The sequence below is a fragment of the Oncorhynchus masou genome, chromosome 19, assembly GCF_036934945.1.
Source record: "Oncorhynchus masou masou isolate Uvic2021 chromosome 19, UVic_Omas_1.1, whole genome shotgun sequence".
NCBI classification, from domain to species: domain Eukaryota; kingdom Metazoa; phylum Chordata; class Actinopteri; order Salmoniformes; family Salmonidae; genus Oncorhynchus; species Oncorhynchus masou.
In genome coordinates this window covers 20811188-20872135 of record NC_088230.1, presented here as the reverse complement: position 1 = coordinate 20872135, position 60948 = coordinate 20811188, and the positions used below count along the sequence as shown (strand labels likewise).

Sequence of the window (60948 nt, the reverse complement as noted above, 5' to 3'; positions counted from 1 at the left end):
TCCCTCAGTTAAAACATATTTTATATGAATTGGCATTGCATCAATATGAGTTGAAATGAACTCAAAATTAGTTTTTAAATTGTGTAGTCAAGACAAGGACAGTTAGTGACTACCCCATACAGCCTTCATAATCAACATGAGTGCTGGTGCCTTTTCACTGCACTCAAGCTGAAAGGATTGTCAGTTTATCCCTGAGGAAACATTAAATACAGGCTAGAGATAACAGGGTGCAACTAATTTTAGCGCTGCTCTTTTGTCTGTTTTCTTCCTAAAATCCATAATATGCTACTTATTTGTCATTGTGCTAATTGTCTGGGTTGTTCTCAGTATCTTGCAGGTCAGGAGGAGCAGAAGTTGTGACACAGCTGCCGGTCTTATTGTTGGTCTTTGACTCCTTGAACTCTGCTGCCTTCCTCTCTTCTATGACATTTAGCTCACCCCACTGCCCCTGCACTTTCCTTCCCTAAATAACATATTCCTTGGTTTTATTCTAGGATAAACATTCCTCGATGCATGTGAGACCACAGACTCAAATAGTACTGTACTTGAAAAGAACACTATCGGTATTAAATTGCACAATACGTTTGTCTTTACGGAAACTGTCATTGCTCTCTTGGCCAGTCCAGTTACGTCCTCATGAAACTATCCCGCACTCTTTGAATGTGAATCAACAGACATTTCTCGTTGGTGGTCAACACCCTTGGGGAGGCAGGAAATCTATTCAAAAGCATCTGAGCATGTATGGGTATTGAAGTACATGTGTCAGAGAATTATGTAATTTAAGTCAATTGAATTAGTTTAGTGATATGATGAAAGGGTACTTGAGACTCTTATTGATTTCCATTAGTCTACCATTGTAGTCGGACATTGAGGAGGACTATGAAAAGGCACATTCAGCCAGATGATACTTAGTGTATTGTAAGAACATTTTATTATTTAAATAAAATTCATACCAGTGAATAGCAAGCATGTGTGAAATGTTATAATACCAGATCAGCATACCAGACAGACATATTCCAAATTCAAGACCGCAGCAACTATATAAATTGCCTATGTCATAGCAATATTGCCTTGAGCCATCAAGTAGAAGTGGTACCAATTAAATCAATTCTTCCTAAGAGAGGACATGTCCAACGCTAAAACATTTGGATAGTTTGAGTTAGAATTTCACAATTGAACAATGGGCTACAAGACATAGTAGATGTCCTCATGAGAGACAGGAATCTAAATGTGCATTGATTATTGACTCTTGCACCTTGGCTTGGCATACTGGGCCGCTGACGGTCACATTAAGGCTTGCAGAGCTGGCAGTGCTGTTCTGAACTGCAGAAGGGGCTGCTTTGTCCTCCGTTGTACACCTAGACGTTGATGGTCAAAGATGTGAGCAGAAGTTTAGTCTACCCAAGGCCTCTTCCTAGAAACTGGAATGTTGACTCTACTAGGATTTTCAGGGCCCTCGAAATAGTTGGAATGGTAAGGCTCGGGGGACCCAGGTTTTGATGCGGCCGGGACACCAGAGAGATGGCTGTCTGGTATCTGAGGAAATGGCAGTTTTTGGCTGGTTTCCCAAAGTTCAAACCACCCACAGATGAAGATGCCCTTTTGGTCTCAGCTGCTGGTTTTGAGACCGTGGAGGTACTAGCACTAGCTGCAGTTCCAGACTTCCAGCCACTGGCATTAACAAGGCCTTAGACAAAACTTTGTTTGGTCTTTAAAGCATCTGAGGAGTCACTATGTGGCTTGGTCACAGTGCTGTTGGGTTTGTAAACCATAGCAGGTGAACCATTGATGTTTAAAAATGCCTTGGTTTGGCTTACATTTTTGGTGGTTTCTGTCCTCTGAAGGAACCATGGGCTCCCCCTGCTATGTAGGTTGTGGTGCTCCCCTTCTTCTGTGGGATAATCAGACCTGGCCGTTCAGGTGAGTTGATTCCTTTAGCTGTTGCCTGAGGTAGAGAAGACAGTACAGGTCTGGGAGACACAGGAGTATAGAGAGGTTTTGTGGGACTGTTAACAAGAGGTTTTTGAGTTGATGATGGTGTCTGTGAACTCCCTCCAAGACAAAAACCTTTGTCACTGAAAAGAATGATATTCCTTATATCCTGCAATCCAGAGCCTGAGACCAAAACATAGGGTTCATAGATTCACGAAGACACATTCACAAAGCCATATTTTGAATTGCAAATAATATTACTGCTGTCAGCACTCATTAGAAGATTAAAATACATCTATTACCTGCAGTAGATGTGCTGGAAGCTTTGCACTTGCTTGTGGGCTTGTCTGTAGGCTTCTTGTCTTTGCTGGTGTCTGTCTTGCCTTGGCTGTTGTCTTTCTTTTTTACTTTCTTTCCATAACCCTCTGGCTACTTGACCTTTGTATAGGTGCCCCCACAGGAATGTAGGTGATCACCCCACAATGTGTCTTGGGCTGAGGGGGCACGGTTCATTACCCTCTTCACATATCCAAAGTAGGGCTTACGAGTCTGACAGGGCCCATCACACCGTCACCAGTGCTGACGGTAGAAATCCACTTCATCATGGAAAGTGTGATAGACCTGGTGGAACACAGTTGATTCAGAGACATATTAACACAAAGTACACTGACAGTTGACATTGATGGGACACCAAGCATAACTTACTGCGATTTCAGTTCCAGCGGCTTGGTTGACTCTTTCCATGTGCTTGCAGAACTCAGGTCCATGCCCATCATGACCTCTGTTGTTCTAAGTCACCAAGAGCAGTGCATGGATTATCTCATGCAGAAGTGTCTGGAATAACAGGGTATTTCCATGTTATGTTATACTGAAGAAATTACATCAGCTACTTTGCTTTCGTTATACAGTTGAAGTCGGAAGTTTACATAGACCTTAGCCAAATACATTTAAACTCAGTTTTCACAATTCCTGACATTTAATCATAGTAAAAATTCCCTGTCTTAGGTCAGTTAGGATCACCACCTTATTTTAAGAATGTGAAATGTCAGAATAATAGTAGAGAGAATGATTTATTTCAGCTTTTATTTCTTTCATCACATTCCCAGTGGGTCAGAAGTTCACATACACTCAATTAGTATTTGGTAGCATTGCCTTTAAATTGTTTAACTTGGGTCAAACATTTCAGGTAGCCTTCCACAAGCTTCCCACAATAAGTTGAGTGAATTTTGGCTCATTCACCCTGACAGAGCTGGTGTAACTGAGTCAGGTTTCTAGAGCTTGTCAGGGCTTTGTGATGGCCCCTCCAATACCTTGACTTTGTTGTCCTTAAGCCATTTTGCAACAACTTTGGAAGTATGCTTGTGGTCATTGTCCATTTGGAAGACCCATTTGCGACCAAGCTTTACATTCCTGACTGATGTCTTGAGATGTTGCTTCAATATATCCATATAATTTTCCTACCTCATGATGCCATCTATTTTGTGAAGTGCACCAGTCCCTCCTGTAGCAAAGCACCCCCACAACATGATGCTGCCACCCCCATGCTTCACAGTTGGGATGGTGTTCTTCGGCTTGCAAGCCTCCCCCTTTTTCCTCCAAACATAACGATGGTCATTATGGCCAAACAGTTCAATTTTTTGCTTCATCAGACCAGAGGACATTTCTCCAAAAAGTACGATCTTTGACCCCATGTGCAGTTGCAAACTGGCTTTTATATGGTGGTTTTGGAGCAGTGGCTTCTTCCTTGCTGAGCGGCCTTTCAGGTTATGTCAATATAGGACTCGATATTTAGTGTGAATATAGATCATTTTGCACCTGTTTCTACCAGCATCTTCACAAGGTCCTTTGCTGTTGTTCTGGGTTTGATATGCACTTTCTGCACCAAAGTACATTCATCTCTAGGAGACAGAAAGCGTCTGTACTATTTGCGTACTATTGTTTGTACAGTTGAATGTGGTACCTTCAAGTGTTTGGAAATTGCTCCCAAGGACGAACCAGACTTGTGGAGGTCTACAATTGTTTTCTGAGGTCTTGGGTGATTTCTCTTCATATCCCCATGAAGTCAAGCAAAAGGAGGTACACCTCCAATTGACTCAAATGATGTCAATTAGCCTATCAGAAGCTTCTAAAGCCATGACATAAATTTCTGGAATTTTCCAAGCTGTTTAAAGGCACAGTCAACTTAGTGTATGTAAACTTCTGACTCACTGGAACTGTGATATAGTGAATTAGAAGTGAAATAATCTTTCTGTAAACAATTGTTGGAAAAATTACTTGAGTCATGCACGAAGTAGATGTCCTAACCGACTTGCCAAAACTATAGTTTGTTAACAAGAAATTTGTGGAGGTTGAAAAACAAGTTTTAATGACTCCAACCTAAGTGTATATAAACTTCCGACTTCAACTGTATTTTATACAATTGCCATCAATCTGAAAAGGTTCAGGTTGGTTAGTCAAAGTACCTGTGCAAGATCAAAGGGATCTAAGTTTCAGTAAAGGCTCACTGAGTCGAATAAAACACAGTCCACCTCTTCCTTCGTAAGAACACACACCTGCATACCTACAATTGAAGATTGTATAAAGAGACAGGTATTGAATAATGGAAAATGAACCACAGGAAAACAATCACATGGACCAGTTATAGCCATGACAGCCAACGTTCCCACATGCTTTAAATTCTGACAGTTGATGGGCAGCCATTAATCTAATGTATGAGATATAATCATAGACATTTATCATATCAGATGGTTGATACAACACTGTGAATCGTTCAGACTTACAGTATCATTCAGGGGCTCCATTTGACTTCTACACCACTGAGCTTTCCCCCGAAGAACGTGTCATCGAACTCCAGAAGCATTGCCCTCACATCTGGACTTGGGTCAAGATGGACGTAAATAGGGAATTACATCGTTGCTGCTAGACTCAACTTTCATTTTTTTGCTGGTTTGGCCATAGTTATCATCAGTTGGTGTGTATGAGTTGGTGTGGATGCCTCGAAGTCGAACTGCTCCTGCAGCTGAATGGCCTGCACAACATCTTTGTCCATGTTCAACTAGCTAGCTACTGGTGTTGAAAAGATCATTCAAGTTAGATGGATAGCTACAATGAAAAAAAGTTAACACAACATGCAACAATTTCAAAGATTTTACAGAGTTAGAGTTCATATAAGGAAATCATTCAATTGAAATAAATTAATTCGGCCCTAATCTATGGATTTCACATGACTGGGAATACAGATATGCATCTGTTGGTCACAGATACCTTAAAAAAAAAGAGTTGGGCGTGTGGATCAGAAAACCAGTCTGTACCTGGTATTGACCACCATTTGCATCATGCAGTGCAAAACATCTCTTTCGCATGGAGTTGATCAGGCTGTTGATTGTGGCCTGTGGAATGTTGTCCCACTCCTCTTCAATGGCTGTGTGAAGTTGCTGGATATTATATAGATTTTTTAAACCTATTTAACTAGGCCAGTCAGTTAAGAACAAATTCTTATTTACAACGACGGCCTACCCCGGCCAAACCTGGACGATGCTGGGCCAATTTTGCTCCGCCCTATCCCAATCACGGCCGGATGTGATACAGCCTGGAATCGAACCAAGGACTGCTCCGCCCTATCCCAATCACGGCCGGATGTGATACAGCCTGGAATCTTGCACTGAGATGCAATGTCTTAGACCGCTGCACCACTCGGGAGCCCAGTTGACATATTGTTGGGAATTGGGACACGCTGTTGTACATGTCGATCCAGAGAATCCTAAACATGCTCAACGGGTGACATGTCTGTTAAGTACGCAGAACATGGAACTGAGACATTTTCAGCTTCCCGGAATTGTGTACAGATCCTTGCAACATGGGGCAGTGCATTATTATGCTGAAACATGAGGAACTGGCGTAAGATGAATGGAAAGATAATGGGCTTCAGGAGCTTGTCACGGTATCCAATTCAAATTGCCATAGATAAAATGCAATTGTGTTCATTGTCTGTAGCTAATGCCTGCCCATACCATAACCCCACCACCACCACCATGGGGCACTCTTGTTCACATCAACAAACTGCTTGCCCACACAACCCCATACACGTGGTCTGTGGTTGTGAGACCGGTTGGAAGTACTTCCAAAATCTCTAAAACAAAATTAGAGGCAGTCTTATGGTAGACAAAAGTACATTCAATTATCTGGCAACAGCTCTGGTGGAAAATTCTGCGGCCAGCATGCCAATTGCACGCTTCATCAAAAGTTGGGACTTCTGTGGCATTGTGATGTGTGACAAAACAGCACACGTTAGAGTTGTCCCCAGCACGAGGTGCACTTGTGTAATGATCATGCTGTTTAATTAGCTTCTTGATATGCCACACCTGTCAGGTAGTTGGATTATCTTGGCAAAAGATAAATGCTCACTATCAGGAATGTAAACAAATTTGTGCACAAAATTCACATTTTTGTGCGTGTGGAAAATGTCGGGGATCTTTTTATTTCCGCTCATGAAACATGGGACCAACACTTTACATGTTGCGTTTATATTTTTGTTCAGTATAGTAGAGCGAGATTGGTATTACTGACTAAAATATCGTTGACCTATAACGTTAACTAGCTAGCTATATAAGGTTAGCTAGCTAATGAATGCGCTTTACTTTACCAACACTCAGATGACAGTCATCGTGGTCTGATAAATATTAATGTTAATATCTACGTAAGCTTACCTCAATATCCAGCTTAAGTTAAATATAGATTAATATTGGTAATTTTTAGGTAGATAACAGCACAAACTAAATAAAATTCTCGCTTGTTCAAATTAGTGTAATTTCAGTCTGGTGCTTTTGGGAATTCTGGGATACATTGTCCTCCACTGAGATTGCACTAGTTACCACAGCCACAAAGTCAAAATGGCTATATATATATTACAGACATATTTTACAGACATTAATTTAGGGTTAGGCATAAAGTTAGCAGTGTGGCTGAGGTTATGGTTAGGTTTAAAAATCACATTTTAAGAAAAATAAATTGTAGAAATAGGCAGAGTTTACGACTTTGTGGCTGAAGTAACTACTGATGACACTACAGTAGCACTCGCGAATAAATGTTGTCCAACTAAACATTTACTCGGGATTTTGCATAACACTTACACTGAAATAAAATAAAACTTTTAAACTAATATTGACTGTCATTTTGATCTCTCAATATCAATACAACTTCGATGACTGAGCACACCATGTATTTTCTGATTCAATGCATTTATTTTTTAAACCATACCAGAGATGAGAAGCGGGAGGGTTTATTCTGCCCAAAATCTGTCCACGAAAATAAGACTAAGTGAGGAATTTTTTATGGCGGTCAAAAAGAGTGGTATTTATATCGGGTTGTGTCTGTTGTAAACGTGAGTATCTGCCCTCTTATTGGCTATAATGGTCACACCTGATCTCACAACCTTCTGTCTGCCTTCCATCTTTAACGACATGTAATTTCGATTGTTAGAGTGGTCACTCGATTATCTTGCCATTATAAACGAAAGTCTTTGACCACAATACACATTTTGTTGGCCACCAAGTCGCCGGACGTCTCGTGACGTTTTGGGTGTGAACCTATTTCCCTCTTCCTGACTGTTAGCACTGTGTAGCTATAATTTAAAAAAGAACAAACTGGTCAGCAGTCGTTCTCACCTATTTCTGTATATTATTATTGTTCTAGCACATGTTTTTAATCTGAAGAATATACCTTAAAACGTTGGAGATGACAGACCAGGCGAACAGACTGCGCAAGCAATTGGAATCAGCTAATTTCGACCCCCAAAATTATGTCAAGCATCTCTCACAACAGTCTGATGGCGACAGAGATTTGCAGGAACATCGTCAAAAAATACAGACCCTAGCAGATGAAACGGCTCAAAACCTGAAGAAAAATGTCTACAAGAATTACAGACAGTTCATCGAAACTGCCAAAGAGATTTCGTACTTGGAGAGTGAGATGTACCAACTGAGTCATATTTTGACAGAGCAGAAGAGTATCATGGAGAGTATTACCCAGTCTTTGCTCTCAACAGATAAGGATGAAACGGCAAAGGAGATGCTTGCAGCATTCCCCAAAGAGACAGAGGAAGTGAAACAGAGAACACTGACTACACTGCTTGAGAAAGTAGAGGGATGCAAAAACATTATGGACACCCCAGGCAGGTATTTAGTGTACAATGGCGACCTGGTTGAATATGATGTGGACAACATGGCACAACTTCAAAAAGTGCATGCCTTCCTGATGAATGATTGCCTTCTTATTGCCACCTGGTTAGCGAATCGCCACGGTACAGTGAAGTACAAATACAATGCACTGTATGATCTGGAGAGCTTTGCAATCGTCAACGTGAAAGACCATCCCCCAATGAAGGACATGTTCAAAATCCTGATGTTCCCCGAAAGCCGCATATTTCAGGCAGAGAACAGCAAGATTAAAAAGGAGTGGCTGGAGATCCTTGATGAGACAAAGAAAAATAAAGTGACTAAGGAAAAACACAAGACGGAAGAGGTAGAGTTGCCCAATTCACCTGTGAGACCAGAGGTCTTGGTCTCGACCAACCCTTTTGATGACGAAGAGACCAACCCTTTTGACTCCGATGAGGCAGTGGATCTGGGATTGGAGTGGATCCAGGAGCTTCCCGAGGACCTGGATGTGTGCATTGCCCAACGGGACTTTGAAGGTGCCGTGGACCTCCTGGACAAGCTGAACGAGTACCTGAAGGACCAGCCTGTCAATACGAGGGTGAAGGAGCTCAGGGTGAAGGTGGATGAGCGTGTCAGACAGCTGACGGAGGTGCTGGTGTTTGAGCTCTCTCCTGACCGTTCCCTCCGTGGGGGACCCAAAGCGACCCGTCGGGCAGTGTCTCAGTTAATCCGGCTGGGGCAGTCCACCAAGGCCTGTGAGCTCTTCCTGAAGAACCGAGCCGCTGCTGTGCAGACCGCCATCCGCCAGCTGCGCATTGAGGGAGCTACTCTGCTCTACATACACAAGCTCTGCAACATCTTCTTCACTAGCCTGCTGGAGACGGCCAAAGAGTTTGAGATGGACTTTGCTGGTAACACAGGCTGCTATTCTGCATTTGTGGTCTGGTCGCGCTCATCCATGAAGACGTTTGTGGATGCCTTCAGTGGGCAGGTGTTTGACAGCAAGGAGAGCCTCTCCACTGCTGCTGAGTGTGTCAAGGTGGCCAAGGAGCACTGCAAGCAGCTCAGTGAAATTGGCCTGGACCTCACCTTCACGTTGCAGTCCCTCCTGGTGAAAGACATCAAGGCAGCCCTGCAGAGCTACAAGGAGATCATCATTGAGGCCACCAAGCACCGCAACTCTGAGGAGATGTGGAGGAAGATGAACCTAATGACTCCAGAGGCTCTGACCAAGCTGAAGGAGGAAATGCGCAGCTGTGGCATGAGCAGCTTCAATCAGTATACAGGAGACGACTGCTGGGTCAACCTCAGCTACACAATCGTGGCCTTCACCAAACAGATGATGGTTTTCCTGGAGGAGGGGCTGAAGCTCTACTTCCCAGAGTTGCACATGGTCCTGCTGGAGAGCTTGAGGGAGATCATCCTTGTGGCTGTGCAGCACGTCGATTACAGCCTGCGGTGTGAACAGGAGGCAGAGAAGAAAGCCTTCATTCTCCAAAATGCCTCCTTCCTGCACGATACTGTCCTCCCTGTGGTGGAAAAGAGGTTTGAGGAAGGAGTGGGGAAACCTGCTAAGCAATTACAGGACTTGAGAAAAAGTGCACGGCACATTCGTGTCAATCCTGATAGCACTATGTCTCAGGTCTAGTGTGTGGATGATAACCTGTTGTGAACAGCACTTTTTGTTGTATTGATGCCACTGTTGAACTTCAAATCTTTGGCCAGAACTGATGAAATCTGTATTCTGCTATGTCATATAGGCTATTGTGTGATGATTCTTTCTGTTGAATGTGATGTTGAAGACAATGACATCGATATAGTTTGTGGTTTTAGAATTTCATTCATTTTTCCTGTGCTTGATGATATAGCATTATGAATAGTCGGCTAACTGGAATAAGATGACTGATTCATAATTCGTATTCGTATTAACTTAATGCAGTTGGGAATGTTATTGATTTGTATGAATGCGCCTCTGAAAATCGCTATGGTATCCCAAAAATTATCTTTAAAAATAAAAAGTGTATGCATTATAACAATTTTGTCCAATTAATGAAAAAACTATTTGTTAATATACTGTTTCATTAACTTTCTGCAAGACAATGGAAATTCTAAGGATTACTGAACCAAATGGTGAAAAAGGATGTTGACCCTACGATTGAGTGTTATGATTTTCAAAAAATCAAGAGGGCAGGGAATTTTTTTGACACTCTAATCTTCTTGTACAATCTTTTTCATTTCCCGAGTGAAGATTTTCAGCACAAAGCCTCAAAAAGACCTTTTGTTATTTCCGGATAAAACAGGAGTTTTATGTTCAATGTTTTCCATCATAACTGATTATATTCTTCTAACATGGCATCAAAATTCACGTAGTAAGTCTCAGGATTTTCTAAATGGATAATGGATTGGATAATCAAAATATTTAAATTATTGTTGTAACAAACTCAATTCACATAGTAAAGACAACAGAGGGTAAGGTGATAAATATTATTTTGTGTGACAAGCTCTTCGATAGGCAATTCTTTTCCATTTGAAATAACTGCTATGGATATGATTGACAATTATGGGGAGAAAGAAATTCTGGCATACAGTCTTGACAGCTACCACATTTCCTGCATCATTGGAATACATGTTTTATCATTAAATCAAAGAGCCTATAGTACATGTTTAATCATTAAATCAAAGATAGCTTATAGTCCATTTTTTATCATTAAATCAAAGATAGCCTATAGTACATGTTTAATCATTAAATCAAAGATAGCCTATAGTCCATTTTTTATCATTAAATCAAAGATAGTCTATAGTCCATTTTTTGATAGTCTAATTTGGGATTGTGTCATACAAAGCATTAGTTATAAATTGTTCATGTTGTGGCGTTTTTCCCATTGTATGAATTCTACTCTTGAAATGACAGCCCCTTCACTGGATCTCAGATAATCTGGGACCAATTGATTTATAAAATGCCACAATGGATGTAAATGATTCCAAGCCTGCTGCATTGCACACATCAGGGCCAGGGAACACATTGTCCTGACTAGTTAATTATGCCTGACAGGACATTTCATTGACAGTGTGCTCACAGGGATGCCAACCAATTTGTCAAGGACAATGGGGGCATATGCAAAACATGTGAATCATGAATAGATATAGCTTGACCTACATATCAGTAGGTAAAAGGAAACGTTCTGGGAAAATGTGCCACATTTTCAGAATATGCATCCAGCATTTCATTAAATGGTTAGGTTGAAAATCTAAATGAAATTAAATCACCACCAACATGCATTGCACATTCAATAGCCTATGAAATGTGCAGGCAGGTGCTTCTGCTACCCATATGGTTTAAGACTGGTTAATAACAAATTTAGTATCACCGATGTGTAAATAGCCTACAATGACCATATTTTTCACAAACGTTGGGGCTCCTCACTGTGATTAAGGGGGTTGTAGTTTTTTGTTGTTGATAAACGTGAAATTCTTATTGTGAAGCTGCAGTTGCAGAACTGATCCAATCGGACTACAACGCCAACAATTCCCACTCGCGCGCGCCTGCGTAAAACGGGCAAGGGAGCTGCCAGTATTAAATAGTGCTTGCTGCTCTTGCGTTCTGTGTGAGGAGCGTTGAATAGAAGACGTGATGGATGAAGAATTAAAATGCCCCGTTTGCGGTTCTCTTTTCAAGGATCCTATTCTTTTACCTTGCTCGCACAATGTGTGTTTGGCGTGCGCCCGAAATATCATTGTACAGACCCCAGAAGGCGAAACACCACCGCAAAACCGTGCCTCCAACTCGGACTACGATTATTTGGATATGGACAAAATGAGCATGTATAGTGAAACGGACAGCGGTTATGGATCATACACGCCGTGCCTCAAGTCTCCAAATGGGGTGAGGGTGTTTCCTCCGACTCTGGTGCACCGCCACTGCTCCATAACGTGTCCTCTCTGTCACCGTAGTGTCTCTCTGGATGAGCGGGGGCTGAGGGGCTTTCCACGTAACCGGCTACTGGAGGCGATCGTGTCTCGGTATCAACAGAGCCGCTCTGCCAACGTGAAATGTCAGCTATGTGACCGCAACCCTGTCGATGCCACTGTGATGTGCGAGCAGTGTGACGTGTTTTACTGCACACCTTGCCAGCAGCGATGCCACCCTTCCCGTGGACCGCTGGCCAAACATCGATTAGTGCCACCGACCCAATCGCCAGTTGCAGGAGGACAGCAGATGCCCACCGCCACCTTGCGCAAACAGGGAACATGTGCAGACCATGACACGGTGAACTTTAGCATGTACTGCATCAACTGCAAGACTCCAGTGTGCATGAAGTGTCTGGAGAGTGGCAAGCATGGGAGTCACGATGTAAAACCTTTAGCGGCCATGTGGAAACAGCACAAGGTAAGGATGGAGGTGGTGGGGATGCCTTGGCCATAATCCGCTGCTCTGTGCAGCATCACATCACCGATGTCATCAGTGACATTTAAATCATACCAACAATTTACTGTAAGGGACAATTCATCCGTGGTAACCTATAGTAGGCATAGCCAGCCAGCAACATTATAGCCTAATCACAGATTAATAAATAATTGGAGCCCACAAGTCTGACTCACTAGTGTCAGTTTACTCAACTCCAGTTTCTAGGCCAGATTTTCCCTGCCTACAGTACAGCTCTGGGTTTGTGAAAAGGTCACCAGTACTGTGTAACATTCCCCATGGTTTTCTCAGCTCCCACTACATGGTGAAGAGGAGTAGGAGGCTGTGACTCAGAGCTGGGCTCTGCTCCTCCCAGGCATAGCATTTCTAAAGGCAGAATGTGGACTGAGAGATAGTAGAGTAATACCCAATCACACACACACATTACATTGAGCTATTACACAGCTATCACAAATGAAATGAAATGCCTTTATCACCTTCAGAGCAAACTGGGTCACTAATCTCACATTTTGCATGATTGGGACTGTTTGTATGCCCCACGACCTCCCTTCCATCCATCATTTATCAAACAGCATGCATCCGTCTTCCCACTCACCCTCACTGTTTAGAAGGGTTGCTCTGAGTTCAGTTCACTTTTATCACACTAGCCTACTGTCCCACAAAAGGACTGTGAAAATCACGGAAGTGTGAAGCAGCATGTATAAGTAATGAGCCCGATAAATAAAAGATGCAGAAGCGCTTAGTCCATATATTTCCTGGGGTTGAGTGAGCTCAATTACACACCAGTACATTGTCCATTTTGTGTTTTTATGGCCAACATTCTGTATTGTCAAGAATGGGATGGTCAAATGAGCTCTTCTCGGGTTGGATGTGTGTGTGTGTGTGTGAGCGAACGAGAGAGAGATGGAATGGAATGGGAGTATGTGTTGATGAAGAGGGGGAGGACATGATGTATTGGTCTGCTATTGTGGCAAATTATCTATGTACTGTTGAAGTTACACTATCACTCTTCACACCACTTCTTGAATGAGTCCACTGCACCAGACAGCTCCCCATGTGACTGCACATGTACATTGAAGTAATTTAGCATATGCTGTTATGCAGAGCAACATACTTTAGTGAGTGCATACATTTTCATACTGGTCCCCCATGGGAATTGAACCCACAGCCTTGGCGTTGCAAGCACCATGCTCCACCAACTGAGCCCAAATGTATGAATGAGTCCACTACACCAGGCAGCCCTTCATGTCACTGTCACTAGGATGTAATTCTGTTGTGACATAGGGGACTAATTCACATCTGTTACTCACATTGGGGCGGCAGGGTAGCCTAGTGGTTAGAGCGTTGGACTAGTAACCGGAATGTTGCGAGTTCAAACCCCCGAGCTGACAAGGTACAAATCTGTCGTTCTGCCCCTGGCAGTTAACCCATTGTTCCCAGGCCGTCATTGAAAATAAGAATTTGTTCTTAACTGACTTGCCTGGTTAAATAAAGGTTAAAAAAAATACATTCTCATCCACAGCTCCAGATCCACCCTCATGCTCTGACATGCTTTATCATTTGTCCTCCTCTAGGAACTGACAGAAAACTCAATTGAACAGACTCAACAACCAGTATGTTAGTTAGGGTAGGAAAGCCTGGAGATTGCAGTGTTGATAGGAGAGAGAGAGAAAGGCTGCTCGTCCAAGGTTTCTTTTATGACCACAGATGGATTGTGGCATGTGGCCCAGAGGCAATTGTCATCCTTCATGCTGCAGAGATCCTTCATGCTGATAATGGAGAGGCATGTGTGTGCTGACCGTCTGTGGACTGTGGAGAACATAATCAGCACTGAAAGTCCAACTACACACACACACACACACACACACCCTCTGCCGGATGGACTGTGGAGAACATAATCAGCACTGAAAGTCCAACTACACACACACACACACACACACACACACACACACACACACACACACACACACACACACACACACACACACACACACACACACACACACACACACACACACACACACACACACACACACACACACACACACACACACACACACACACACCTCCTCTGCCGGACGGACTGTGGAGAACATAATCAGCACTGAAAGTCCAACTACACACACACACGCGCACGCGCACGCACACACACACACACACACACACACACACACACACACACACACACACACACACACACACACACACACACACCTCCTCTGCCGGACTGCTGCTGTCTCACTCCTCAAATCTGACCCACGTCCACTGGGAATGAGAGACTGTGTGTGTGTGTGAGAGCTCTTGTGTGGTGGGGTGTGTCTCTTATTACAGCGCTCAAGCTGTTGTGTTGCACTTGGCTTGCTCGTGAGAATAACAATAAACCCCCATTAGGTTTTGTTGGACCTTCAGTTGTCAATCTTATCTTTCTATATGGGGATGCTTTTACAAACATGATTTGAAAGTAATGTAAAGAAGGACATCGTTATGTTTATGTTATTTACAGTATGTCAAATGAAACAACGGAACACAAGGGACTGCCTTAGGGTATCAATGATATTTTTTCTCTCCTTTTACAGTGCCACTGTGAGTTAGTAAAAAAAAATATTGCCAGGAATACATCATGAATATGTATTTACTAGAGGATAAACCATAGATGAGGGATTGGATGGTAAGTCACAGGGGTGTAGTTTCCTGTGAATGTCCTGTGGGCAGCCAAGCAGAGGCATCCAAAGTCCCCCCCCCTCCCCTCCCCTCTGTACCTGCATGCACAATTCCAGGGCATTGCTCACTAGGCACCAGCAGACATGCGCAATCGGGCCCAAGTCCAGAAGGGCAGCTCGCCGATTGTTAAAACCAACTTTGTTTTGTCCTGAATTCCCAAATACTGCACATTATAAATAGCCACAAAGACTCTTTTAGGAGATTAGAGAAACCATGGCTCCTCTTTGTAGATACAGATGATACTGCAGCTGGAGACAGCTTGCTATGCTACCTCAGGCATACAGAAAAAGGGAGCCCCTCTCCCAGACCCAGCAATGGAGTTGGCTCCAGAATGTAGGTCATGTAAAGTACAGTATCTCCCATCCCATTGAATATGTGTGCTGCATAGTTCCTGATACACTAGACTTGGTAAATGCTGTGATGAATAAACGTTTGGTGATGGGGAGCCAGGGGTAAAAGGATGAGTGCGTATACTTTATGTGTGCAACTACTGTAACCAAAGGCATAGGAACAGGATCATTTTTGAGCTATTTTTAGAGGAGAGAAAGAGTGCTTGGGCAAGACCTTTGTGAAGTGTGTGGACATGAGATTGTAGTGCTGTGCGCAAATACTGCAAGTGTTACCATGGCTACACAGTGGCAAGTTACCAGAATGTTGGAAAAAATTGGGATTAATATATTCTAACTTTGTAAGTGTATGTGACAGGTTTTACAATATGTGTAATATCTCAAATAGCAGGAATAATTTATGATCAATGCTTTTCGATGTATTTAGCTACACAGCTGAAAGCTGACTGACCCATAGTATGTAATAGCATTATGTTATATACTTAAAAGGAAGCGCCTTAACAAGATATCAAATATTGATAGGATTTGCTGCATTAATAAATGTATGAATGTGCAGAATATGGACAATTTCCATTAGATAAAGCCCAGTTCAAATTACACTTGCAAGGAATAATTCATTAATTATTTTTTCTATAACTACTGTTCACTGAAGGAGGGAAATGAGGTAAAAAATAGTACGGGGAGTCGCACTCTTGCGACTTCTGTTGAAGGATCTACAATCACAACTGACAAGGCCAATGAAATCTGCACCTCGCTGGAAGTCAGGCTTTCCACAGGTGATAAGTGTGAGGCTCAAATTCATTCCTTCAATTTAATACCGCTCTTCACCAAGCCCAGGAACAGACGGTGCGGGGCCAAACAGGTGTTGTACCTCCTTCAGGGAACAGTAGTTATAGTCATAAAGTTACGTTCCCTTTGTCAGTCAACTTCGGTAGAACATACTATGAGGAAATATAATCGCAACCCAAGCCGACCCCAACAGATACTAAATGAAACAGCCCATGGCAGACCACCCAGACCTGACCTCGCCAAATGCGGCAGTCTGGGTATTGCGCACACGGCACACTGCCTGGTGACTTTTCCCTATCCCAGCCATTAGCACACTGTGTGCTATACTGGGAGCAGTGAGATCCAAGTGATAAAACCTCACAAAAGTGTGTGGTGATGCCCAACCTCCCGCAGCACAAATATCTCCTATAGTCAACCCTTTAAACAACACTCAAGAAGCTGCCAGAGCCCTGATGGAGTGGGCGTGTACACCCATATGTAAGCCTGGCTCCTTACTGGTATATGCCAGGGAGATCCAGAAAATCCAGTGGGAGAGACACTGCATAGAGATCGCCCTGCCGCGGGCTGAATTAGCAAAAACAGACAAAAAGTTGGTCACATAAGCGGATATCCCGATTCTGTCCAATGTACGTGCATAAAGCTCACACCGGACACAGGGCATGCAACCTTTGTTGCTCTTCAGAAGCAAAAAGGGAAATAGCTCAAAAGCTAAGGACCTGTAGGACATAGCCATGACTTTCAGAGCGAAGGAGGCATTTGGACGCAACGCCAACTTAGAGTTTCCAGAGGCGAACTGAGTGCAGGAAGGGTGTACGGAAAACGCATGGAGGTCCCCAACATGTTTAGGCAAAGCCATGAGCATGGAGGTTTTGTAGGAGAGGATTTTCAGATTTTCCAGAGGCTCAAAGGGGATGCACACAGTGCGTCCAAAACCAGCGCCAAGTCACCATGTGGGCGCAATAGGTTTAGAGACCGGTCTTTAGAGACCTGTTCTCTCTTTCAGGAACTGCACCACCAGGTTGCTCCCAGTGAGGTTCCGTCAGTTCCCACATGACACGCTGAGACAGCGGCCATGTACACTTTTAAAGTAGAGAATGCTTGAAAAGCTCCTGTAGGAACATCAGGATGACCCTAAAAGAGCACTGAAAAGAAACAAGTCCTTTATCTTGGCACTAGAGCTTAAATGCATGCCACTTATACGCATACAGCCCTCTCATGGAGGGCGCTCTTGCAGACTGAATGGTAACAATAACATTCTGAGGTATTCTCTAGCCATGAAATTGGCCCTCTTAGGGGCCAGGCCCATAGGAACCAAATCTCTGGCCTCGGTGCTTGCTGAGGGCTTGTAGGTCTACAATGGGAACAAAAGTCCCATTTCTTTTCGTAACCAGGAATACCGGTCGTATGGACATAGGACCCACTCGGATTGCCTGCTTCTGGAGATGGGAGGATTTTTCCTCCCTCAAAATGGGCTCTGAGGCCTCAGAAACAGTCGATGTGATGACGTTGCATAATCGTGGGGGATGCGCAACACATTATAGCTTGATGTCACTGTTCCCATATTTACAATGACGGTCTACCCTGGCCAAACCATAACTCAGACGACATTGGGTCTACCAATCTCGGCCGGTTGTGATACAGCCTGGAATTTAACCAGGGTCTGTGGTGACGACCCTCTAGCACCATGACGCAGTGCCTTAGACCCCTGCGCCTCTCGGAAGCCAGAAAGACTGTGCTTCCATGAGACTGTTTGCCAAGCTTGGGGGCACTGTTGTCACAGTAATGTTTTTGCGGAGGGGCACACTGGTCATGGCCCCTTGCTCCGGGGGTTACCCCAGCCAAGTGCTCAGGGGGCTACTTTTTCATTGGAGGTGCGCGCAAAACCGGTTTCCTTCACTCCCTCCAACTCTAGGACCTGCCATAATGCTGGGGAAAGCTAGTACATTTGACTTGCCAGAAGTTAAGCATGCTTGCCGACTTTAACCAGGAGGCTTTTTTAGCAGCTTTTCTAGCTAGGCTAGCTTGCGTCTTTGACCTCAGCGCGGTCCATTTAGAATAACCAAGCAATTTAACACTACATACTGTATACTAAACAAGAGCGCTAACCCAGCAACACCACTGTGGCGAGGCAGGAATAGTTAGTAATAGCTAGCTTGCCTCAGATAGTTAGCCAACCTGGCTAGCATGCTATGCAGGGCTCATTTAGCTAGTCCGGTCTCGAAAGTCCACGTAGGACCGTATCACTGAGGTGGGACCGGACCCTTCATCAACAAGTCTGGGAAGAGAAGCAAGCAGTGCTTGACCGAGGCAGACAGGTGGCGGGGGGTACACATCTTTTTCGAGTAGCCTCCCGTAACTGGCATCAGAGTGTACAAGAGCCGGGTTGGGTGCAGGCAGATGACATTTGCTCCCACCACCTAATCCGTCTCTGCTTCCTGTACCTCGGTCCAAGCCGAGGTACTGGCTTTCGGGAAAGGAAGTCGCCATCAGTAATTCCAAGCTTCCTCAAGAATGATACATGTCCTTCCAGGGAGTTTGTACACAGTACGTGGCAATGCAAACACAAACTGTGTGCATTCTCTGTGATGCTGTACTGAGCTGGCTGTGCTGTGCAGCACTGTGCTGTGCTGGTTGTCGTGGACATGCTGTTGAGCGTTAGTCGGTCGTGGAGCAGCAGTATGCCATAAGGCCAGAGGATTTGTGTGAGGCTGAGCCGGGGAGAGGTTCTGCTCTCATCCAGATGTGGAGCGCTAATGACACAGCTGCTGAGAGAGGGAGAAAAGGGAGGAGGTGGAGACAAAAAGAGAGGGGAAACAAAAAAGGAGATGGAGGCTATAAGAATCTAAGCTATTCCTCCAGGAGTGTCCCTAAAGACCCATTTGAAATCATGGCCAACACCGCAGATGAGCCCTGCAGCTTTACATCATCTTACCCAGATCCCCAAACACTGGGCTGGAAATGAATAGCTATGCTCCTCCACTGTTGAAAGCCTCTGCTCTTGAATGTCATGCATATTACTTAAGAGTTCTCTCTCTAATGACATTACTGGGTCTCTTCATTGCATTCATTGCATCAGATAATAAGAGAGGAAGGATGCTGCTGGCTGCCCTCTCTCTATGCTTCACAGAATTGTGGCTGAATGACGACATGGATATTCAGCTAGCGGGATACACCCTGCACCGGCAGGATAGAACAGCACACTCCGGTAAGACGAGGGGGGCGGTCTGTGCATATTTGGAAACAACAGCTGGTGCACGAAATCTAAGGAAGTCTCTAGATTTTGCTCGCTTGAAGTAGAGTATATTGTGATAAACTGCAGGCCACACTACTTGCCTAGAGAGTTCTCAGCTATACATTTCGTGGGCTGTTTATTTACCACCACTGACAGATGCTGGCACTAAGACCGCACTCAGTCAGCTGTACAAGGAAATAAGCAAACAGGAAACCACTCACCCAGAGGCGGCGCTCCTAGTAGCCGGAGACTTTATTGAAGGGAAACTTAAATCAGTTCTACCAAATCTATATCAACATGTTAAATGTGCAACCAGTGGAAATAAATTCTAGATCACCTGTACTCCACACACAGAGATGCGTACAATGCTCTCCCTCGCCCTCCATTTGGTAAATCCGACCACAACTCTATCCTCCTGATTCCTGCTTTCAAGCAAAAATTAAAGCAGGAAGCACCAGTGACTCTTTCTAATAAAAAACTGGTCAGATGAAGCAGATGCTAAACTACAGGACTGTTGTGCTATCACAGACTGGAACATGTTCCGGGATTCTTCCGATGACATTGAGGAATGCACCACATCAGTCACTGGCTTTATCAATAAGTGCATAGAGGAAGTCGTCCCCACAGTGACTGTACGTACATACCCCAACCAGAAGCCATGGATTACAGGCAACATTTGCACTGAGCTAAAGGGTAGAGCTGCCGCTTTCAAGGTGCGGGACACGAACCCGGAAGCTTACAAGAAATCCCGCTATGCCCTGCGACGAACCATCAAACAGGCAAAGTGTCAATACAGGGCTAAGATTGAGTCATACTACACCGCCTCCGACACTCGTCTTATGTGGCAGGGCTTGCAAACTATTACAGACTACAAAGGGAAGTACAGCCGCGAGCTGCCCAGTGACACGAGCCTACCAGACAAGCTAAATCACTTATATGCTCGGTTCGAGGCAAGCAACACTGAGGCATGCATGAGAGCATCAGCTGTTCCGGACGACTGTGTGATCACACTCTCCGTAGCTGACACGAGTAAGACCTATAAACAGGTCAACATTCACAAGGCTGCAGGGCCAGATGGATTACCAGGACGTGTGCTCCGGGCATGTGCTGACCAACTGGCAGGTGTCTTCACTGACATTTTAAACATGTCCCTGATTGAGTCTGTAATACCAATATGCTTCAAGCAGACCACCATAGTCCCTGTGCCCAAGAACACAAAGGCAACCTGCCTAAATGACTACAGACCCGTAGCACTCACTTCTCTAGCCATGAAGTGCTTTGAAAGGCTGGTAATGGCTCACATCAACACCATTATCCCAGAAACCCTAGACCCACTCCAATTTGCATACTGCCCAAACAGATCCACAGGTGATGCACTCTCTATTGCACTCCACACTGCCCTTTCCCACCTGGACAAAAGGAACACCTGTGTGAGAATGCTGTTCATTGACTACAGCTCAGCATTCAACACCATAGTACCCTCAAAGCTCATCACCAAGCTAAGGATCCTGGGACTAAACACCTCCCTCTGCAACTGGATCTTGGACTTCCTGATAGGCCGCCCCCAGGTGGTGAGGGTAGGAAGCAACACATCTGACACGCTGATACTCAACACTGGAGCTCCCCAGCGGAGCGTGCTAAGTCCCCTCCTGTACTCCCTGTTCACCCACGACTGCATGGCCAGGCACGACTCCAACACCATCATTAAGTTTGCTGACGACACAACAGCAAACAGGAAACCTTGCCTGATCACCGACAACGACGAGACAGCCTATAGGAAGGAGGTCAGAGACCTGGCCGGGTGGTGCCAGAATGAATAACAACCTATCTCTCAATATAACCAAGACTAAGGAGATGATTGGGGACTACAGGAAAAGGAGCACTGAGCACGTCCCCATTCTCATCGACGGGGCTGTAGTGGCGCAGGTTGAGAGCTTCATATTCCTTGGTGTCCACATCAACAACACACCAAGACAGTCGTGAAGAGGGCACGACAAAGCCTATTCCCCCTCTGGAAACTAAAAATATTTTGCATGGGTCCTGAGATCCTCAAAAAGGTTCTACTGCTGCAACATTAAGAGCATCCTGACTGGTACGGCAATTGCTCGGCCTCCGACTGCAAGGCACTTCAAAGGGTAGTCCGTACGGCCCAGTACATCACTGGGGCAAAGCTGCCTGCCATCCAGGACCACTACACCAGGCGGTGTCAGAGGCAAAAGGCCCTAAAAATTGTCAAAGACCCCAACCACCCCAGTCATAGACTGAAAGTTTAGAGGGACGGCCAGGTCTTGGTAGATTTGCAGTGGTCTGATACTCCTTCCATTTCAATATTATCGCTTGCACAGTGCTCCTTGGGATGTTTAAAGCTTGGGAAATCTTTTTGTATCCAAATCTGGCTTTAAACTTCTTCACAACAGTATCTCGGACCTGCCTGGTGTGTTCCTTGTTCTTCATGATGCTCTCTGCGCTTTTAATGGACCTCTGAGACTATCACAGTGCAGGTGCATTTATACGGAGACTTGATTACACATGGACAGATGTATTGTATTTATCATCATTAGTCATTTAGGTCAACATTGGATCATTCAGAGATCCTCACTGAACTTCTGGAGAGAGTTTGCTGCACTGAAAGTAAAGGGGCTGAATAATTTTGCACGCCCAATTTTTCAGTTTTTGATTTGATTTGTCTTTTTACTGTTGTTTTATACACACATACCTTTTTTCTCTTTTTGCACCATTGGTTAGAGCCTGTAAGTAAGCATTTCACTGTAAGGTCTACACCTGTTGTATTCGGCGCATGTGACAAATACACTTTGATTTGATTTGTTGACAGGAAAAAGGATGTCTCTCCCCCTTTTTTCTGGAGGAAATACATTACAATTAAGGGTACATTTGTAAAAGTATTAATTGGATTCCTCTTTGAAGAATAGAGCCTCACCTTTCATCTTATGACCCGTATTAATCATTACTTCACAACAGGTGTTTCTTCCTGCCATAGCTCACCTGTCATCCTTAGTGACAGTGAAGGGGTTATGTAGGTCGTCTACCACTGATGCTGTAATCCATCTCTACAAATGAGATCGCTACCACTTCTGAGCCACATGAGGACATTATCCAGAACTTAATTATAACATGAAGTTTAGTATTAGCTCATAAAGAAAAACTGGATCTTACAATGGGGGCTCATGACAAGACCGATAAAACCTTGAAGATATGGCTCCCTTGGTCATTTCTTCATGTTGAGCAGTAGCATCCTTCCTTACCATATTGATTCCAACTCTCCCATACAACACTGTCAGGATAAACAAGCACAACCCAGTGAAAGGACATTAATTGGTGTTGTGCAGGAGGTTGCCGTGTGGCAGGCTCTGTTCCCATAGGAGGGCCCCGGACCCCTCCCCCTGACCCCCGGAGGTCACCCAGACACAGTGTCACAGTATAGAGAGAAAGGGCTTAGCAGACATACACTGGCCTGGCAATGCCCCCTTGTCTTGTCCTATCTGTCTAGGGCTGTGACTCGGGCCCTGGTTGAAAGAAACAGCAAAGAGGAGGGGAATCACTCATCCCCTTGTTAGCGGTGCAGACAGACAGCTTGTTTTGCCAGATGGCTTGATTTGCGGCCCTCTTGAACCTACGCACATAGCCCACAGGCCCAGCCCCAGAGAAGCCCTACAGGGAGGCCCAGAGGAAGAGGAGCAGGTGGGAGGAGCAGGTGGGAGGAGCGGGGTTGGGGGGGGGTTGGATCCTGGCCAGACTGATCACAGCAGGGTTGGTTTACACCATGATTACCCATCACTCATGGGCCATGAGCCTCAGCACAGAGCAGATCTGGTGAAAGATAGAGAAATAAATGATTATAGGACTACAAGGTGGGGGCTTGACTTCTACACATGGCTTTGAGGTGCTCGTTTGAATCTCCTTGATTATTATGACCAAAGAGGTCATGTGGGTGGGCTTGAGTGAAGTGTTTATTAGTTGTTTGCATCATCGCTGGTACTGTACTGAGTATTTCGTCACTGGTACTGCCCCAGGCTTTAATCTTAACATGTTAAAGAAGTGACATGGAGAGTTATTGCTCAGAAGTGGCTGCATTCTCAAACTCATTCAATTGAAATGTCTGCATAGATTGTATTTTTTATTTATTTTGGATGATTAATTGTGTGTTTTTGATTCACAGTGTCAACTGTCCCAAGCTTTGAATGGTGTGTCGGATAAAGCCAAGGATGCCAAGGAATTTCTGGTGCAGTTGAAGAACATGCTTCAGCAGATACAGGTAACATTGGGTCTTGCAGATCCAATTGAAATATCCACATGTATTGAAATAGAACACTGTTATTTCTGTCCTATATCAATTTAACTTGTATTCCCCATAAACGACTTTGCTGTAGTCAACTTTGTAGATCAAGGGTATACAGATGCTCAACAAATACTTAAAAGAAAGAAGAAATAAGCTCCAGATTCATTCATAATGTCAACTTTCTGGAATCTTTTTATTATGCAGGAAACTTGTGGGGACTATAAAAGGTTTTTTATTTATTTTTAGGCTGGCACTACATATAATGCACTTCTTGTCGCTCAGCGGGTACAAAGGTATCTGTTTGTGACCACGCTCACAGCTGAAGCAGGAGAGGGCTGCTGTGACACTCTAATCAGCACGGCAACACTGTCCACAGGGACTGCCCCAGACAATCGCAGCTTTTATACTGCACTTCCATGTCTTATCAGTCGCAGCAATGCTGTGTATTGTCAAAGACACCCCCCCTTGTTTTTACACTGCTGCTACTTGTGGTTTATTATCTATGCATAGTCACTTCACCCCTACCTACATGTACAAATTACCTCAACTAACCTGTACCCTGCACACTGACTCAATACTGGTACCCCTGTATATATCCCTGTTATTGTTATTTTATTGTGTTTCTTTTTACAATTTTTTACTTTAGTTTATTTAGTAAATATTTTCTTAACTATTTATTGAACTGCATTGTTAGTTAAGGGCTTGTAAGGAAGCATTTCACAGTAGGTTCTACACCTGTTTGGTGCATGTGGCATGTACTGTATTTTGTGCATGTGACAAATAAAATGTGATTTATTAAGACTTGTTCTCAGTTTGAGAGGATTGTATTTGAGTCAAATACCAGCTCTGCTCATCCTTGAACTGAGTGCAAAGTGTTTCTAGATTAGAATTCACTATCTCAGGCCTCATCTACTCTCACATAAATGATTGATATACAGTGTCGATGATGGATGATTTAACAGGAGTCAGCGTGGTGTCAGAATATGCAGTCCGGTGGTGTCCTTGCCCCCTGTCTCTCTGTGTCTCGCCCTAGCGCCCTGTACCTCCTTGTTCTGTCATTAAGCGATGTGTTGTGTCCCTGGCAGGAGAATGGGGTGGAGTTCGAGGCCTGCCTGGTGGCTCAGTGTGACGCCCTTATTGAGGCTCTGACGCGGCAGAAAGCCAAGCTCCTCACCAAGGTTACCAAAGAGAGGGAGTACAAGCTCAAGGTGGGTCAGTGGGTCTGATCTGATGGACGCTCCAACAGCTTGATGGGTGGGAGCGTCATGTTGAATGCAGTCTCACACACCAGACCAAGCTTGGATTATGCTGTGCACAATTAGCCTGGGGACCAAGTTATGTTGGCTGTAATGTACAGATGGCATCATTCAGTTCGGTGAATGGTTTATGGTTTATTGATAACAATAATCACAGTACTCTCTCTGCATCAAATATGTTAACATGACTTTGCACACTTAAAAAAATGATCAATAGATAACTGTTATTCATAATACAACTCTGAGTAGTGATAGACTCAGCTGTCAGCTCTCTCTAGCAACAAAGGGCATCCAGGGTTGTGCACTTGTTTTGGCCTAGGTCGAGTTGCATCTGGACCCAGGTCTCTTTCCTCTCCTCCCACTGTCCTCTCCTTCTGAAGCCCCAGCTGAGGGGTGGGCCTTGGCCTGCAGGCTGGCTGGCGTTAAGCTCTCAGTGGGTCACATGGATCCATGCCCAGGCTCAACGTGCCCGGCTGGAGGATTGGGGCTTCAGAGGACAGCTGTTGTGTTTATCAGGGCTGGAGCTGAAGAGCAGCTAGGACTGCTGCAGCATCACACAGCAGAAAAAAAGGGTCTTTTCATTTCACTTTGATTAAGGCCGTCACACTAATGTGCCCTTTTCAGAAGATGACAAAATAAGAGTTTTATGGACTTTAGTTCACGGCCATATGGTAAAGTCAGTAATTGGACTGTAAATAGCAGTTGTTGGGCTTTTACCAAACTACTGTCGTGACAGCATTTGGTGTCCATTACATTTGATCTCCTACAGTGTGGTGGAGATGGATGGTTGGTGATTAGCGGTAAGCTACTTTATATCAGCTACAAGACAATGATCTGACTGATGACTGAAAATATTTCAGCTATCACGCAGCTGTTTCTATCATCAAAGGCACAAATATCTTATTTTTTTATCATGTAATCCCAACATCAGGGCATTTGTTTCCCCCTGTTCAATGGTCAAGTGTTGTGTTAGTTTGTGTCGGTGAACGTCATTTTCTACTTCATTTCTTCAGAGCCAGTAGTCTGTCGGCTGTGTTTTTATCAGTGGCCTCTTTCGCCACGCTACACATTCCCAAGGAGAGAGTAATGTCATGTGATTCGTGACAGTCTAGTCCAGGCATAATCCATAGAGTGCTGGATTGTTATTGTTTTAATGTTGCGTGATGTGAGGATTATACAGTCAATTCAATCTGAGTTGTTACAATTATTTACCTTACTGCCCATTCATTATCATTGGATAGATATGACAGTTCCTGACTGTCCTCTGGTGTGTTTATATTTGTGTGATATTTTATTCAATCTAACCTTTCGGAATGCTAATTTTATGATTATTTTATTAAATTAAGATCCAGTTGAAGTTTATGAGCATTTAATTAATTATGGGCTTATTGCCTGAATGTGTCAGTGAAGTTTGGAATTGTAAGGCTTAATTTGATAATAGAGTGATTAACTGCTTTGAAATTTATCTACCTTGTATGACCTTTTCATTATGATCTGATAGTCATATTTTTCCTGAAAATGCAAAGATGAGTTGAACACATGAGCAGGTATAAGTGGTCTACCCAAAAAATGGCTCATAAAATGGTGACAGTCCACTGAATTTCAATTAGCTGTGAATTAATGGCTTTGACACTTACCCAAATCCCTTTTCCCCAGTGCTCTGTGCTCTGTGGAGAGGGGGAAGCACACAGAGTCAAACATGTGGTTTCCATATGTTTGATGCGTTTGATACCGCTCCATATATTCCATTCCAGACATTACAATGAGCCTGCCCTCCTATAGTACCACCCACCAGCCTCCTCTGATCAGCTACTCTTCCTGGGGTCCGTGTGTGTGTGTGTGTGTGTGTGTGTGTGTGTGTGTGTGAAATGCCTGCCCAGTGTTAATATGACATTAAAGAGTGCCTGTCTGTGTCCTTCTGGCTTCTCATGTGTTGTGTTCAGGTGGTGCGTGACCAGATCACTCACTGCACTATGAAGCTGCGTCAGACCACGGGCATGATGGAGTACTGTCTGGAGGTGATCAAAGAGAACGACCCCAGCGGCTTCCTGCAGGTACAGTAGTGATGTATGGAAGGATAGATGAATGGGTCAGGAGCTCTGCAAGTAGAAGGTTATGGATGAGGCTATCCTTGCTGCCTGCCGGTCTGCCTCTCACGCAGAGAAAACTTCCCTCAGATGTCCCTGTCTCCTACTGGGCTATAAATGCTAAGACCAAATAGAGGAGACCTTTGAAGAACCGCTTATATCTTTTACTATACTAATAAATATTGATTGAGTACATATGATAAGTTTGTAGAAAGATGTGAATACATGTTTTTGTTGTTGGCGAAGTGTGGATGAAGATATTGATACTTGATAGGTCATTCCAAACCATTTCTCATTGGCTTGCACTAATACAGATTAACGTGATACCGAATGTTGGTATGTGACACCCTCATCTAGGTGACTTGTCATATTTAGTTCCCCACACCATTAGCCGGAAGCCATTGATTCTCCTGGTCTTTTGATAGGAGTGGTCTGAATCAGATGAAATAGAGTGGAAAGACTATCTTCTGGGAATCGATGGTTATCTCCTCCCTTCAAATTTGTATGAAGTATTGGTTGTACAGTTTCTTATACCCCTTGGAACAAAATCTGTGCTCTGTACATAAAAGCTTGTATACATTCTTACAAAAGCTCTGCAGGTAGCATGAAAGCTGGTACCCTACAGCAGTGATTCCCAACCAGGTGTATTAGAACCCCAGGGGGTACTCGGCCCATCCACAGGGGGTACTTGAGAAGACTCCTGAGTCCACTGGGCTACTGGTAAAATGCACATGAGGGGGTACTTCAGGGGTACTTCGTGCAAAGCCAAATTCAGTTGTTGGTGTTGTAACTGAATAAGGTTGGGAACCAGTGCCCTACAGGGTTATTCCTAAATGCAGCACATTTCCTGCTGGCATTTTTCCAGAAGCACAAAGCCTCGAATAAATCATAAAAAGCAACCATATTGCGCTCTGTAATAGTATATTTACTATGTAGATTCAAGTTTTAGGGGAGTTGTATCTTCTTTGATGCTGATCCCTCCTGCTGTGTGTGTCTCTGTGTAGATCTCCGATGCGCTGATCAAACGTGTGACATCGTCTCAGGACCAATGGGTTAAAGGGGCTCTGGAGCCCAAGGTGGGCCCTGAGTTTGACCTGACCCTGAACACCGACCCCCTGCTTCAGACCATAATACAGCTGGACTTTGTCCAGAGCAAAGGTACCCAATCTATGTAACGCTTTAATCCGTTTTATACGTCATATTCATATACTTGCTACAGTTTGTATAGTGTGAGTATATTCATACACATGTAATATATTGTTACATTGTTAAGGACAGTTCGAAATTTACTGGGGGGGGGTCTGGTCCAACTCAAGTTGTCATGAAAAACAAATGCACCCCCTCCCCAAAGTTTTCACATGACCCTCCCCTTGTACTGTAAAATAAATTGAACACCCTCCCCCTGCATAGAATTAACTCTAAATAATGTTTAAGACCACAAATAACAATAACAGTAGCAACCATGTATTTCTTACCGTGGACTTTACCACTTCAGCATGCTTTTATGGAACAGTCGATGCCACGCAGGGCTACGGGCCAGAATGTTGAGGGTTCGCCACAGACGAGCTCCCTCTCCCTGTTTGTTTCATTACACAACGATCAGAGCCTGGTGCAGACAATGATCAGCTAGGGGGAAATCTGATTTCCAACATTTTCTTTCCATATTAATAATTATATAAAATATATGCAACAAATCTTAGGTTTCTGTGCTAATGCACCACACAACCAATAAGCAAAGCATACAGACTTCGGGCACTTCATTATCATGGTTTCCGTTTTCAACACCACAGTAAATAGACTATATCAATCTCGACAAACAGAAAATACATCCCTCCCTATCTTGTAGGCTTACCCTGTATTAAAGGCTTGGCTTGGCAAAAGCCGAATGTCATTAAACATTTTGGTGTTTTGTAACAGATGTCTCTTTCCATTCATCAATTGGCCGCTGCAGTTTGGATTGATTGATCGATAGATTTAGTTAGTTAAAAGAATACATATACTGTACACAAAGATTTTTTTAAAGTGACCAGGATTTCACAATATAGTCAGCAACTTATTTCCATTGTGGTCCCTATTTGTTTACATAAATACTATACAATTACATAAATACAGACACATTACAGAGATAGACAAAACAAATGCTCAACCTCCAGATGAGTGTGAAGGGGGAGTTTAAGTACAATTCTCTCAAGCTATTCCTTGTGTTTCGATGAAATCACATCGGTGTCATAGCACCGGAATATCTCTCTCTCTGAGAGAGCATATAGCATATGCAAAACTTTAAAGCCTATTTTTTTGAGGGGGGTTTAGGCTACTTTCCTAAAAAAAAATCATTGTTCACCTCACGGTTCAGCTGTCAGAGATTTTAGTGCAAAATGTATCAGGGCAGTGCATGCCCACTGTATTATATTCATATTTAAACAAATAAGCTTAGGCCTAACCCCAGAGAGAGAGATATGCCGATGCTTCGACGCCGATGTGATTTCTTTATGTCAGATGGCTACTGCGTCTGCTATACAGATATAGACCTACATAAAGAGGGTAATTAGTAAAAAATGTATCCATTAATGTTGTATAAAGATAAGCATTATATTGTTAGATTATAGATTATAGGAGTAGCTCTGTTAGGGCTGAAACTGTCTTCCTCACCTCAAGTTCAGCTTTCGGAGTCAGTTGGAGAGCTTAAAAGCCACACCATACTAAACCTTCACAAACGTTTCTAAACTTTATTAGGGTAATATCAAAGGTAAGTCGAGCCGTTCTTTATAGCAAAAATACGAGCAGATGCGTGAATGTAAACCAGGGATGAAAGGCACTACCCTCCCCTATGCCCCTCAAACAAACACACAACTCTCCCCAAAGCAAAACAAGAAAGTTTGATAACCCTCCCCTATTTTGGACCACACCTCCCCCCAGTGAATTTCAATCTGTCCCTTAGATTTCAGTGGACTCATCTTTTAAGTGTGCCTGACTGTACTGTGTTTTTGTATGGCTATTCATCAGTTGAGCAGATACTCTTGTCTCTTGTGAAATGCATAATCTGTACTCATTCTGTGCTTAATTGCTTGGTGAAGTGGTAGAAATGTTTTTTTTTGCAAAACTGACCAGAAAGGTGTCCATGTTTTACAATCCAAATGCTTGGCTGATGTGACCAAGTTCAATATTCTGAGTATACTATGTGTCCACAGCTATTTTGCCATTAGTCTATTTTTAACAATGCAACGAAATATTATGCTTGAGTAAATCTGAGCAAGATTTGTAGTGTATATCCCCTGGCAATGTCCTAGAATACCAGGATATATTTTTTCATAAACTAATATGTATTTCAGTTCACTTCAACACTTACTGAAGCAGACAAGATTTTCCCTTAGCCAGTTGCCAACTCAGTCTGGCCCAAATAAAACGTAATGTAAAACAAATGTGATTTTGAACCCATGGGGAGTTGAACCAGCATTCTCTTGAGAAAGCACTGCAATTGATCAGTTGCACTATGTTGCAAAATAACTCAAGCATCACACATGAACAAATGTCCAATATCGTGTTTCAGATATTCAGGAGACTCCATTATTGAAACAAATGCATGCAGGTGGACTGAAAGACACGGAGAGCTCAGGAGGTATTTCAGAGCTGCTATATGATCACCCAAATCCAAGTTGTCCCTTTTCCTCCTTGAGACCTGCCACCCCACACCAGGCCACCACGTTAAGGGGCATAGAGTGGTCCCGACAGTGCTCTCTTCCTATGCATGTTTTACCCTTTACACTCTTCCCTTTTAAATTTGACACCTGCCTGACAACAACCACTATCACCTCTACTTATCCATGCAGTGATAGATGTTAACTCCTCTGTGGTGTTCCTGCCATCCGTTTTTATTCCAGTGGAGTCTGCCACGGTCCCCCCGGCCCCCCTGCTGCAGCTGGAGAAGTGCTGCACCCGCAACAACAGTGCCACCCTGGCCTGGAGGTTCAGTGTGTCCCCTAGCAACTCCATTGAAGGCTACGTCCTGGAGCTGGACGACGGCAACGGGGGTCAATACAGGGTCAGATAATACTTCATATATTAGAGACGGTGTGTGTCGTCATGTCCGACGCTCCATGTAGTCTGACACTAGGATGGAGAACTTCACGCTCTCCTGTTTTAACAGTAGATTTAGTCAAAGAATTGAATACTTTAATCAAAGAAAGTTGATGCTCATTATGCAATGCAAGGAATCTATGGGAAATATTTTATTTAGCCAAGATTATTTCAATATGTGTAATACATTTCCACTGTAATTATATGTGGAGTAAATTTCACCTATAGACAACAGTTGTCACCTCTACGGAATCTTTTATTATTCATAGTGCTTATGCTGGAGTCAGAGCTCTAACTAACGCCAGAAGGTCCTGTGCTGTACTGTATATCTGCATGTCCTAGGAGGTGTATGTAGGGAAGGAGACCGTGTGCACCGTGGACGGCCTCCACTTCAACAGCTCCTACAACGCCAGAGTCAAGGCCTACAACTCCACCGGGGTGGGGCCCTATAGCAAGACTGTGGTGCTGAAGACATCTGACGGTGAGTCTTCTTTCTGTCTTCTCTCTCTGTGGACCTAACTGTAGACATGAAAGGGAAGACCACTCTCTGACTGGGGACCAGGGGACGGCAGGCTTAATTAGTACCCGGGGTGCAGTATGATACTCTGTATTCAGCACTGCTGAGCCAAGCTAGTCCTCTGGGACATCCATAGCCTGCTGTTTGCCGGCAGTGCCTCTCCCTTCCATCAACCAGCAACACTCTTGTTTTTGTCCTTAATGGCAATGGCATCCCGATCCCACTTTAATGGAACTCTGAGGAATGCCAACTGCTCGGCATCTGACCGTAAGGCGCAACAGAGGGTAGTGTGTACGGCCCAGTACATCACTGGAGCCAAGCTTCCTGCCATCCAGGACCTATATAATAGGCAGTGTCAGAGGAAAGCCCATAAAATTGTCAGAGACTCCAGTCACCCAGGTTATAGGCTGTTTTTTCTGCTACCGCACAGCAGACGGTACCAGAGGGCCAAGTCGAGGATCGAAAGGCTACTTAACAGCTTCTACCCCCAAGCCATAAGACTGCTGAACAATTAATCAAATGGCCACCCAGACTATTTACATTGTTTTGTACACTGCTGCTACTCGCTGTTTATTATCTATGCATAGTCACTTCACCCCTACCTACATGTACAAATTACCTCAACTAACCTGTACCCTGCACACTGACTCAATACTGGTACCCCCTGTATATAGCCTTGTTATTGTCCTTTTATTGTGTTACTTTTTATTATTTCTTACTTTAGATTATTTAGTAAATATTTTCTTAACTCTTCTTGAACTGCATTGTTGGTTAAGGGCTTGTGAGTAAGCATTTCACAGTAAGGTCTACACTTGTTGTATTCGGCACGTGACAAATAAAGTTTGATTTGACTTGTGCAATCTGTCACTGTCCTGGCTGGGTGTGGTGGTGGTAGCTGGGACCGAGTCCCCAGAATCCTCCTGGTTTATCTGCCCAAAGCTAAGAGCAGTAAACATCAGGCAGCGCCATGCCAGAACCAGAGCTGAACGAGCTCCACTAAAGAGGTGTCCAGTCCTGATATAGTGCTGGCAGACAGTGGAAGTGGTTTTGCAGTTTAGCAAAGCATGACAGCGAGCGCGTGCCAGACTGTGATTACTCTAGCCTGTCAGTTCTGGAGGGAAGACAGAGAGAGAGCAGAGGGAGAGAGAATAGGCTGTCGATGCCATTGATTGAGTGTAAGGCTGGGATTGGGAGGCAAAGCATGGCAATGTGCTGACGGCTGACAGAGCGGTGAGGCAGGGAGAGAGTTTAGACTTAGAGTACAGGCGGCTCCAGCTATGGCTCTGCCAATTGCAATAACAATGGATCTCTGCATGTGGAGGCCTTAGAAAGTGCCTGTCGTGTGCCAGATAACTGTTTATTCCAAAATAGTAGTGTCTCTCTGAGGAATGGGGCTAATTAAAGCAATACATTGCAATGATTTCATACAGCAGTGCCTTATGGGCAAAGTGCTGCGGAATGAGAATTAATTCAGTGCTTGACATTTAAATGAGAACATCACGTTGAATTTTTCATTGTGGCGCTTTGTGAATATTTCATGTGTCATCTCCCGGTATGCAGCCCACCATAGGGTCCTAGCTGATCGTGCTGTTCTATAATAGCATCATGTTTCATTCTTTCCTGCTCTCCATCTTCCACTAAGGTTCACTCAGGCAGCCATGGCCTAGAGACCTGGAAATGTTCTCGTTTCTCTCAGACTCATCCTACTGCTCTACTTTGTCTCTCCTGCAGTGGCCTGGTTCACCTTCGACCCCGCCTCGGCTCACAGGGACATTGTGTTGACCAATGAGAACCAGACGGTGAGCTGCAACAGCTATGATGACCGTGTGGTGCTGGGGACTGCCGCCTTCTCCAAGGGGGTACATTACTGGGAGCTCATGGTGGATCGCTATGACAACCACCCGGACCCAGCTTTCGGGGTGGCGAGGATCAACACGATGAAGGACATGATGCTGGGGAAGGATGATAAGGCCTGGGCCATGTACGTGGACAACAACCGCAGCTGGTTCATGCACAACAACTCCCACACCAACAGGTAGGTGGGACATCTCTCAGGGGCGGAAGGCTGACTCCTGCTCCTCCACAGCTTCCGAGTTTAGAAATAATCATCATCCTCATTGTGTGTCATACTGTCAGAAATAGCCCACTTACGCACGCACAATATTGGCAGGCAGTTAGTTGTAAATGGAAGAGATAATTTATAGGGCAATAATCTTATTATTTTGTGATAATCCATTTTTACTTATTTTATACTGTATACTTACTGAGTAGCATAGAGTAATGAAAAAACATAGATTCAAATTCCACAGGCTTAGCAATCTACCTCCAGGGACAAGAATACACAAAGCACAATCCTCCTTCCCCCTTAATGAACAATAATGCAGTAGTAGTTACCATTTTCAGTCGCTGATTCAAAAGTTTCCCTGTGATCATCTTCGTGTTTGTTCACCCTCATTATTTCTCTTCCTGTCAGCTGTCACGTTGGAGCCTATCACCCACAATGACTCACTCATTTCCCTCATTAAAGTGCCAGGTATACATGAATGTCAGGTAATCATCAAAGGCAGATTTTTGCTTGCAATCCTGCTTGTTTGTTTCTTTCGCCTAGTGGATTTCTCTGGAAATACACTAGGAAGTCCTGTAGCTTTGTGACAGAGCTGTTTGACAACGGAGATGCTTTCACACTTCCACCATTTTGTTGTTTGAGCTGCTCACTCTCAAAAACCAAAAATCTGCTGGCTTTTTGGGTGAGTTGACTGGATTGAGTTTAACTATTTACATACAGCTTTGCATTGCCAAAGTATTTAAGATGTTTGGATACTGATGTATTTATTTGACTTTGTGCCATTGGAATGGAGAAAGCTACACACCCTGAAGGAAAAGCTCGAGAGGCGTTTTTCATATATTTGTTGAACCACAAGTAATCTGGATTTAATGCACATCAATTCACACACAGCCTACATACAAAACACACATTATTTTGCAATTAGGTCAAATCTAATGTTTTGAATAGAGGAAACGATTAACTGCTGAAAGCCATTTGCTGTAAACTGTGTTTGGAGTCATTGGCAACCCTCTATCCCTCTGAGATCCCATACCACTCTCAAAGGGCCTGTTTGATCTGTTTTGATATGGTCCATTAGGCCTAGACTCAGTGTGTGTGTGTGTGTGTGTATTCTGCAGGGCCGAGGGGGGCATCAGCAAGGGTGCCACTGTGGGCATCCTGCTGGACCTGAACAAGCACACTGTAACGTTCTTCATCAACAAACAGCAGCATGGCCCCGTGGCCTTCGAGAACCTGGAGGGAGTCTTCATGCCTGCTGTCAGCATCAACAGGAATGTCCAGGTGAACAGACAGTCAGACAGAGTTGCTTAGATGGGAAAACATTGTTTTTTTTGTAAAAATGTGGGTAGTTTTGTCTCGAAATCCAAGGAGTATGGGCTTAATTTAGAAATTAAATTAATCTCCAAATTAGGAATATTTGCATATGCACATATTTTTATTAAATTCTTATGTACCAGAAAATATACATTATGTTAAGTTAGTACACTCTGTGGCTCCTGAAAGTCAAATCCTGGATCTCGAGTCAGCAGCTTTGTCTGTCATGATCTCATTTTGTAATGTTTGTCCTTCACAGGTTACCCTACTAACAGGAATGGAGGTGCCAAAGAATTTTAAGCAGCAGTAGCCTCCTAAGGTGTCCTGGCACAGTCCCACCAATGTCAAAATGTACTCCTCCTGCTCCATCCCCATCTGTTCTTGCTACTACAGCATATCTTATGCTGTTTAATGCCTACGATCAAATATCACCCTTGGAGGGAGTCTTATATACGAGGGACATTTGTATATAAAATATTCTGTTGTTTTTGTAATTTTCCAAGTCCTAATTGCATCTCAAGCCGTACAATCAGATTCTGTGTTTACAGTCAAAATGCCACAGGGTGCTTTAATGAAGTGCATCACTAGAACGAAATCCCATATGAGGGTAGAGTCATGAGATGTCCTACAGTACCATTCCTCTACTTCTCTTCTCTCAGGTTCCTTCATAGAGACATTCTATACTCCAATTTCTTTATAGGAAATCAATAGATGGGTTAAATGCATTCAATTGTACAACTGACTATTTATCCTCCTTTCCCTTCTCATTCAAAAGTTGAGAATAAAAGAGCTTTTCTTAGACACATTATCAGTGAAATACTGTCTTTGCAACTTTACAAAGCCTTTCCATACCAGAATTGGAATAAATTCAACTTGAAATGTGCTTATTTGAAAATGACCTATGGGGATTTTATACACTATACATTTAATTTAATGAAATTGAATTCACCTCCAGCATAGATCGTCAGATCTGTGTAAAGGACTAATCAGAGGACAAACGGTACCTACAATTCTGTCACTAGATGACAAATCTTGGTTCAAAGTGAAGCCAAACCACTGTGACATTGAGATGTAACATAGCCATGTATATTTTGTCAAATGATTTAAAATGCAAATATGTATCTTTTTTCAAACAATTTACTGTATATGCATTGGATTTTACTACACTATTGAAATATTTATTAAGATGGTGTATGCTCATGTGAATAAATAAGTATTGTTAAAGGTATTGTAAAGCAGTTAGAAATATTGTATTGACAGACCACTAGAGGGTCAAGATAGTATGTAAGGACATTGTAAATATGACTAATGTGTCCTAAGCATTCTAAGCAAACTAGTTTACTAAACTCCATCTGTACATAGTAAAACTATTCCTAAAACAGTGATATGCAGAAGCCTTTCAAACTACCTAGTACAGTAAAATACATTTGCCCCCTAGAGTTTGAATTCAAAACTACAGCATCACTTTTAATAAAAAAAAAAAGAAGTGTTTAATCATTTATGTGACAATTTAATATCTTATGGGGCTCAAGCACAATGTCAGATGACAAAATTAAATTTAGAGGGTTAAGCAGTGCATTTGTGATTTGTCTGAGGGAGCCTTAATGGAATTGTAGATACTAGGCAGGCTTATTATCCCACATGTACATTTGACCATGTCCCCATAAAGTTCACATACTGGTATATCATTAATCATAATTAGATGCAGTTAGGAGTTGTTTTGTATCATATTCTGTAATTCTAATTTTTTGAACATTTTAATCTCCGACTGCTACTAAAAGTGTTGCTTCAAAGTGATGTACCCTTGATCCAAAATGGTAATAGGTCTTTGGATTAAGAATAAAGCTATTGTTATTAGAATAAAACTTCTACTCCGAGTCTGTGTTGAAGCATGGTGGTACACCCTTGGTGAAAATGATTTGTACTGTTCTTGTATCCTCGCTTGGTAAAAACACCAAATATAGTTATGCATTGTTGAATGGTCTTAGAATCTAATGTTGGGTTTATTTAGCTGTGTTTAATGTTCTCTGAACAGAGCCAATGCCTTGTACATTAAACATGTTGATATGATGTAGAGCAGACTGTCTGATTACAGAACTATAGTATGTCCAAAGCTAAAATGTGGAGGTGACCATTCCCAGGGTACATAAATTATATTGACTAAAGCCATTTTGTATAGACAAGCCAATGTATCAGGTTGCAGACCATAATATCAAAGGAATATTTGTAGTAAATTCACATACTAGCTTATCGTCTCTAAATGTCATATTGTAGTGTTTGGCATGCATTTACCAGCCTGCTTCTGAATGTGAACACCCCCCCCACACACACACACGAAAGAAAATAGTGCTAGAAACAGTCATGACTGTCAGATTACAATTTGGTTTGAATCACCCTGCCTCAAGAGACTGACAGTAGACACATTTATTTCATCTATTTATTTATAAATGTATACTACATTTCAGAGGTTTATTTTGCCCACGTTTACTGTTCCCACCCTCAGTATGCCATGTGGGGAAGGTTGTTGCCGTGTCTGGGGGACATCCCTCTTCTAAACACAGGCATGCAACTCATGCCCTGGGGTCGTGACTAGTTCCCTCTCACTGCCACACTACCAGAGAACTAGGCAGGGTGCACCACCAAACCGCATAGGGAATGTCATCTGGTCCATTAGGACACTGGCATCCGTGTCCAGTGTGTTCACAAAAAGCTGTGCTTTATTTTATAGAATCCTGTTACGTATGTTCTTTAGTTATCATACGATGTAAACGTTTCGTACTTCTAAGTGGTTTGTATATGAAATGAGTTGGCATTGTTTTCATATTATACAGTTTAAAAGAAGAAAAATGCTGTCTTTCCTTTATATAATGAATAAACTGTGATGGAATATGAATGTGCTCTTCATATCTTTTCTGTAGTCTTTCTGGGATTATGTTAATTGTGGCTTGGACATCAATTGTCCGTTACTGCATCTTCATGTGAAAAGTCTCTTAACTCCCAAAAATGCAACTCTTAATCATTGTTTTCACTTCATCACTTTTGTGGCATTTATTTTAAACTTATTTTTTTTTGATGGAGGCTTTTATTTTCTGAATTTCTTTGGTGCTCAGGACCAGCATTCCATTTTTAAAGCGTCCCACCTGGCCTGTTGGAGCTTTACCGGACGATGACTTCCTCTTCTCATCCCTAGTAAATGGTACAGCATGAAACATTCAGTGAACACAGAGTATGAAACATGGAGATTTAACACTTAAGGGAGGCAGAAATTCATAATAAGTGGAGGCATGGAGCAAACATGTACTACATAAGTTACTGACAGTGGTTCAAACCTATTCAATTGTGGCAAAATGTCCACATATTTGGAAATCTATTTAAAAGCTAAACTTAGATTAACATCACAAACCTTGGTTTAGTCATCTTCTTTTTCTTTAAGTCCTAGAATGGAAAATAATTGGTATACAAATTCAGAACTGAGATGACATCACACTCAATGCGAAATTAGGGGGATATCATTCAATTTACCGTCTGAATATCGTCCTTTGCCTTTTGCTTCTTGTCCTTAACCCTTTGCTGCAACACTTTGTAGTTTACATACTCCTTCTTAGGGGGCTGTGATAAAAATAAAAATTAAAGCTTGTCAGACTATTTACTCTGCTTCATCATAACCAACTCCCACTTTACACAACTTTGTCCGAGGATCATGTTTGTAGATTACGAGGGAGGGAAATTACATGGTAAACTCTGTTGGTGTGCAAATAGCAGCAGAGATGACATTTTCTGGAATGTGACCATAATATCATGTTTACCCTTGCTCCAAGCATGATGGCTCGCTCCTGTTCAAAAACCCTCTGCTGCACTTTCTGGTATCCAGTGATTCCAAATCTATGAACTTCTAACCGAGCCTAACAAACAAAATAAAACAGGAAAACATTGTATTTCAACAAAATAATTGGATCATTCGTATAAGATTGTATCATAATTGGGTAGAATTTCAATATCCTAGAACATTCACTTTTACCTTTTCTAGACTGAATTCATCTGGGTCCACCTTTTTCTCTTTTGTTTGAGAAGGCTGGAAGGGAGGAAAAATGTATGAGATGCAATGATTCTAACAAGAGGCTCAGGTTGAGGTGAAACCGTAATATGCCATTTACAGATGCCATTAGGCATAGTACCTTGTCCTTAACCTCGGGCATTGGTGGCTTTCTGGCTTGTCTCGGTCTCTTTGTAGGATCCTGGAATGTGACCACCTCTACTGGTGATGCCTGTTTAGTGGTTGAACTTGTGTTTCCAACTTCAGAAGCACCAGGAAGGTCAATCGCTGAGATATCTGAATGTCTGACTTCCAGACTGTCTTTAGTATCACTGCAATCGTCTGCAGCGGTGTCCTCGTCCTCCACCTCACTCCTTTGGGATCTCTTCTTCTGTGACTTTTGTTCTCTCTTTGATACTGTTCGATCACCTGTAACAACATGCTGTTAGAAAAATCTTCAAGACCACCCGCACCAAGCCACACAAATGAGCAACTAGCTACCTTTCTCCTTGAACTGGGGTGGCCACGGCTCATGGAGAGCTGCTAGTTGCGTGGGCTTTTACTCCAAACCTGCTCAAATACACTTGATTATGCTAATCACGTTTCTAAAAAGCAGCTCCTTAGTATAACAAATGTTAATGCAGTACTGGAGCAAAAGCATGCACACCCAATTACTCTCCAGGAAGAGGTTGGCCCTGTTTCAACACGTCACAGACACAGCTAGCTAACGTTTGCTTTTCTGCTCGCTAGCTAAATTAATGGCTAGCAAGTATAAAAAGCAGAGATAAACTGGTAAATAAAGGATGACGTCCAACCACTACTAGTAAGACATCCATCTCTGGATAGCTAATGCTAGGTAGATTCCAACACGCTAGCTTAGCTTTGTTTGCTAACTAGCAAGCTAAATTGCTAACTTTTGCTTACCGAAATCATACAGCGTATTCAGGACATGGTCAAGAAAAAACTGATCCGTGTCTTCTTCCTTTCCATTCTCGTTGTTGTCCATTTCAAGCAGTGACTAAACTAATACCATGTAAAGACGAAATAAAATAGGGAAACAAAGAAAAAACACGATTGTGGATGACTGATAACAAACCAATGTACACACGTGTGTGTACTAGGCAATTGAAAAGCAACAGGATCAGGATGTCGTATCTTGGCCACCGTAGTTTAATGTACAAACAAGGAAGTAGCCATTCACAGCAGGGAATTATCCAGCGAGTCAAACATATATATCTAGCTTAAATCTCTGCTGACGATTCTTCAGCCAAAGCAGCATCTATGTTTTTATGATACCTGCTAAGGAATGGCATCAAAAACTCTTTATTCGGTACGTAGGCTATACATTGCTAGCTTGCCCCACCCACCAACATGTTTGACACTTGAGCTAAATGTCAACTGTTTGTGCCAGCTGTCTTAACATTCTTGTGTTTGTAACGTTACAGCAAAGGGACCCAATGCTAAAGAGAGATGGCTTTGAAGACATTTTAGAAGAGAGGAGGAACTCCAGCGACTTGAAGTACGCGTTGAGGTGCTATGCACCGGTTCTTTATAAGGGAGTCACTCCCTGCAAAGCAAACATGCTCAAGAATATCGTTCTCCAATCTGATCAGCTACACTATGTCATTAATCAAGTAGGTAATCAGTGCCATAGCCCGCATGTGCAACGTTTGTCATTGGTTGTTATAGGTTGTCAAGTGTTACATCTCAGCTCTTCTATTGTGCCTCACACCACAGTGAAATCGCATCCCTCTGAACCACAATTTTAGGTTCATGTAGATTACAAAATGTGTTGATACAATGTGTGCATGAATGTAACTGACATTGCTTTGCATGCATGCAGGGTTATCCTGCATGACTTTGTCACCTAAAGGGTTAATTCCATCCCTTCAGTGTTTAAACTTGTTTGGCTACCAATGACGAATGTATTGACAACATACTCTGAAACTGTCTTTAGGGATATGGCAAGACATGTATTATTCATGACCCCTGCCTTCTGGTTGATGATCATGTCCAGGTGTCACAAGAGTCTGGCGAGGCCCCTGACATCATCCAAGAAGAGGCCTCTGTCATTCTGGAGGAGATGGCCCACCGGCTCCAGATCAGTACCGTCCGCTTCTTTGCCTTCGCCCTTAGTAAGGCCTTCAAAACCCTCTTCCAACATGTCTGTGTCAACGAGGAGGGCATCCAGAGAGTGAGTGTCCCGAGTCTGACAATAAAAAACAGTAGCTCACTTCCTCATCAAATAGCATTCTGATTCTGAGTTATGTTGGAAATGTAATGCAAAGTAGTAGATTAAGGAGCATGGGACATATGGGATATTAACTATTTGTCCCATTAACAAGTTAATTCATATCCACACATTCTTAATTTCCCCAGCTCCAACAGGCCATCCAGGAGCATCCGGTGGTGTTGCTCCCCAGTCACCGTAGTTACATGGACTTCCTGTTGATGTCCTACATCCTATACACCTATGACCTCGCCCTGCCTGTCATCGCTGCAGGCATGGGTAAGCATTTGCTCCAATGTCTCTCTGAACACTCTGTGTAAAGACACTCTCTCCTTTGTTCTTTTATCTTTTGTTTGGCCGTTTCTGTTGTTGTTGTTGCTTGCCTTAGTATTGAGGATATTATTGTGTGATCTAGATTTCATGGGGATGAAGTTTGTTGGTGAGATGCTCCGGATGTCGGGAGCGTTCTTTATCCGGCGCTCGTTTGGAGGAGACAAGCTGTACTGGGCTGTGTTCTCAGAGTATGTGAAGACCATGCTGAGGGTATGTACAATGACCTACTGTTCTGTTCTGCTGTCCTTTTATTGTGCTTTGTTGCTGTAACAGAGCAAGTGCTGAGTGTTTAATTTGTATGTCTGTCGATCTCTGAATCTGATCTTTAGAATGGATTTGCACCTATTGAGTTCTTCTTAGAGGGTACAAGAAGCCGAACATGCAAGTCCCTCACCCCTAAATTAGGTAAATAAACATCCATTTCGTTTTCAATTGGAGACTTGACCAAAATCCTTATTTTCATATATCTGACTTGGCTCCTTGCTTTTGATTGAGCTTATTGCTGAGCTCTGCATTTGCTGTGTAGTCTGTAGCATTTAAGTGTTTTGTTTTATGACATTTTCTTCTTTCAGCAAAAAAACTCTAGGTGACAAGAAGTAGCTTTTCTGCTACCATTGCCAGATTTCTGTTATATACCCAGGGAGAGGTGCCAGAATTGACCCCAATAAATGTCATTTTTTGCAGTGGCATTATTTCAAAACAATACAATGCTCTTGTCTGCAGATGTATGAGAAACCAATCCACTGTAATCATTTTGGACCATGGCTCTCATAATTTCAGGATTACTGAATATCGTGATTGAACCATTCTTCAAAGGAGAAGTGTTTGATGTCAACCTAGTGCCTGTCAGCATCAGTTATGAGAGGATACTAGAGGAATCTCTCTATGCCAGGGAGCTCCTGGGAGTGCCCAAGCCTAAGGAGTCCACCTCTGTGAGTCTCTACTATGTGCCTAGTCCTGTACTGTATTGATGGATCGGATTAGACATTCACTTGATTTCATCGGTTTTTCAGTATTGATTGAAAATAACTTCCTGCTATTGATATCTCACCTCACTTAGTTGATATCATGCACCTGTGTTAACACAGCACAATGCCAGGCAATTGCATATTGACATTCAAACATAGGCTGCTATTTTGCCTTTCAGGGACTGTTGAAAGCTAGGAGAATCCTCAGTGAAGACTATGGCAGCATTCATGTGTACTTTGGCCAACCAGTGTCAGTACGGAGTCTGGCCCAGGGCAAGGTCAACCGCTCTACGTACAACCTTTTCCCAAGGTACATTGTGCTGTCTATTTATGGTAAACCTTACACTAATAACTTACAATAGCTCACACGGATTGACATTAAGTGTTGCCTTAATCCCTGGGGAATAAATTGAGCCTGCTTGTATGTTGCCCTATTGGGCAGGTTTTAAAAAAACAACCAAACTGCGAAGATTTCCACTAAAACGTATATTTCTAGTTCGTCCCCAATGTTAAGTCAAAAACAGTCAATTTGTGTAATTTGGCAATCGGCCATGTTGCGACTGCTCTGATTTAAAAAACAAAAATGATAACAACAAAGATACAAAACTCCAGTACTGATCTTTCTGATGTGTAGGTGAAAGGCAGGCCATATATGGCACTTTTGCATGTAAATAGCAAATGTACTTTTTTGATCTTCAGGCAACCAAAAAATATTCCTGACATGCCTGATGGGCAAGTGCCTTTCAGACTTCAATGTTAATCCCTGACTCATAACTCTCCCCACTAGCTAATACTTAAGTGGCTTTTTTTTCTGAGATTAAAAAATTAATACAATTCAGTTGAGACCCTGTTTTAATTTGAGATGGTTAGTCATGTTCTTCAGTAATCACTGGAGTCTTATCCTGTTACAGACACATCCCTAGGAAGCCCATGGAGGAGACACAGTCATTTGTGAATGACACTGCCTACAGGATAGTGCGTCTGCAGGAGGACAACATGGTGCTGAAGCCCTGGGTCTTGATGGCCTCCCTCCTCCTGCAGAATCTGGAAGGCCTGGAGCTGTCTGTGCTAACAGAGCAGACCGTCTGGCTCCGAGGCCTAGCCCTGTCTTATGCTGCGTTCCTGGACTGGCCTGGTAGGATCCACACCAGCCATAGGCAATGCACATTGATCCCAGTGTAACTCTTACTTTTAACTTTAACACACCATTGATTGTGCTTTAACTCTCTTGTTGACCTCAAATTATACAGTAAGTTCTTTGATGCTGTTGCTTAGTGTTTTTTTGTAGCCTCAGCGCAACTTGGCCTAAATATTTATTTAAACCTTATTTTACCAGGTAAATTGACTGAGAACACATGATCATTTACAGCAACGACCTGGGGAATAGTCACAGGGGAGAAGAATAAGCCAATTGGAAGCTGGTGATGATTAAGTGCCCAGATTGGGAATATAGCCAGGACTCCGGGGTTAACACCGCTACTCACGAGACCCGTTTAACAGCACCTTACACAGGGACATGTCCCCAATCACCGCTTTGGGGTATTGGGATATATAAACTCAGCAACAACAACAAAAATGTCACTTTTTCAGGACCCTGTCTTTTTAAAGATAATTTGTAAAAATCTAAATAACTTCACAGATCTTCATTGTAAAGGGTTTAAACACTGTTTCCCATGTATGTTCAATGAACCATAAACGATTAATGAACATGCACCTGTGGAACAGTCATTAAGACACTAACAGCTTACAGATGGTAGGCAATTATGGTCACAGTTATGGAAACTTAGGACACCAAAGAGGCCTTTCTACTGACTCTGAAAAACACCAAAAGAAAGATGCCCAGGGTCCCTGATCATCTGCGTGAACGTGCCTTAGGCATGCTGCAAGGAGGCATGAGGACTGCAGATGTGGCCATGTCCGTACTGTGAGACGCCTAAGACAGTGCTATAGGGAGACAGGACGGACAGCTGATTGTCCTCGCAGTGACAGACCACGTGTAACAACACCTGCACAGGATCGGTACATCCGAACATCACACCTGCGGGACAGGTACAGGATGGCAACAACAACTGCCTGAGTTACACCAGGAACGCACAATCCCTCCATCAGTGCTCAGACTGTCCGCAATAGGCTGAGAGAGGATGGACTGAGGGCTTGTAGGCCTGTTGTAAGGCAGGTCCTCACCAGACATCATCGGCAACAACGTTGCCTATGGGCACAAACCCACCGTCGCTGGACCAGACAGGCCTGGCAAAAAGTGCTCTTCACTGACGAGTTGTGGTTTTGTCTCACTAGGGTCGACGGTTGGCTTTGCATTTATCGTCGAAGGAATGAGCGTTACACCGAGGCCTATACTCGGGAGCGGGATCGTTCTGTGAGTGATTTACTGCAAGTCAGGAATGTCAGGAATGTCGGTGTTCTGCCAATGGCAAGCGAAGAGCCCGGATCTCAATCCTATTGAGCACGTCTGGGACCTGTTCGATCGGAGGGTGAGGGCTAGGGCCATTTCCCCCCATAAATGTCCGGGAACTTGCAGGTGCCTTGGTGGAAGAGTGGACTAACATCTCACATCAAGAACTGGTAAATCTGGTGCAGTCCATGAGGAGGAGATGCACTGCAGTACTTAATGTAGCTGGTGGCCACACCAGATACTGACTGTTACTTTTGATTTTGACCCCTCCTTTGTTCAGGGACACATGTCTGTTGTTGAATCGTGTTATGTTCATACAAATATTTACACATGTTAAGTGTGCTGAAAATAAACGCAGTTGACAGTGAGAGGACGTTTCTTTTTTTGCTGTGTTTATTTTTTGACCAGAGGAAAGAGTGCTTCCTAGTGTTTCTTGTAGGGGCAGCAGGTAGCCCAGTGGTTAGAGCGTTTGGCCAGTAACAGAAAGGTTGCAAGTTCTAATCCCCGAGCTGACAAGGTTTACTTCTGTCATTCTGACCATGAACAAGGCAGTTAACCCACGGTTCTTAGGCCGTCATTGTAAATAAGAATTTGTTATTAACTGACTTGCCTAGTTCAATAATGTTGAAATAAAAAACAAACAAATCCTACTGGCCCTCCAACACCACTTTCAGCAGCATCTGATATCCCATCTGGGGACCTATCCTGCTTAGCTTCAGAGGCAAGCCAGCAGTGGGATGCACAGTGGTATGTTGCTGGCCAAATATAAATGCAGCACATTTGGTTCACCTCCAAGCAACAAGTGAATGTCATACTTATTGCATTGGAATTTAATCAAAGGTAATTCTATTTTTTTTAAATATATATATATATATATAATTCATTTTTAAATGTACTGCCCCACATGTAATCAGGGGTTGATTGCGGTATGGTCGTATTGGAATTGACCTAGTGAAAAAAAACTATTTCCTCGCCGAGGTCTTTCTTGGACAAAAGTGTTTCATGAGCCCAAAAAACATTCTCTACCTGAAAGTGCAGAATCTGTTCACTCACTGACTTTGACAGGCCCTATAATATTTATCACACCCACTGCTCCTGATGCGATATGATGTTTGATATCCAGTTCCCTTTGATGTCAAAAGAATACATGTTTGAGTATGAGCGACTGATCTAGCTTTATAATTAGCTCTGTGTGAACCTCTGGGCTTGCTAACTACACCCAGATGATGCTCTCATGGCCCTTCCAGGCCTCAGACATCAGTCCCTTGTCACTGCTCTGGGGATTTCCCCTGCCATCCTTAATGAGTCACTGATGTTGTGACAGGATCTGAAGGATCATCTCAGACACCCTGCGTGTGCCGTCTAGACAGAGCTCACTGCTGGGCCTCGTCACCTTGTTACTTCCTTCTCTTTTCTCTGTCTCACTCTTTGTTTCTTTTTCTTTTCTCTTGCTCCTCCAGACCATGCTCCCACAGCGAAGGTGGTGTCGTCCAGCCTGGCTCTCCACAGGGGCTTGGCGTGTGTCTCAGGGGGCCGGGTTAGTCTGGTGGTAGGGGAGCCCCTGGGCCCGGTGACCCCAGAGGAGGCTCTCTTTAACAGAGCCGTCAGCGTGCTCTCCTGTGCCTCCTACAGGAACCAGGTCCTTCACGTGTTCCTCCGGCCCGCCATGCTGGCTGTGGCCATGCACACTGCAGCCTCCTCTAAGAAGAGTGAGTGGCTTGGCTGTAGGCCAACTCTGATCTCATTTAATAATAATAGTACATTCATGGGTTTTATATAGTGCTTCATAGACTCAAAAATGCTTATTAGAACACATTTCTTAGGGTTGAAATATAGTATATAGCCCCAGTTTAAGTTTCCACTCAATATTCCTGCTTTTATGTTGTCCCAATAGGGTGCTAGCTAGTATACATGGCGGAGGTTTTTGAATGTGTGTCTTTCAGATGAAGTGTACAACTGCTACAGCTTCCTTTGGGACATGTTCTCCAATGACTTCATCCTCTGTCCTGGGGACACTGTCCAGGTAATACTTAAATGCACAGTGACAAATCATTTGAAAGAATTTAAAATCATAGTAAGTTCTTAGTTATGCACTTATTCCTATGGTGAATATCCATACAGGACTTTGAGGAGGCGTGTTACCTGCTGGTGAAGACTGGTGCTGTCCAGATGCTGCAGCAGGACATAGTGATGACAGACATAGGTCAGCCCACCCTCTCCTTCTTCAATGGCCTGCTGGAACCATTCCTACAAGGCTACCAGGTACACTGGCCCTCAGTCTAGCACTAATGTAAACCTTTTATCTGAGCATGATACTTCCTGATAGCTTTATAGTAGCTTTATTACTTTATCATAACTTAAAACCCTTTCCTTTATTTTACTCAAAGCACTCGAGACTTTTACAGTGGCCTGATGATTTTGCATTATTGTGGACATTGGAGTTCCCAAAAGTTGTCATGTTTCTTTACAGTGGCAACTGTCTTGCAGGAGAATCCTCAGTGAAATATGAATTTTCATGACCGGTCTCCAGTAGAGGGAGCTCTATAACCAGAGCACTGTCACGTTATGGTGTTACTTGATGGGTGTCCACAAATCAGCACTGCACATTCCTTTGGATAGTTCCACTCCGTGGTCTTCAGTGGCTGTGTTTGAGTTGACTGGTGTTGAATTCTTGTGTGTGTGCCTCATCTAGGTGGTGTGTCGGTACCTCTGTGAGGAGGCCAGTGAGGGCCTGACAGAGAAGCAGTACATCCCTGCTGTCCGCAGCTTCGCTGTCAAACTCATCCTAGCAGGTGCCTTCACTTCACTCTCTGAAATGTTTTGAGTGTGGTCTGGGTTCAGTCAATAGGATAACACATTTAGTTTACAGCCAAGTGGAACAGCATACTTTTATTTGGTTAGTCCCATGGTTTGTAGATGTTCAGCTGTCTGTCAACAACATTTTAACTTACTATCCACTAACCCTAGTCATAACCATAGCTTTATGTCCACGCCTGTGCCCAGCGGGTAGGTTTAGCTGGACATCTGTCTATTACACATTGGTTCAACGTAATTTCATTGAAATGCCGTGGAAACGACGTTGATTCAACCAGTGTGTGCCCAGTGGGCAGCTTCATGTCTACACCCTTGCTCTTGGTTTATATGACACAATGAAAACTGCCATCTAGTGGCTTTAGATGCTACTGCCAACTCTCAGAAGTGAGCATTCTGTGTTGTGTGTTTTCACAGGAAACCTGAGGTGCTATGAGGTGCTATCGTCAGACATGCAGAAGAATGCTCTTGCCGCTTTGCTGCGTATGGATGCTGTAAGAAAGGTCAAAGTGTAAGTCCAGTTCAACTACTCCTATATCTGGGTTGTGAAGTCCCATTTTGCTGTGGGAATGTTTGTTCTCACTGTGAATACTTTGTTCTTTAATTTCAGAGCTGATCAAGTCACTCTCATAGTGAACAAGATGGCTGTGAACTCTATAGACGATATACTGGGTAAGAATAGAATGATCAGTCATATCAATCAAACTCAGATCAGCCCAAGTTTCTCTCTTGTTGCTGTAGCAGGAGATCTGTATCGAGATGGGTTGACACCAAGTTATATAAGATGATGGTATATTTAATTCTATTTAAGTCACACAGGCTTGTGTAGTGCTGTTTCATTTCAAATGGCTGCATCAGGTACTGAGGGCTGGCCTACTTACAATTTTTGTTACAGCAGTTGTCATGACCCAGTTTGGATGATGTGGCACATACATGACAGCTAGCCTATAGTGGATGTTCCATTACACAGTCCTGATGGTTGATTTTGTTTTTACTCTCTTCAGGAGGCAAACTTCCCACTCAGAAAGCTCTCCTCGCTCGACTGTAGTTCACTCACTTCGCGGGCCAATGAAAACTCTGGAGAGTAAACTCTGCCTACATTACCATAATGCCAAATTTTCCAGGAGAGCATAGCTTTGCTGACTACAAAGGTTGTTTGTCATAGTTTTTTTTAAAGGAACTTCACTGGTTTGCCATCTGGGACACTGTTTTCACACACACACGCTCTTCAAAAATTTTATATGACAAATAACACCAAAATACTTCTTTTAGATCTTCGCTCACACTAACTACGTGTCTGTCTAGAGACGTTTTACATTTCCGAGGTTGCCAAAGTAATTTAAATAGTAACCATTTTAATTAACACGTTTTGTGCAATCCCGTTTGTTTTCTAACACTGCTTGGACTCATTCATATCTTCTTCATTTGTTATTTTGGTGTTATGGCGCCTGATGTGGTATTGCTGCTTGTGTAGTCTGTTAGTGTTTGTATTGTGTTTGTGTTGGTGTGGACCTCTCCCTTTCTCCTCCTCTGGGATCGTTGCCTTTGTGTGTTTTTCAGAGAAATCATTGTTACAAAAATGGGGTCGCATCATGTTGTTTACAGACCGAATTGAGGATACCAGCCTATTTATGCAACGTTAACACTGGGTAGATAAGAAATTGTATTTACTATATTTTATTATATCATAAAAACAGATTTGGAGTAGAAACACCCCCTCTCATGATCAAAGCCAAAGAGTTTGGGATTTCATCAGATATGCTGATGGTATAATATCCCAACATGAGAGCCATATGTTGTTTACATCTGTTTTATACACATGTGCAGCGCTACATATCCAACTGCACCATTGTTACTCTGATATATGATGACTATTGTGGAATACTCAGTTAGATCTTAAGACCTAAGATCACAAAGGTAACCTGACCACTGAGGATTTTCCGTAATCTCTCCTTTCCTATACTTCCTGGTTTGTTTATTGTGACCGAAGTATGTTTCTGAACTGTTTTGATATGACTGTTTACAATGCGGATTTGACAAAAACATGAAGAATGTGACCATGATCTCTGTTACCAAGTGCAGCAGATGCTTTTACTGCTGGTCTCCTGCCAAAGTATACATGTCTATGTTACCCTACCATTCTGTCATGTACAGTAGGGTGCAATGTGTATGTGTTTTTGATGTGGAATTAATGTTGTTCTAGCATTAATGACTACTGTTGCAGTAATGTAACATTTAACTATATGACAGTGTGTGGCAGTTAACTGTGATCAATGATGCTTTTTGAAGTAAATCTACAGGCAGAATAAAGAATTTGAAATAATGGTAGATGGTCTGACTGTTCTGAGGACTAGTGGAATGTTGTGGTTATCTATTGGCAGGAATGTTTATGACCTTCCTATAGATGGCAGGCTTGCTCCTCTTCTATGAAATGCTGTAGGTTGTCGATTTCTAGGGAAGTAATGTGGATGGACGTGTCATATCAGGGATGTATTTTCCATCATGTTGTTTTGTGGTCATGCTGCTGAGTAAGATAATACAGCCAGCAAATCCCCTAGCTTCCATCAATTTTTGTCTGACATACTGTTGGGTTCTCTAAAGTCACCACACTCTATTTACCTTCTCAATCCAGGCCTCTGAGCTCTTTTAACAGCTATATCAGCACTTAGATTTTTTTTCTCATGACATGCTTTATTTAAGGGGCATGAACCAGATTAACTCTGTTCAACTGAAGTGCTGCTGCTGGGGCTCTGTGGAAAACAGGTTAGGCCAGTCAGGTGGGTTTTCCCATCTATGGAAGTGCAGTTAAAAAATAAAAATGTTTTTAACACCCATCTTTGCTTTTCCTATTACTCTGTGTGCTACTGGGAGTTGTGGCCTTATCATGAATGTGAGATATAGTCGCTGAAATGGGTTGATGCCTAGTAGTTAACCTTGGACAGTCTGATTTCATTAATTTCCTTGAATACATCCTGCCTAAATACAAACACCATTAGCCTTGGCAATTTGCATCGTGGCGTAATACCCACCTGAACATATACAGTGCATTTGGAAAGTATTCAGACCCCTTCACTTTTTCCACATTTTGTTATGTTACAGCTTTAATATAAAATGTATTGAATTGTTTTTTCCCCTCATCAATCTACATACAATACCCCATAATGACAAATCAAAACAGGTTTTTATACATTTTCAAGATGTATGAAAAATAAAAGCAGAAATATCACATTTTTACAAGTATTCAGATTCTTTACTCAGTACTTTGTTGAAGCACCTTTGTTTGGCAGGGATTACAGCCGTGAGTCTTCTTGGGTATGATGCTGCAAGCTTGGCACACTTGTATCTTCTCTACAGATCCTCTCAAGCTCTGTCAGGTTGGATGGGGGGTGTCGCTGCACAGCCAATTTCAGGTCTCCAGAGATGCGCGATCGGGCTCTGGCTGGGCCACTCAAGGACATTCAGAGACTTGTCCCGAAGCCACTCCTTCGTTGTCTTGGCTGTGTGCTTAGGGTCGTTGTCCTGTTGGAAGGTGAACCTTTGCCCCACTTTGAGGTCCTGAGCACTCTGGAGAAAGTTTTCATCAAGGATCTCTCTGTACTCTGCTCTGTTCATCTTCCCTCGATCTTGACTAGTCTCCCAGTCCCTGCCGCTGAAAAACATCCCCACAGCATGATGCTGCCACCATCATGTTTCACTGTAGGGATGGTGCCAGGCTTCCTCCAGATGTGACGCTTGGCATTCATGCCAAAGAGTTCAATCTTGGTTTCATCAGACCAGAGAATCTGGTTTCTCATGGTCTGAGAGTCCTTTAGGTGCCTTTTTGGCAAACTCCAAGCGGGCTGTCGAGTGGCTTTCGTCTGGCCATTCTACTAGAGAGGCCTGAATGATTGAGTGCTGCAGAGATGGTTGTCCTTCTGAAAGGTTCTCCATCTCCATCGAGGAATTCTGGAGCTCTGTCAGAATGACCATCAGGTTCTTGGTAACCTCCCTGACTAAGGCTCTTCTACCCCAATTGCTCAGTTTGGCAGTGCGGCCAGCTCTAGGAAGAGTCTTGGTGGTTTCAAACTTCTTCCATTTAAGAATGATGGAGGCCACTGTGCTCTTGAGGACCTTTTAATGCTGCAGAAATGTTTTGGTACCCTTCCCTAAATCTGTGCCTCAACACAATCCTGTCTCTGAGCTCTATGGACAATTCCTTCGACCTCATGGCTTGGTTTTTGATCTGACATGCACTGTCAACTTTGGGACCTTATATAGACAGGTGTGTACTTTTCCAAATCATGTCCAATTAATTGAGTTTACCACAGGTGCATTTCAATCAAGTTTTAGAAACATCTCAAGGATGACCAATAGAAACAGGATGCACCTGAGCTCAATTTCGAGGCTCAGCAAGGGGTGTGAATAGTGTTTTCGCTTTGCCATTATGGGGTATTGTGTGTAGATTGATGATGATTTAAAAAAAAAAACAATAATACATTTTTGAATAAGTTTGTAATGTAACAAAATGTGGAAAAGGGAAGTGGTCAGAATACTTAACAAATGCACTGTATGACAATATATGACAATGCTTTGCAGTTCAGAAAACCATTTGATTCAGCCTTCCTATGTTATCTCATACCTTGTTTGGAGCAGCAGAGACTGGGAGTAGTTGTTTGAAGACTCAAAAGACAAAACATGTTGCTTCATGACACACAGTCAGTGACATCATTAAGTAGAGAGCGGAGTTCTTGACATGGCAGAGAGACATGCCACCCCCCCACGCTCCTCTGAGAGCCAGCCCCCTGCCCCTGCGTGTTAGGAGTCTAATTCGAAATGTCTGCCAAGTGAGAATGTCCCACGTTGTTGAACACATTGTTTTAACTTTCACCAGGGAGTGAGTCCATTAGCAGTCAGTTCTTACACCGCCCTCTGCTTCCCTACTCCCCTCTCAGAGCAGTGTCTCGGTTCTGTGGAATTTCTGGAGATGCAAGTTTGACGGGAAAAGACATAATACTCCTCAGAAGGCGACCGCAATGAAGTGACAGCCTGGAGAAAATACAACTCAATACAATCTAATTGAAGTGGTGAGCCGGAACCCCTCCGAGAGCAATCAAGCTCTCTTTATTTTTGTCATGATCCTCAAAGTACACATTTATAAAGGGAAAAAAAGTATTTGGTAAACTAATGGATCTGCCATATTGTGTTCCTGCAACACCTTCACACCCACCTGGGCCTGATGCAGATGAGTTAAACAAAGTTGTACTCAAAGTATAAAGCATCTGCCGTGAATATGTGGGGAATGATGACATAGAGAATGTTTATCCATTCTATGTTTTTGTAATGCTATAGTATCTGTATATTGTATTGAAACTAAGTGTTGTCTTTAGCTATTTTCCTTTTCATATGCCATATTTCATATAAATACAAGGCCTTATATGCAGCAGGTTGCATTTATCAGGTCCATTCAATATGCAGTGAAAGTATGCCGTTATCTACACTTCATTAGAAAGTGCCGACTTCTCCGTGTCTGTGGGCTTGTCTCGTTCTCTGTACCCCCTGGATGTCATTATTGTCAAAGAACATCCTCTCAATTTGTTATTTCCTTTGCAGTACAGAGAGACATTGATGAAGGTACAAGATGTGGAAAGGTAATCTATTCAATGGGAAGGCAGGTAGCTTAGTGGTTCGAGCTTTGGATTTCTAACCAAAAGCTCAGGGATCGAATCCCCGAGCAGACAAGGTAAAAATCTGTCGTTCTGCCCCTGAACAAGGCAGTTAACCCACTGTTCCTAGGCCGTCATTGAAAATAAGAATTTGTTCTTACCTGACTTGCCTAGTTAAATAAAGATAAATAATTGTGAAGGCCCAGCATTTAGCTGTGTGCTCCTTAACTCATAACTCCCAATATAATAGAGTATATTCATTCTAACCTATGGATTAATAATCTCCCGGTATAGAAATAAAGCCCGTAATTATACTATTTCCTGCTTTGGAAAATGCAGATTGCTGGGCCCAACGGGGAGTTATATATGTTAAGTGCATAAGCCACAGAAAGGAAATGACATCTAATGCTCTTTTGTATTCAATATGTCTCAGAAGGAAAGCAAGCAACTTTCTATACTGAGATTATGTCAATTGGTTGGGTAATGCTCAGATTGTTTAGTTTATATAACAAGTCTTCTCTCCAATGCCTGCACAATGGATGTAGGCTACATGCAGCACATTACTGGAGTTAACTTCTGCTGGATTTCCTCCTCCCACCTCCTATATTCCCTCGCTATATTTAATCAAAGTCGGTTCATGATGCATTGCCCAGCCGTATCCTCAGGCAAGTGCATTTCTGCATTACAGGAAATGTAATTATGAAATTACAAAGCAGCAGGCTGATCAGCACAATTCAAATTAGTGGGTACACAGCATTAGGCTCGCTGGCTGTGGCCTTCCCAATTAGCATGACAAAATGAGTTCCATTGGGTCTCAATGAGCCCTTTCATTAAGTGAATAGCAAACCTTTAGTTAATTAAAATTAGTGGATAGGTAAACTTCCCTTCTCGTTTTATGAGTGCACTCGGCTGCCAAAATAGTTTTCATAATTACAATTACACTGATCCTCTCTTTTTGTGTCTCCAGAGGCCTGTATGAGTGTATAGGGAGGAAGATAACAGTCTGATGCTATGGTAAATTAGAGTGATTATATATAAAATATGGATATCAGCCTTCTGAGCTGCACTGTCATAGTGGTTTGATCAACTCTCATTTGAAACATCCTAAGTCCTAAATTGGATCAGTGTTATATTAGGTTCTGATGAGAGAGACATGAGGATGGGTGATATTTGAATTATTTGATTGAATAGGGCCTGCATGTTTCTCCTTGTTTGTACATCCATCCACCAACAACCTCTGGCTGTTTTAATTGACTTTGCTGTCCTCCTGCCAGAAAAACACAGGTGCATATAGCTCTTCTATTTCTGCTCCAGTGAACACAGGCTAAACAGATACCACACAGAAACTTTAGTGATTCATTCTAGCAGTAGACTGGGGTAAATAGTGAAGTCTTCTCACTGCAGACAATTGTCCTTCTCCCATTCCAACTTGACGTTGCATCGCGTCTGCAGAGGAATACATATGAAGTTGACAACATCAGTGTTCAGAAAGCCTGAGGGGTACACTGCTGGCTGATGGGGAGTGACTCACATGGACTCCATTCTCCCTCCCAGACAATGACTGGGGATGTATGTGGGAGAGAAAGGAAGCCAATTACAATAGGTCCCTGATTGGTATCGCTTGGTGTTCCCCACTGGATATCTCCATTTGGCTTTTTTGCAAATAAGTAATATTTACAATGTTTTAAAAACAATTCTTTATAACTAATCCACTGAAATTATGAATGTACAGTTCAGTAGGAAGTGTTTGTAACGCTCACATATGTAGCCCTGAAATGCTTTGAAGGGCTAGTCATGGCTCATATCAACATCACCATTATAATATCGCATGCCATTTAGCAGATGCTTTTACACAAAGCGACTTAGTCACTGTGTGTATAATTTACATATGGTTTGTCGTGGGAATCGAACTCACTATCCTGGCATTGCAAGCACCATACGCTACCAACTGAGCTACAGAGGACCACATCTCAAGACACCCTGGATCCACTCCCATTCGCATACCACCCCAACATATCCACAGATGACACAATCTCTATTGCACTCCACACTGCTCTTTCCCACTTAGGTGTTTATTTTTTCCCCATGTGAAAATACTGTTCATTGACTACAGCTCAGCATTCAACACCATAGTCCTCTCGAAGCTCATCACTGAGATAAGGTCCCTGACACTGAACACCTCCCTCTGCAACTGGATCCTGGACTTCTTGACGAGCTGACCTCAGGTGGTGAAGGTAGGCAACTTCACCTCCGCCACGCAGATCCACAACACGGGGGCCCCACTGAATTGCGTGCTCAGCCTCCTCCTGTACTTCCTCTTCACCCATGACTGCGTGGCCACACACGTCTCCAACAATCATCAAGTTTGCTGACGACACAACAGTGGTAGGCCTGAGTACCAACAACAACAAGGCAGCCTACAGGGAGGAGGTCAGAGAATTGGCAGTGTGGTGCCAGGACAACAATCCCTCCTTCAGCATCAAAAAAACGAAGGAGCTGAAGAGGAGACAGCAGAGAGCACGCCCCCATCCACACCGACGGAGCCGTAGTGGAGAGGGTGAAAAGCTTCAAGTTCCTCTGCGTGCATATCACTGATGACCTGAAATGGTCCATTCACAATACCATTATTAGAGAATCAGACAAATTAAGCTACCCTCTGCCTATTGGCTACTTAGCTTATTCAAGCCTGTCTCAAAATACAACACTGCCAATTTAGACAAAAGAAAAAGCTCTTTACCTGACTAGCTTTTCAAAGATGTCTAGAAATGTAAACGTTTTGTGCTCTTTTAAGAAGCAATCACTCAACTATGGCTGACTAAAAATTATCTATAACTGGGCTAATAACTCACTAACTAACAAAGTTATGAACAAATATGCACACATAGCAACATGTAGGGAGACATCTACTCACGACTGTTCATGTAAAAACAGTCCAGTTCAAAGGGAATGGCACAGATCCATATATGGCAATGGTCTATTTGTATATAGGCCTACTGCACCTCTGATTGGTTATGGTGCACCGGTCTGTGTAGTATGGGCCTGAGTCATACCTGTCAAAGCAATAGAATCCTACTCCGATTGCCTACAACAAAATCTCTTGCATAGTTAGTTTTGCATACTAAGTCTTGCATAGTTCGTTTTGTTTCTGTATGTTGCATTGAAAGTGTCTAATATTTAATTGATTTGATCACAATTCCCACAGTAAAGGGAAACATTGATAATGTTAAATTAGTTCATGTTAAAACTAGGAAGGTGAGTGAAGTTCAATCTCGTGCTTCACTGGCTGATTCTTCTTCTGGGCTGCAGTCCTGGGGGGCTGCGCACCTGCACGCATTTCACAAGAAACATTGCTTGCAGCACAGCCAGTCTTCCATTCAAAGCCTTTCATTGTGTATTAATTTTGTTTGTAGACATCTTTCACCACACAACCATTGAACAAAAATATATGTTTACTGCAAAATATAAGTACATTGGTTTAATCACCAAAACAGAACATGATATCTACCCATTTAGTTATTCTAACAAACAGTTAACCCAAAAATAAAAAAATGTCAGATACATGTTTCAAAATGTCCCTTTACATTACACCATTTTCACAATAGGCAATACACTTGCACTAGACATTAATATTGACTGAACATCACATTTACATCATTTCTATCCCATGTGTGATCATTGAAGACAACTTTCACAATGTAATTTATTAAAATAAATGAAAGCATCATAATGTTTAGCAGGCACCCGTTTGCATGAAGCCTGTCTTGAGCATTTGGCTACAGGTTCTCATCGAAATCGCAGTAAATATCATGCACCTGGGGTAGAAATCCAACATACGTATTACTGAATTGAAATCATTTGCATGCCTCATCCATGGCCTGAAGGAGTGTGGTACGCTCATGGAGATGGCAATCAATATTCCACCTGTATTGTAATCATATTGTATTTTACAGTGTTGTAGTGATCTTGTACGTGGCTCAGTTCATAAGAGCATGGTACTAGTACTAGATCATGGTACCTGTACTAGTTGTTGGTTTGATTCCCACTGGTGTCAGATACCAAAATGTGTGGATTTTTGTCAGTTTGGATAAAAGTATCTGCTACATAAATGTCAGATATTCTGGTATTATAGTAGTGTATTGGCCAATGCAATATTAGTAAAGCAGTGTGAATTCCCCCACAAAAAAGACCCCAGCAATTTAATTCTGGATTGTTTGTGTGTTGGTAATGTATTGTATTGATATTGTATTACTGCACTGTAGGAACTAGAAACATAAGCATGTCACTGCACCTGCTGTAACATCTGCTAATCTGTGTATGCGATCAATTCACTTACTGTGAAGTAAACTCATAGTAGTCGTCATCATAGTAGTACATTCAAGTATTTATCATACTTTTTATGTTTCTATTTTCATGATGTAGTTCTCATAATCTGTACTAGACAAGCCAGTTTACATGTTAAATCTACAGGTTTAACAAACTGTTAGGTGAACATCAATTAAGAGTAATTGGGTTAAGTAAATGATGTATTTCTAGATGAATCACTGATTTAAGTTGAATTAAGTGAAAAGGTGATTTTGTGTGTTGTTCTTAGTCAATAAAAAATGAAACAACTGCCTTTTTGATTATCTGTTTTGAGTTTTGGACTAATAGTTATGAAGATTTTTTTTTAAACGAATACTGGTACGGTTCAAGTCCCTCTTAAAGATGTCAGATCAAACCTCCAGATTGCCTGTGGTGGATTTGAAGCAGGCACCCAGGAGAGCTTGGGAAATTGCATTTGCTGCTGCTAAAAGATTCTGATAAGAGGAGAATGCAATGACAGGGCAAGGTTATCTGAACACTGCAGTGGAGCAGCGCGCTGGGCGCCTCACCTCCCTGAGAGGTCAGCCTCTGTCATCAGTGAAGTGAGGGGCAGCAGTAGAAATACAGGCTACTAAAGACGCATGGGTAGTACAGGGACACTACTTGATGGGTTTGAGTCCCTGAGCTAAGCCTCACATCAAATCAAATGTACTTGTCACATACCTGTATCTCGTCGTCTCATTTTGCTACAGTGCATTCAGAAAGTATTCTAAAATGTATTAACTTGTTTTTCCCCCCTCATCAATCTACACACAATACCCCATAATAACAAAGCAAAAACAGGTTTTTATAAATATCACATTTACATAAGTATTCCAACCTTTTACTCAGTACTTTGTTGAAGCAACTTTGGCAGCGATTACAGTTTCGAGTTTTCTTGAGTATGACGCTACAAGCTTGGCACACCTGTATTTGGGGAGTTTCTCCCATTCTTCTCTGCAGATCCTCTCAAGCTCTGTCAGGTTGGATGGAGAGTGTCACTGCACAGCTATTTTAAGGTCTCTCCAGAGATGTTTGATCGAGTTCGGACTCTGAGTGGGCCACTCAAGGACATTCAGAGACTTGTCCCAAAGCCGCTCTTGCGTTGTCTTGGCTGTGTGCTTAGGGTTGTTGTCCTGTTGGAAGGTGAACCTTTCATCAAGGATCTCTCTGTACTTTGCTCTGTTCAACTTTCCCTCGATCCTGACTAGTCTCCCAGTAACTGCTGCTGAAAAACATCCTCACGGCATGATGCTGCCACCACCATGCTTCAATGTAGGGATGGTGCCAGGTTTCCTCCAGAAGTGACTCTTGTCATTTAGACCAAAAAGTTCAATCTTTGTTTCATCAGACCAGAGAATCTTGTTTCTCATTGTCTGAGAGTCTTTATTGTCTGTGTGCCTTTTACTGAGGAGTGGGTTCCGTCTGGCCACTCTACCAAAAACCAAGTACTGCAGAGATGGTTGATCTTCTGGATGGTTCTCCCATCTCCACAGAGGAACTCTGGAGCTCTTTCAGAGTGACCATCGGGTACTTGGTCACCTCCCTGACCAAGGCCCTTCTCCCTCGATTGCTCAGTTTGGCCGGGCGGCCAGCTCTAGGAAGAGTCTTGGTGGTTCCAAACTTCTTCCATTTAAGAACGATGGAGGCCACTGTGTTCTCGGGGACCTTCAATGCTGCAGAAATGTTTTGGTACCATTCCCCAGATCTGAGCCTTGACACAATCTTGTATGGGAGATCTACGAACAATTATTTCGACCTCATGGCTTGGTTTTTGCTCTGACATGCACTGTCAACTGTGGGACCTTATATAGACAGGTGTGTGCCTTTCCAAATCATGTCCAATCAATTGACTTTAGCACACTTAACCTTATTTTCCAAGATGGTGTAGCAGTGCAGACATGTTTTTGTCGTGTAAATTTGGTGTTTTTTCATTTTTTTTGTATAAATTTCAATCTCTTTTTCCATTTTCAAATTAAATATACATTCCGGCAACCTGCCTCACCCAATGTGATATGGATCTGCTATTTTTTAGATCTTAGCTAGAACCTCCATCAGAAGCTAGCCATCAGATGCTAACCAGCTAATTAGCTACTAGCTATTTAGTCATTGTTAGCCACTGCTAGCGGCCTTTACCTCTAGCTCAGACACCAGCCACTTTTACCCTGGATAATACCCGCCAGTCTACACAGCGCAATGTCAACCCTAAGAATATCGGACTGCTTTTCTCCACCATTACTCCAGATTACTCCATTACTGGACCATTACTCCAGATCATCCCAGCTAGCTAGCTGCTACCGAGTGGCCCAGCCCCGAAGCTAGCCTTTGAGCCAGGCCCATCTCCCGGCCTGCTCAGTGGACCCTATGATCACTCGGCTACGCAGCTGATGCCTCCTGGACTCTTCACTAACATAACTAGAAGCCACTACATTGACGGATTCTTGCCGTAAGCTCTGGAACTTTGCATTGGATCATCGCAACTAGCTAGCTGCTACCGAGTAGCTATAGTGGCTAACGCCGTTGTCAAGAAGCCAGCACCAGTTAGCCTCGAGCCAGGCGCATCTCCTGGCTAGCAAACTAAATTACTCCAGCTACAATACCTCTTTTGCCAATTGGCCTGGACCCTTTGTCAACACGGAGCCGGGTGATCCATTACGTCTGGTCTGCCGATGTAATTCCATCCGATGTGCCCTCAGCCGGCCTTTGTCGGGCGTCGGTGAAGACACTTCTGCTATCTCCAGCCTGCTAACTTTATGAATGCCGTGTCTTCCGCTTGCTAGCGTAGTAACAACTTCACTGTTTCATCTATTGCTGTTCACTGGACCCTATGATCACCTGGCTACATAGCTGATGCCTGCTGGACTGTTCATTAATCACGGTATTCCATTTTGTTTATCTGTCGGCCCCGGCCTTCGAACTCAGGCCCTGTGTATAATTAACTGACCCTCTCTGCCCATTCATCGCCATTTTA

The 60948-nt window shown here is 43.0% G+C and overlaps 4 protein-coding genes and 1 pseudogene across 5 annotated transcripts; 3 read left to right on the top strand and 2 right to left on the bottom strand.

Moving 5' to 3' along the window:
• Positions 1-1266: 1266 nt before the first annotated feature.
• LOC135505624 (DNA-dependent metalloprotease SPRTN-like) lies at positions 1267-2879 on the bottom strand (annotated as a pseudogene).
• A 4608-nt stretch (positions 2880-7487) lies between these two features.
• exoc8 (exocyst complex component 8) lies at positions 7488-10123 on the top strand. The gene has a single exon (XM_064925292.1). The coding sequence runs from the start codon at positions 7666-7668 to the stop codon at positions 9733-9735; it is 2070 nt and encodes a 689-aa protein (XP_064781364.1). The 5' UTR covers positions 7488-7665; the 3' UTR covers positions 9736-10123.
• Positions 10124-11700: 1577 nt separating this feature from the next.
• Positions 11701-37901, top strand: LOC135505978 (E3 ubiquitin-protein ligase TRIM9-like). Its single transcript, XM_064925288.1, has 10 exons — positions 11701-12474; positions 23777-23872; positions 24982-25104; positions 27096-27206; positions 28244-28397; positions 31118-31278; positions 31656-31794; positions 33562-33865; positions 35014-35176; positions 35469-37901. Exons 1-10 carry the CDS (start codon positions 11719-11721, stop codon positions 35517-35519), a joined length of 2058 nt encoding a protein of 685 aa, XP_064781360.1. The 5' UTR covers positions 11701-11718; the 3' UTR covers positions 35520-37901.
• Positions 37633-40373, bottom strand: c19h1orf131 (chromosome 19 C1orf131 homolog). The gene is made up of 7 exons (XM_064925291.1): positions 40167-40373; positions 39385-39671; positions 39228-39281; positions 39016-39111; positions 38732-38818; positions 38613-38644; positions 37633-38395 (listed from the first exon to the last, which is right to left on the bottom strand). The coding sequence occupies exons 1-7, from the start codon at positions 40246-40248 to the stop codon at positions 38269-38271; spliced, it is 765 nt and encodes a 254-aa protein (XP_064781363.1). The 5' UTR covers positions 40249-40373; the 3' UTR covers positions 37633-38268.
• A 43-nt stretch (positions 40374-40416) lies between these two features.
• On the top strand, positions 40417-50317 carry gnpat (glyceronephosphate O-acyltransferase). Of its 2 annotated transcripts, XM_064925289.1 has the most exons (16): positions 40417-40572; positions 40688-40876; positions 41260-41436; positions 41622-41751; positions 41888-42015; positions 42135-42210; positions 42586-42737; positions 42953-43083; positions 43685-43908; positions 46644-46892; positions 47127-47206; positions 47305-47445; positions 47876-47975; positions 48412-48505; positions 48605-48666; positions 48999-50317. In XM_064925289.1, exons 1-16 carry the CDS (start codon positions 40549-40551, stop codon positions 49040-49042), a joined length of 2001 nt encoding a protein of 666 aa, XP_064781361.1. In that variant the 5' UTR covers positions 40417-40548; the 3' UTR covers positions 49043-50317. The 2 variants fall into 2 exon arrangements, with proteins under 2 accessions (XP_064781361.1, XP_064781362.1); XM_064925290.1 differs by lacking the exon at positions 40417-40572 and having other exon boundaries at positions 40692-40761.
• The last annotated feature ends 10631 nt before the right edge of the window (positions 50318-60948 follow it).

Excerpts from the sequence above, each read along its gene's own strand:
- c19h1orf131 (XM_064925291.1), bottom strand. The coding sequence starts at position 40,248 with ATGGACAACAACGAGAATGGAAAGGAAGAAGACACGGATCAGTTTTTT. Across the intron at positions 38,645-38,731 it reads CAAAGGACGATATTCAGACG|GACTTAAAGAAAAAGAAGAT; the intron begins GTAAATTGAATG and ends TTTCCATTCTAG. Across the intron at positions 38,396-38,612 it reads AAGAAGATGACTAAACCAAG|GGATGAGAAGAGGAAGTCAT; the intron begins GTTTGTGATGTT and ends ACCATTTACTAG.
- gnpat (XM_064925289.1), top strand. The coding sequence starts at position 40,549 with ATGGCATCAAAAACTCTTTATTCG. Across the intron at positions 42,738-42,952 it reads AGCCTAAGGAGTCCACCTCT|GGACTGTTGAAAGCTAGGAG; the intron begins GTGAGTCTCTAC and ends TTTGCCTTTCAG. Across the intron at positions 47,976-48,411 it reads TGTCAAACTCATCCTAGCAG|GAAACCTGAGGTGCTATGAG; the intron begins GTGCCTTCACTT and ends GTGTTTTCACAG.
- exoc8 (XM_064925292.1), top strand. The coding sequence starts at position 7,666 with ATGACAGACCAGGCGAACAGACTGCGCAAGCAATTGGAATCAGCTAAT.
- LOC135505978 (XM_064925288.1), top strand. The coding sequence starts at position 11,719 with ATGGATGAAGAATTAAAATGCCCCGTTTGCGGTTCTCTTTTCAAGGAT. Across the intron at positions 25,105-27,095 it reads AGAGGGAGTACAAGCTCAAG|GTGGTGCGTGACCAGATCAC; the intron begins GTGGGTCAGTGG and ends TGTTGTGTTCAG. Across the intron at positions 31,795-33,561 it reads GGTGCTGAAGACATCTGACG|TGGCCTGGTTCACCTTCGAC; the intron begins GTGAGTCTTCTT and ends TCTCTCCTGCAG.